The following is a 64,100-nucleotide window of genomic DNA, read 5'->3' on the forward strand; positions in this document are numbered from 1 at the left end:
GATCCCTTAATCCATCCACGGAGATATGAACGTAAATAAATAGTTATACTATGGAACAACTGATTCAGTGAACCGTGAATAGATTGCCTAGATTACTATAGCATGATGAATTAGGCTACAATGAAATGATCATTCCATCCAGCCAAACACATGGTGCAAGGAGTTAGGTGGGTAGTGCTTATTTATTATTTATTAGGTGACTTTAATGGCTACTTTTTACAGGATAATCAAACAAGTAATTTCAAAAAAAGAGCTAATTTGCTATCTTGTTTTTCAAGTATGATTCAAAAGTTTGAAATTGTGAATGAAAAATGAATGATTAGAAGGTGAACCATGCAAATATTGTGTAAAGTGATCATCATGAAGAACATCTATATATAAGCTGCATCCCTTGAAAAAAGTTTGTCATTATTAGATCATTAGGAAAATTGCTTGTGATTACATAAAAACCCACACACACAACATTTGACAGATGCTCTTGATTATAAATTGAGAGGCAATAGCAAAATGATAACAGGTTCTATGCATTCTTATGGTTTTAAAGGAGTGGTCATTTTCTTGGGGTTAACCCTTTGTTATGTGCTAGGGGAGGGTGAATTAGGGTTGGCTACATCAAAACAGAAGAATTTGGGTGCTAAAAAACCAAACAACCCTCCAAGGCATGCAGTGAAATCAATTCAGGTATATTTTTTATGCTTTTGGTCCATATTTTTTTGAACCCGGACCTTAGTTTAGTCGGTTTATGTAATAATAAGATTGGAGTTTGAATTCTAATATATGTAATTTTGTTTAATTGCGTTTCGAGTGTGACAATAAAAGTTATAGAATTTAGTTTTGCAACCAAATGAAATAACAAATACGTGTATGTTTTTGATCTGCAGAGTGAAGATGGTGACATTATAGATTGAATCGACATTTACAAGCAGCCTTCACTTGAACATCCTTCATTGAAGGATCACATCATCCAGGTATGCATTTCATTTTCTCGTAAGATTTATTTCCAAACACTTTGATAGTTTGTTTCATGTAGTTGGAACCAAGTTATATCCCAAACAAGGAGGAAAGTCCAACAAGTGAACAACCTTCCAGGACAGTAACATCTCAACAAATATGGAGGAGAAATGGAAGCTATCCGAAAGGAACAATCCCGGTATGAAGAAGCCGTCACGACGAAGAGCTATTATCGAAACAAAGCTCTGCATCGAAGCCTCCATTAACCATTCATCAAAAGAACCACTCGGAAGTCGGTACCCGTTGTGATAAATAAATCTACTATTTTTCATTGGCAACATTTTTTTCACTTTTCAGAAGGCAATAGTGCTTACAGGAGGGTATAACTATGCTGGAATAAAAGGAGATATGAGGGTATATCAACCTTTTGTTGAATTCGATATCATAAGTGGCCCTTGGTATGATTTTGAGTGCGTTCAAGTTGGTTGGGTGGTTAGTATATCAAAATGCCTCTAAGTTCCATTGTATTTGATCTTATATATAGCTGTTATAATCTTAATATTTTCAAGCTTTTTTCAGGTGAACCCTAGAACGTATGGAGACAGAGAAACAAGATTATTTGCCCCGGATTCGAGTAACATAGTATTTTCTCTCTCCAGGCTGATGCATCGAATCAAACCGGCTGTTTCGATATGACTTGCCCCAGATTTGTTCAGACCAGCCATGAGATTGCTCTTGGAGCAGTACTTTCTGTTGCGGAAGACGGCTATCGGATAGAGCAAAATCGCAATTGATAATTTGGGGAAAAAATGAAGATAAAAGAGACAAAATTTACATGGAAAACCCCTGAATAATATAGGGTAAAAACCACGGGTAACGGTAGAAGAATTTCACTATGAGAAAATAGGAATTACAACTTCTCTCAATCGACCAAGGAGAAAACAATGATAATTCTCTCTTGATAAAAAGGAGAAAACAACTCTCAAGAAACTCTCTAAATTCTCTCTAGTATTTGAAGAAAGCTAGAATGCTTTGGGATAGTTTTGAAGCTAAATGAGCTAGTGTATTTATAGTTGAAACTTAAGGACTAATTTGTAAATACTCTAAAATACAATGACTAAATGTGTAGTTGTACCTTGCTAATTTTCAACCATTTTAGCAGCCCAATTTGAACCAAAATAGCAGTCGGCTGCTGCCACTTAAATTGACAATTATTTTCAACAATCTCCCACTTGAAGATTTGATTGGAACAATCATATCTTCAACCATTCTTTCTACCTTGCACCATCATGTTGCTTACGTCTCTTACAGGCCACAAGAGGATCGACACCAGGTAAATTTATCAGCATTGATCGCCTTCGTCATGAAATCTGCTATATTGTCTTTGGTATGGATCTTCTGCATATCTACCGTCCCTTCTTCCACCTTTTCACGAATGAAATGGTACTGAACTCGTATGTGCTTTGTCCTTGAATAAAACGTTAGATTCCTTGCTAGATGCAAGGCGCTTTGACTGTCACAAAACAGAGAGACATACTCTTGATTGTGCCCAAGCTCCTCCAATAGCATCTTCAACCAAATTGCTTCTTTACAGGCTTGTGTAGCTGCTACATATTCTGCTTCTGTTGTGGATGTAGTCACAACTGACTGCAATTTTGAAACCCAGCTTACAGCTCCACCAGCAACTTTAAACACATATCATGTAGTAGATTTGCTTTTATCCAAATCTCTTGCATAGTCAGAATCTACATACCCATTGATTAGTAAGTTTGATCCTCCGTAACATAATGCAATATTTGAATTCCCTTTGATGTATCTCAAGATCATCTTTATTGTATTCCAATGCTCTTTGACTGGATTCTCCATGTACCGACTAACCACTCCCACTGCTTGTGCAATGTCTGGTCTTGTGCATATCATAGCAAACATTAAACTTCCCACTGCTGATGCATACGGAACTTAAGACATATCCATCCTCTCTTCTTCACTGCTAGGACTCAGACTGGAGGATATTTTGAAGTTAATAGGAAAAGGGGTAGAAATTGGCTTACAATCTTGCATGCTGAATCGTGACAAGATCTTCTTCAAATAATTCTTTTGTGAAAGCCAAATCTTCCTATTACTTCTGTCTCGGCGAATTTGCATCCCTAGAATCTTGTTTGTTGATCCCAAGTCATTCATTTCAAATTCCCTAGCCAGTTGTGCCTTCAATTCTTCAATATTATCTTTTTTGGGTCCTGCAATCAACATGTCATCCACATACAACAACAATATAACAAAATCGTTATCACCAGACCTCTTGAAATAAGCACAAGGGTCTGCATTAAGTCTGTTGTATCCAAGGCACATAATGAAGGAATCAAATCTCTTATACCAACACCTCGGCGTCTGCTTTAGACCGTACAGAGATTTGTTCAACCTGCAAACCAAGTTCTTCTTTTCTTTTTCTTCAAAACCTTCAGTGTAACATCCGCAATACCGGGTTAGTGACTAAATTGAAAAGTTTCAGAATTTGGTGACTAAAGTAGAAGAATGAAATAATTCAATGATTATTGGAAATATATGATGAAGGTTATTTAGTAATTATTAAAGGAAATTAAGGGTATTATGGTCTTTTTCCTTTAAAAGATATTTTTTTCCTTTTATAAGAGTGGAAAAACGTGGGAAGAGAGCTATCTGGAAGCTTTCTTCTTCTTGCTTTCTCTTCTTCACGTGGGGCTTAGCTACAATAGGTAAGTTGGGTTTTTATAGTTAATTACTGTAAATATTAAGTGGATTTTGATTCTTTGGGTATCCCTAAAGGAAAATTGTAAATATTGGTTTAATAAGTTCGTTTAAGTTGCTAGTATCAAATTACAAGGTGTAGGTATCTAATAATTGTCTTAAAATGTATAATTATGTAGATTCAGAGCCTAAACGAGTTCCGGAATCATTGACAAGTAAGATCGATAAAACGGGAAGATAAGAGATTGGAATGGACTAGTGAGGCCAGGTGAGTGCATATTAGTATTATATGATGTTAATGGAAATAAGACTTACGACAAGTCTATTCCATAATAAAATGCATGAATTCATAATAGAAGTATATATGTATGATTTATATGTGTTGACATGTTATTGTATATGTACTATATGGTTGATGTGAATATGTGATATGTTATGATGATATAAACCATATGATATGATAATAAATTATATGAATATAAAAGATAAGTTATGTGATAAGATCTTTGATATATATATATATAATGAAATATTACTACGTGAATACATGTTATGAGATAATTTAAGTAAATATGAGAATATGGTAAAAGAGTTTATGAGAAATGATGAACTAAGTAAGCAAAGGTTACATAAATATATATAACTAGGAGACTTGAACTTCAGTGATACTATGAGCATAAAGATAAGATAGAGGAGAAAGATTCATATGCTTAAATAAAATTATGATACATTAGTTTATGGAAGCTATGGAGTGATATGAAATGATTATAGGAGTTGTACGGATTTGAATTAAGTAAATAGATTAAATTGTACATAAAAGAAATATAGAAGTAATATATTCAGGTTTATAAGTATAATGTAGGTTAGGTAATGTAAGTGTATACTAAGAATACAGAATAAGGTAGATGATATGATGTAAATTATATTATGAATTAGTGAGTAGGAATGAGATATAAATATGCAATAAAACTTATGTGTTATATGATAAATATGAACATATGAGAATAAGATTAGATAAGTGACTTGGTGATAAAAGCTATATGACCATGGATTAGGTAAATATGAATAATTTAAGTGATATGTAACTATGAGTATTTGAGTATGTATCCATGTGAGTTGTTTCATGAGGTTATATAAAATATTATACTATATAACTATATGAGTATATGAAAAAGAATATAGGTACATGCAAGTTATATCGAAAGGAGTTGTGTAACCATGCTTGATATGTATTACATATATGGGAATATAAGAGAATAAAGCATAAATTATATGAAAAGATATGATTCATGTGAGGTGAACCATGTGAACATATGAGAAAGTGTATAAGTTATGTATTACATGATATAGATTTTACAAGAAATGACATGAGCTATGCGATTACATGATTATAAGAGATCAGACATGTGATAAAAGATTAATGCATGTGTGAATATGAAATGATATAAATGACAATGCCCATGTTATGTGTCATGAGAGCTAGGGGTATAGTTGGTATGCCAAGATTCGAGGGTCTATGTGGTCCTTCATGACATATATGTATTCTTTGGAACATGTGTGAAGTCTAGTGAGACACATACTTAATCCCTAGTATATGTATATGATTCTTAAGAATGATATGTGGTCCTTTGGGACATATGTTTTCTTTGGAACATGTGTGAAGTCTGGTGAGACACATACTTGATCCCTAGTATATGTATATGATTATTAAGGAATGATATGTGGTCCTTATGGACATTATTATATGGCACTACGGTGCAATTCTACGCGGCACTTCGATGCAATTCTATGTGGCACTTCGGTGTATTTATATGAGCTGTGGTGACATCATTAGTGCATAACCTCCATAAACTCACATATCTATAGTTCTCACATATGTATATGGGCTAATCAAGAGATATAAACAAATATATGTTAGTGATATGATAAATGTTATAGAAATGATATGATGTGTGTATGTATAGTGTTTGATTGAAAGGTTAAGCAAAAAGTATGTGATTACATGATAAACTGTTAATGACGAGTTATGTGTATGTATGTATTTACTGTAATTAATCTGATATGATTTTATATGATACGAGGAAATTATGTAATTTGGCATAACATGATAGAACAGAACATGCATGTATTGATATATGTTATAAAGTGCATTATAAGTTTTTATGCCTCACTAAGTCTTTGACTTAGCGTGTGATTGTTTCACACGTAGGGTATAGAAGCAAGAAGAGAAGAGAAGAAGAGTAATACAGGTCAGCATCTCCCTTACAAGATTTCAAATAAGAAAATAGATGAGTTAACTGATTTTTGTTATTTTGAATATAGTTAGCATGTACTAATTGATTGAGTTAAATATGCTCTGATCGATTTTGGTTATTGTGGTCAAATTACGTAACTAAACTGCTTTTACTCTAAGGAAAGTTTTAAATTTTCTTTGAATTTTGTCAAGAGTCAAAGTTTGAAAAGTCAATGTGACACCTCAGACTCGTATCTGGGTCGGGTACGGGTTGGGGGTGTTACATTTAATGGTATCAGAGCTAAGGTTTAGCCGATTCTCGGCTTAAACAGAAGTCCAAAGTGTCATAAAATGTGTACATGCCAACATAGAGTGAAAAATTTCCGATCTGATAGTGTAAGGAGTATGTTGCCTTGCTAATAGAATAAGAATAGTTTAATACAGTAGAAATCTGATCGTGATAATTTTGAAGTAAGTGAAAGGTGATATTCCTGACTGTGATAGCTATTCACCTGCCCTGGCCAGGCAGGTGAATAGCAGACACCTTAGGAAATGCCTAGTAAGATCAAAAGTTGATTTCAGAAAGCTGAAATCATATCTGAATAATGATAGAAAGTTTTCATTGTTTTGAATCGGAAACACGATATGGAATAGTTTTTTTATTTTGTGGATATGATAGAATATGGTGAAAAAGTGTCACTATAAGATTGTTAAAAATATCTAAGGATGTGGTTAGAATTTGTGGAAAGTTCGAGAATAAGTGCATCAGTGACAAGTATATAAGATATATACAGTCAGAGTTGATGAGTTTGAAATAAAGGAATAGTACTGTGTATTAATAAGAATGTGGATAGAATAAGGATTTGTATTTTAGATGGAAAGAGTTAGCGTTGACTAACCAGATTATGTGATGGAAAAGGTATAGAATTTAATATTTTTAGATGTTGTCATGATAAGACAACCAAATATGAAATGGATCTGGATACAATTGTATATTTGGATCATAGTACTGTGGTATAGTAAGGGAATAAGGATTTGTATATTGAGTAAAGCTGAGGATTGATAAGAAGAGTTTAGGATGGGTATATCGATGATCAGTTTATAAGACAAAGTAAGTCAGAATGTTCAGTTGAACAACGGAATTATAGGATGTATGAGAATGGAGGTGAAATTGACAAGTTAAGTAAACGAATTTGAGATAATTTCGATTGGAAAGGATGTATGTGATTGGTTGATTAGGGTTGTTTCTAGATTAGACAATGTTATTGATTAACTGTCAGAGTAAAAGTGATAGTTATAAGATTGGAATAAAAGGTAAAGTTGAGTTAATCAATTATGATGTGAATCTGAATATAGTTGGGTATTCTGATCAGATAGCTATGATGTAGAAAAGGAGATAAGTATTTGCATGGAATTTTAAGAAATGAAAATACAAGTATAAGAAATAATAAAGAACAAAGTTCTGTATAAGAAATAGGTTATCAAAGTAATGAGGATGCAATGAAGATTGGTATATAGCGATGAATATAGGTGATAAGACAAGAGTAGTGAACATGAAAGGAAAGATATGATTTGTGTATAAGGAATAAATAAAGGAAGAATGGAATAAAGAAATGAAATGGGATTGAGTTAAAGGTTCAGACACGATAAAGGTTATATGGAAGTGTAGGTGATAATTTTGGATATACAAGTGAGAAAAGAGGGATTGGTGAGGTGAAAGGATTTTATAAAGTGTATGTTGAATTATATTTAAAGAAGATTTAAGGCCGTGTTCTTGGTTAAATGATAATGGAAAACGAATTTGGTTATTATTATAAGGTAGTTAAAGATAGATTTATGATGTTGATTGATGAAAGTGGATTGAAGTTACTGGTTGTTGTTTAAGTGATAAGTGACATAATATGAATGTAGAAAGGAAAAAGGTAATTGAAAAGTTAAAGGATTGAAAAGTACGTTTCCTGATGATGACAAGAAAGGGTAAGTAAATGAAGCAACATGAGAACATTAGAAGATATGTTTTATCAAAATGTTCAGTGAAAATTCGAGGGCGAATTTTCTTAAAAAGGACGGGAGATTTGTAACATCCGCAATATCAGGTTAGTGACTAAATTGAAAAGTTTCAGAATTTGGTGACTAAAGTAGAAGAATGAAATAATTCAATGATTATTGGAAATATATGATGAAGGTTTTTAGTAATTATTAAAGGAAATTAAGGGTATTATGGTTTTTTTCCTTTAAAAGATATTTTTTCCTTTTATAAGAGTGGAAAAAACGTGGGAAGAGAGCTATCTGGAAGCTATCTTCTTCTTGCTTTCTCTTCTTCACGTGGGGCTTAGCTACAATAGGTAAGTTGGGTTTCTATAGTTAATTACTGTAAATATTAAGTGGATTTTGATTCTTTGGGTATTAAATAAGCTTAAGGAAGCTTATATGGGATTTAAACAATAAGATAAAGGAATTAAGAAGGAATTTGTAATATGAGTTTTAAGATGGAATTTTGATATGGTATGGTTGTTGAAGTTTTATGGATGAATTTGACTTGTTATCAATCTAATTAAGAAGTATGAAGTGTTAGAATTGGAATTAGAACACCTTGAAAATTTAGTGTGATTATTGAATGCCATGTAAATGATGGAATTTTGGGTTTAAAGAAGTGATTATGGAATAGAAATGAGTTTAAATATTTGTATAGAAGTTAGGAATATTAAAGAAAGTAAAATATGAAGGTTTAAGCTGAAATGAAGTGAATTTCGAGCTCAAAATAGGATTTCTAGGCTAGGGGAATCGATACCCATTCATGGGGAATCGATACCCTCTCAAACGACAGAATTCCTGAATGTCATGAGGGTATCGATACCCCCAGTAGGGAAACCCCCTAAAGGAAAATTGTAAATATTGGTTTAATAAGTTCTTTTAAGTTGCTAGTATCAAATTACAAGGTGTAGGTATCTAATAATTGCCTTAAAATGTATAATTATGTAGATTCAGAGCCTAAACGAGTTCCGGAATCATTGACAAGTAAGATCGATAAAAAGGTAAGATAAGAGATTGGAATGGACTAGTGAGGCCAGGTGAGTGCATATTAGTATTATATGATGTTAAATGGAAATAAGACTTACGACAAGTCTATTTCCATAATAAAATGCATGAATTCATAAATAGAAGTATATATGTGTATGATTTATATGTGTTGACATGTTATTGTGTATATGTATTATATGGTTGATGTGAATATGTGATATGTTATGATGATATAAACCATATGATAATAATAAATTATATGAATATAAAGATAAGTTATGTGATAAGATCTTTGATATATATAATGAATATTACTACATGAATACATGTTATGAGATAATTTAAGTAATAATGAGATATGGTAAAATGAGTTTATGAGAAATGATAGAACTAAGTAAGCAAAGGTTACATAAATATATATTAACTAGGAGACTTGAACTTCAGTGATACTATGAGCATATAAGATAAGATAGAGGAGAAAGATTCATATGCTTAAATAAAATTATGATACATTAGTTGTATAATAGAAGCTATGGAGTGATATGAAATGATTAGGAGTTGTACGGAATTGAATTAAGTAAATAGATTAAATTGTACATAAAAGAAATAATAGAAGTAATATATTCAGGTTTATAAGTATAATGTAGGTTAGGTAAAGTGTATAAAGAATACAGAATAAGGTAGATGATATGATGTAAATTATATTATGAATTAGTGATGTAGGAATGAGATAAAATATGCAATAAAATTATGTGTTATATGATAAATATGAACATATGAGAATAAGAGATTAGATAAGTGACTTGGTGATAAAAGCTATATGACCATGGATTAGGTAAATATGAATAATTTAAGTGATATGTAACTATGAGTATTTGAGTATGTATCCATGTGAGTTGTTTCATGAGGTTATGAAATATTATATTATATGACTATGTGAGTATATGAAAAAGATAGGTACATGCAAGTTATATCGAAAGGAGTGTGTAACCATGCTTGATATGTATTACATGTATGGGAATATAAGAGAATAAAGCATAATTATATGAAAATATGATTCATGTGATGTGAACCATGTGAACATATGAGATGTGTATAAGTTATGTATTACATGATATATGTGATTTTACAAGAAATGACATGAGATATGCGATTACATGATTATAAGAGATCAGACATGTGATAAAAGATAATTAATATGCATGTGTGAATATGAAATGATATAAATGACAATGCCCATGTTATGTGTCATGAGAGCTAGGGTATAGTTGCATGCCAAGAGTCGAGGTCTATGTGGTCCCTCGGGACTATATGTTCTTTGGAACATGTGTGAAGTCTGGTGAGACACATACTTGATCCTAGTATGTATATGATTCTTAAGGAATGATATGGTCCTTCGGGATATATATGTATTCTTTGGAACATGTGTGAAGTCTGGTGAGACACATACTTGATCCCTAGTATATATATGATTCTTAAGGAATGATATGGTCCTTATGGACATTATTATATGGCACTACGGTGCAATTCTACGCGCACTACGGTGCAATTCTATGTGGCACTTCGGTGTATTTATATGAGCTGTGGTGACAGCATTAGTGCACAACCTCCATAAACTCACATATCTATAGTTCTCATATAGTACATGGGCTAATCAAGATATAAACAAATATATGTTAGTGATATGATAAATGTTATAGAAAGATATGATGTTGTGTATTAGTGTTTGATTGAAAAGGTTAAGCATAAAAGTATGTGATTACATGATAAACTGTTAATGATGAGTTATGTGTATGTATGTATTTATTGTATTAATCTGATATGATTTTATATGACGAGGGAAATCATGTAATTTGTATAACATGATAGAACAGAACATGCATGTATTGATATGTTATAAAGTGCATTATAAGTTTTTATGCCTCACTAAGTCTTCGACTTAGCGTGTGATTGTTTCACACGTAGGGTACAGAAGCAAGAGAAGAGAAGAAGATAATACAGGTCAGCATCTCCCTACAAGATTTCAGATCAGAAATAGAGAGTTAATGATTTTTGTTATTTTGAATATAGTTGGCATGTACTAATTGATTTAGTTAAATATGCCTGTCGATTTGGTTATTGTGGTCAAATTACGTAACTAAACTGCTTTTACTCTAAGGAAAGTTTTAAATTTTCTTTGAATTTTGTCAAGAGTCAAAGTTTGAAAAGTCAATGTGACACCTCGGACTCGTATCCGAGTCGGGTACGGGTTGGGGGTGTTACATTCAGGCTGGAGTATGTAAATCTCTTCTTCAAGATTTCCATGAAGAAAAGTGTTTAACATCTAGCTGCTCTATATGTAAGTTCATGTAGCACACATTACCAAAACTACTCGAACTATTGTTAGTCGAACCACATGATAAAATATTTCATTGAAATCAATATCTTCTTTTTGAGCGTATCCTTTGACCACCAGTCTTGCACGATACCTCTCAACTTGATCGTCACCATTTGCTGATTTTGAAGACCCATTTGTTACCAATTGGCTTCCTTCCTTGTGGTGTGGCACAAGGTCCCATGTATTATTTTATGAAGGCTTCGATTTCTTCTTGCATCGCCATCATCTACAGTGAAGCATCTGAGTTGTTTATGCCTCCTGGTATGTTGATGCTCACCGTCCTCTGTTAAAAGGCAGTATGCAATATTACCTTCTATAACATAATCTGAGTGCCAATTGGGACGTCTTCTCACACGATCTGATTGACTAGTTGTTGGAGCTTCATAACTCTCTAGTTCTGCTTCAGAATAATCTCAAATTCTTCGCTTGTGTATTCTCCTCTATTAACTGTTCTGAAACACTTGATCTTATTTCCAGAATCAAGTTCCACCCGCGCTTTGAAGTTTTTGAAAGTTGAAAACACATATGACTTCTTCTTAATAGGGTACACCCAGCATCTCCAAGAGTAGTCATCAATAAATGAGACAAAGTATTTTGCTCTGCCTAGGGATGTAACCGGTGCTTTCCATACGTCAGAGTGAACCAATTCTAGAACACATTTGCCTCTACAATTTGACATGTTGAATTTCAATCGGTGCTGCTTACTTGTTATGCAATACTCACACAAGGTATGTGATACATTTGTTAAGCCTGGAAGTAGGTTTTGCTCCACAAGGACTTTCATTTCTTGTTCTGACATGTGTCCAAGTTTTTGATGCCATAACATTACAGAATTTGAACTACATGAGGCAACAGAGGCTTCTGCTTCTAGCAAAGTCTCTCCCTTCAGTATGTACAAGTTTGCTGTTATCTTTTCGCCTTTCAACACCACAAGCGCTCCACGGAACACCTTCATGATTCATTTCCGTGTTTCAATCTTGCTTGCATTATTATCCAACAATCTGTAGGATAATAAATTTTTCTTCAGGCCTTTCACGTTCCGTACATCTCGAACAACTTTAATTGTTTCATCATACATCTTCAATTTCATGGTTCCCACGCCAATGATCTCTAAGGCATGATCATTGCAACTATACACAGATCCTCCTGAGACAAGTTCATAATGATGGAACTATTCTCTTCTTGAGGTCATGTGATATGTTGCTCCCGAATCAATGAGCCATATGTCTGCATATCTCTTTCTACCTTCCACGGTGGTTGACGCTTCACAGCATAGAGCATCTCCATCATCTGAAGTGTTTGCAGTATTGCCTTGTGGATTGGAGTTTTTATTTAGACTCCAACAATCCTTCTTCAAGTGACCCTTCTTTCCACAGTTGTAACACTTTAAATTCTTCTTGCTCCTCGACTTTGATCTACCATGTTTGTGACTGCTGCTTTGGCCACGTTCCGTTGATCTCCTTCTCATCGTTGTCAACGCTTCAGCTTGTTGCAGATTTACTTATCTGTCTTCCTTGTTCTTGCACCGATTTTCTTCTTGTAGAACAACAACTGCAACATCATCGAAGACTAGACTGGTGACATTACTATTTGTCAAGTTGATGATGAGTTGATCATACGAATCAGCTAGACTTTGAAGTAGAAGTTCAGCACGTTCTTGTTCTCCTATTGTACATCTTAAGGATGCAAGCTGAGAAAATAAAGTGTTCAGCGTGTTTAAGTGCTCCGTCACTGAAGTAGATTCTGGCATACGGAGAGTATACAATTTCCTCTTAAGGAAAATTTTATTGTGCAACGATGTGGCCTCGTACAATTTGGTGAGATGATCTCATATCTCCTTAGCTGTCTTTTTCTCCTCGATGCTTGACAATACTTCATATGCTAATGCTAGATGAAAGTTTGCCATAACATTTCCGTCCATTTTGATCCATTTGTTGTCATCTGCAAAATCCACTGGCCTTTCACTAATAGCCGCTAGACACCCTTCTTTCCTCATGATGGCCTCCATCTTTAATTTCCACAATGAGAAATTTCTCCCATTGAACTTTTCAATATCAAATTTCGTTGTCATAGCTTCTTTTACGGATAGCTCCCACTATTTCACTATCTTGAATAGTTCTTTGGAACCTTCAAAGAATGGGTAATAACTTCTTACTTTCTTATGTTGGAGGATCCACCTTTTGGTGGCAACCACAAAGACAGTAAGCAGATATTACACACTCTAATCTAGCTCGGATACCAATTGTTGCGGAAGACGGCTATCGGATAGAGCAAAATCGCAACTGATAATTTGAGAAAATAAAAATGAAGATAAAAGAGACACAAAATTTACGTGGAAAACCCCTGAATAATATAGGGTTAAAACCACGAGCAACTGTAGAAGAATTTCACTATGAGAAAATATGAATTACAACTTCTCTCAATCGACCAAGGAGAAAACAATGATAAATTCTCTCTTGATAAAAAGGAGAAAACAACTCTCAAGAAACTCTCTAAATTCTCTCTAGTATTGGAAGAAAGCTAGAATGCTTTGGGATAGTTTTAAAGATAAATGAGCTAGGGTATTTATAGTTGAAACTTAAGGACTAATTTGTAAATACCCTAAAATACAATGACTAAATATGTAGTTGTACCTTGCTAATTTTCAACCATTTTAGCAGCCCAATTTGAACCAAAATAGCCACTTAAATTGACAATTATTTTCAACACTTTCCCCTATCTCAGTCATCGAAGGGCTTCCATGGCAGATGAACCTCTTTATATTTAAGGTCAGCAGGATATTGATCCTGAAAACACATGAAAAAAATATTGAAACTTGTGATTTTCATTCCCATTTTTTTAGGATCCGAATACAAACAATCTATGGATTCGGTACGAAGAAAGAATCAACATAGGGTATTGGCTACCCGATCTGTTCGGATCATTAAGCCATGGTGCAGGAGCAGCTGAGTGGGGTGGCGAGGTGTTCAGCTCGAAGCTAGAGCGAGCTCCACATACAGAAACACACATGGGGAATGAAAATTTTCCGGATTGGGCGACGGAGAATTCGGGTTATTTCAAGAGGGTGAGAATCCTGGATATCTCACTCAACTTGAAGTTCCCGGAATGGATGATGAGTTATGAAGATGAGTACTGGTGTTATCGAAGTGATCATGCTTCGGATTACATTGTGGACCCTGAGTTTTATTTCGGAGGCCCTGGAAGAAATGATATGTGGTCTATCAATGGCTGCTGTTGCCTCCAAATAAATCTAAGACCTTCAAAACTCACTGAATGAATTATCACTAGTACTTTGATTATTGGCCTTTGGGTTAAGTATAGGGATGAATAGAAACGATTGATTATGTTCTTACATAATTTAGATTTTTTTTTTGAAAATTCGATTTCATCCCTAAAATTTCATAAGTTTATTTTCTAACATTAGATCTTACGTATGTTCGGATTAAGTTACTCGATATTATATATTTTCAAATTTGTTTGAAGTGAGAAAATGCTTTTTTTTTGACAAAGAGAAAAGGCTAGTTTTGCAACTATACACACTTGAACGAATTAATTAACCATGGATACTCAAAGAATTAAATTTGTTGGTTTAAAATCTTAATATTAAAGGAAATTGATGAATGGTATAAAAAAGATCATTACTCCATATTTGGTTCTAACAAAAAAATCAGGTAAGAAAAGTCTATTTTGATAAGGATTACAATTCTTATAAGAAAAGTAAAAATTAAGAAATTTTAAAAATCAATCAGGAATAGACGAAATAGTAAAGACTCAATAAAGGTAAGTTTATTTTGGTCAGAAATTCAATTTTAAAAGGAAAGAAATATTTAATTTTCATTTTAACATAACCAATAAATTTATTTTAATTTCGATATCAGAAAGAAAATAGTAATTAAATCTAATGAGAAAATTATAAACTAAGGGCACAATATATATTTACATTTTTAGAGCTTATTATATATATACAGTAATAGGAGCTGATAAAGGAGATTATCTGTGGTTTCCAAAACATAATATATTCTATCTAAGACATGTTCCATCTTACAACTATTGAGGGAGAGGGGAAAAGGCCGAAAGTGGCAAAACTGAATATTTCCAGTCTTTTCTTGATATTGGTTTTATCCTACTTGAGTGATGGCGCAAATGGAAAAGTTAATTTCAAAGAAGTTGATCGGAAATTAAAACAGCTTAACAAGCCTGCAGTGAAGACCATACAGGTATTTTCTTTACTAAACCCTCTAAAAATTATACACTGTACAATACATATTTTGAACGTTGAAATGGCCATGGCAGAGTGAAGATGGAGATATTATCGACTGTGTTGATATCTACAAACAACCTGCTTTCGATCACCCTGCGTTGAAGAATCACGTTATCCAGGTTAAAAAAATTTCTATCATCACTCAGTTTCGTTCTTGTTTGTGCTTATACTGGTTGTGGACGTAACAAATGCTGTTCAACGTACAGATGAAACCCAACTTTGATTTCAAAGAAGAGAAACCAAGCACAACGGACGAGTCATCGAAGCTAGTGGTGTCTCAAACATGGCGACGAAGTGGAAGCTGTCCAGAAGAAACTGTTCCGATTCGAAGAATTAGAAGGGAGGACTTACTGAGAGCGAATTCCATTCACCGATTCGGAAGAAAACCTCAAGAAATTGATGTCTCTAAATCAAACACAACAAATCAGGAAGATGGTCACTTTCCATTTATTAACAACACAAAACTTAATTTTCCTACAATGGCTAATCGATCCGTAAGCATATTATAATTTTTTTCTCTCTCTCTTTCTTCTTCAATCGTTTGACTTGGTAGCTTTTGTGAAACAGGCTGCAATTCTTGTTACATTAGGATACAATTACATAGGAGCTAAAGGAGATATCAATGTTTGGAATCCAAATGTGGAAGCAGACGATGAATTCACCACGGCTCAAATCTGGCTTAAAGCTGGCCCTTGGGATAATTTCGAAAGCCTGGAATCCGGATGGACGGTTAGTTGGCTTGGTTCCTTTAACAATACAAATAAACTTTCCATTCAAAAATCTTAATCCAATATTTTCCATACTTTTTCAGGTAAACCCACAGTTATATGGTGACAGAAGGACCAGATTCTTTGCACACTGGACAGTAAGCGGATAACCGTTTTTTCATAAGAAAAGAAGATCGAAATCCACCATTAAATATATCATTAAAATTATCTGTCTTTATTTGCAGAAAGATTCATACAAAACAACAGGCTGTTTTGACCTCACATGCAGTGGCTTCGTTCTAACAGGCACCGAAATCGCCCTTGGAGGAGCCATTGAGCCCATCTCCAGTCATTTTGGTCAACAGTACAAAATAACAGTAGGCATATACATGGTAAAATAGACCTCTTTCTCACTTCTCATAACTTTAATCGCTCTGCTCCGATTCAGTATGGTCTAATTTTTAATTTTCAGGATCCTAAAACAAGCAATTGGTGGCTAAAATATGGGAAGGATATACCTATAGGGTATTGGCCAGCAGCAACCCTAATGTCTTACTTGAAACAGAGCTCTACATTGGTGGAATGGGGTGGACAAGTTTATAGCCCGAACGTGAAGAAAAAGCCTCATACGAAGACGCCATGGGAAGTGGAGACTTTGCTTCGGGTTTATTTGGGAATGCATGTTTCATACGAAATCCTGCCATTGTGGATTACTCGCTGGCTCTCAAATATCCTGAGTGGGTGGGCGCTTGGGCCGATGACTATTACTGCTACACTGCTTATAATTACCAGAAAAGTTATGGAACTTTACCAGTTTTTTACTTTGGGGGACCTGGTCAAAATAGTAATTGTCCCTGAGTTCAACAATATTTGTGTTTTTGCTTGTTTCCATCGTTTGTATTACAATATAATCCTTTTCTTTTTGTTATAGCGATTGCTTCCTTATAATAAGATCCAGAAACACAAAAGATCAATTTGTGTAAAAGGTGATTGTATTGCACATTTCTTTATGGATTTTAGTAGATAAACATGTTTGGTCAACTAACTTTTAATGTGTTTTTATTTTGGTGGCTAATTACAAGTTTGGATTTTCAGTGAGCGTAATTAAATTGGATTTGGATGTAAATCATTAAATGTGTTGTGTATATTGTGTGTTGTAGGTAAAATTATCAAAATTAATATCTTGCTATGAAAATATCAAAATTAATATCTTATTATGAAAATATCACAATTAATATCTAGAGCAGTGGTTAAAAGTTTTCAATTGATATATCTCTTTTATCAGCGATTAAGAATCGTTGTTGTTTCTAGAAGTCATGGTTTGAGCATCAGCGACGGCAAGGGTGGTTGAGCGTTTATTGTCAAATGATTGAGAGTACTTAGAACATATACAACTTTGTAAACACCTTTAGTTTAATAAAAAAAATATTAATAAAAGACAAAATAAATAAAACCCAATTAAAGAAATTTTATTTTGGTAAGAAATTTAATATTAAAAAGGAAAGAACATTTAATTTTAAGAGAAAATAACCACTGATTTTTTTTAATTTCAATATTAGAAAGAAAATAAATAAAAACTGAACCGAATAAGAAAATTACTAAAGAGATTGGCTGTAAACATCATTCATAGGTTGTGTCTGCTATAGAAGATTGTGATACATATCCTTTCCATCTTACAACTTTTGGGATAAAAAGGCCGAAAATGGCAAAATTGAATATTTCCAATCTTTTCTTGATGCTGCTTTTATCATATTTGAGTGATGGAGCAAATGGAAAAGTTAGTTTCAAAGAAGTTGATCGAAAATTGAAGCAGCTTAACAAGCCCGCAGTGAAGACCATACAGGTATTTTATTTACTAAACCCTCTGAATATTATACACAATACAATTACATGATTACAAACGCCATCGAAATGACTAGTTCATTTTGAACGCTGAAATGGCCATGGCAGAGTGAAGATGGAGATATTATCGACTGTGTTGATATCTACAAACAGCCTGCTTTCGATAACCCTGCGTTGAAGAATCATGTTATCCAGGTGAATTTTTTTCCATCTTCACTCAGTTTCGTTCTTGTTTGTACTTATACTGTTCGTGGACCTAACGAATGCTATTCAACATACAGATGAAACCCAGTTTTGATTTCAAAGAAGAGAAACCAAGCACGACAGACGAGTCATCGAAGTTGGTGGTGGCTCAAACATGGCAAAGAAGTGGAAGTTGTCCAGAAGGAACTGTCCCGATTCGAAGAATTCGAATGGAGGACTTACTCAGAGCTGATTCCATCGACCAATTCGGAAGAAAACCAAAAGAAATTGTCTCTAAATCAAACAAAATAAAACAGAAAGATGGATATGAACTTCCCTCAATGGTTGATGAATCCGTAAGCATATTCAAAGCTATATTTCATGTTCTTTTTTCTTTTCTTTTTTTTCAATTGCTTGACTTTGTAGCTTTTGTGAAACAGGCTGCAACTCTTGTTACATTAGGATCCAGATACATAGGAGCTAAAGGAGATATCAATGTTTGGAATCCATATGTTGAATCAGTTGACGACTTCACCACGGCTCAAATCTGGGTTAAAGGTGGCCCTATTGATGATTATGAAAGCCTGGAATCTGGATGGACGGTTAGTTCATTGAACAATACAAATAAATGCTCCATTCTTTTTCCACTTAAAATCTGTGTCATTATAATATTTTGTCAGGTATTCCCAAATTTGTATGGTGACAACAGGACCAGATTCTTTATATATTGGACTGTAAGTTTTCATCAGAAGAAAAAAGAGAGAAAATCTGCAATAAATTATATCATTAAAACTATTTGTCACTATTTGCAGACAGGTTCAACCGGGACATCTGGTTGTTTTGACCACAATTGCGATGGCTTCGTTCAAATAAGCCCTGAAATCGCTCTTGGAGCAGCCATTGAGCCCTTGTCCAGAGAGTATGGTCAACAGTATTATATAACTATTGGCATATACAAGGTAACATTGGCCTCTTTATCACTTGTCCTAACTTTAATGGTTAAAGTACACAAATGGTCCCTCAACTATAGGGTGATGCTTTGTTTAGTCCTATGACTATTACAAATTACAAAATAATCCCTCATCTATAGGATTTTTTATTTTTTTGAGTCCCTAAAAATGATTCTTATGTTCTAAACTTGCATTTTTATTAAAAAATTGACGGTTATCTGAGAAGGACGTTAACCTACTGATCGAGATATGATAAAATCATATTTTAATGATGTCTAAGCATCATCATTGCTTTCAAGCACGGTCTCAAAAACATAACGACGAAGAGTCTATCCATGAAATATGGATCAAATTTTATCATATCCTAGTCAACAGGTTAACGTCCAACTAAAAAGATCATAAATTTTTTACATAAAATGAGAAGTTTGAAATATTTGAATAGTTAGGCCATCATTAATGTACTTTAATTTGGTTTTTATCATTCTATTTCGATTGAGAAGGTTGAAACGGATGAGACCATCAATCATTATTATGATAATCATTGATAGTTTGATTTTCAGGATCCCAAAACAAACAATTGGTGGTTAAAATATGGGGACGGTATAGTTATAGGGTATTGGGCAGCGGCAACAACCCAACTGTATTTCTTGAATGATAGTTCTATGGTGGTCCAATGGGGTGGAATGGTGTATAGCCAGAACGTGAAGAAAACGCCGCATACGACGACCGCCATGGGAAGTGGACAGTTTGGTGAGGGTTTATACGGGAAAGCATGTTACGTACAAAATATTGCGGTCGTGGATTATTATTCACGGGCTCTCGAGTATCCACGGTGGCTAGGCACTTGGGCAGATGAAACAAACTGCTACACTGGTTCTTCTCACTTTCCCGATTTTTACTTTGGGGGACCTGGTCGGTGTCCTAATTGTAATTGTCCCTGAGTTCTATAATATTTGTGTCTTTTTGCTTGTTCCCATCCTTCGTATTACAATATAATAAACTCAAGTGCAATTGAAAGCTTTGCTTAATCCTTTGTTTTTTGTTATAATGATTGTCTCCTTATAATAAGATCAAAATAGAAAGGTCAAATTGTGTAATTTTCAAGTTAGTATACTCGTCTTCTTGAATCTAATTGCTAGAAGTTAGCCCGTTTTGATTAATTTTCTTCTTTGGAATGGATGTCTTAATTTATGAGACGGTGTAATATTATTCTTTTTTGAGGTAACTAGAAATTGAATTTACGTGATCAAGTGTGAGATCATTTGTCCCTTTCAACACTGGCCCTTGGTTAAGAGTCCAATCGCTTTAAAAATCTAGACAGATTACGCAGACATGTAATATTTTGATTAATCAAGTTTAGAGGATAGTTGTTATCCATAGAGGTCCTAAGTTTAACATTTCTATGTCATGGGTGTTTAAACATTTAATGTTAAATAATTCAGAGTATTTCGAACATATACTACCATGTAATCACTACAATTAATAAAAATAATAATAACTAACGATCTTATTAATTTGAAGCTACCAAATTATGTGAAAATATTTTCCTATTTTTTGAATTTGGTTTGTTTGAGTTATTGACTTCCAGGATCAAGAAACAAGCAGTTGGTGACTTGGTGGCTAAAATATTGGAATGATTCGCTGATTATAGGGTATTGAGCGGCGCCAGACCAACTGTTTTCGTGAACAGTAGAGACTAGCTCATTATTACGATGGATAATGAAAAATGAGGGTAAAAAGAAATTACTTCTTAAAGCTACCGAAAATATCATCTTCAGCAGTTGCTTGTGAGGATGTGAACCCGGTTTTTCCGATACCGGAACTGGTTCCCATTGCTCTCCCCATATTGAATGAAGTTGGAGGTCCTTTCTCTCTTTTATCTATGTCGCTCAATCCACCGAGGATGCCCACATCTACTAGTGAAACCTTACTGGCTGCAAGGTTTTCACATGACAGTGGAACAGTCAAAATAGATGCAAAACATTAAACAAAGAGAAGGGGATAATGAGGGACACTTACGAGCAGATATGTTAAGATCGATTATTCCACGATTCAGAGAATCTGCCCAAATGCCAGACTTCACCTGGAAAGTATCCTTCTTTTGAGGAGCTTTGGGTTCTTGTGAGGGTTTTGTGTTCATGTTGTTGAGGTTTCCATCATTAATCGGACTTTGTGTTGCTTTTTTTGAAGCTGAATCAGGATGAGAAGCGAATGAACCAAAAATGTCTGATGATCCATCATTAGTTGGATTCTGTGCTGATTCTTTTGAAGCCGAATCAGGATGAGAACTGAGTGAACCAAAAATGTCTGATGACCCATTAAAATTGTTCAGCGGAACAATTGCAAATGGATCAACAATGATAGTATTTGCTGGCTCAGACTTTGGTGCCATGGTGTCTTGTGGGACAACTGGATCAGTGACTGCAAAGAGGTAAACAGTTGGAGGGGCTGCAGGAGCAATGGCAAGCTGGGAAGCAAATAGATCAACCTGTTTCTGCTCATATGAGATGAGGGAAGCTGATTTCAGCTCTTCATAATCCAAGGATATGCCCTAATATCGAACTAAAAATCAGATTGTATATATGTCATTGAACTCGTATATTTAACAGATCATCCGACATTTCAAGGTAAAGGAACATTATATTGTATTTCATGTTCCATGATAGGAACATTAAATTGTTACATTCCCAAAAATTAGATTAAAGAAAAAGTCTGACCTGTGCCTGAGGACTTGCTTCAGTTTGAGCTGATACGAAAGTTGCATCAGCAAATAGATCAACTTCAGCTGAATTAGTATTCATAGCGGTCTTTTCCACAGGAACAGACGCTGGATTATCGAAGAAGTCATCAATCAAACATTTTCCAAACAGATCCACCAGGTTAGAACTTTCAGTCGCTGGCTCTGCCAAAAGAATAATCAACAGTGCATTGGTAAAATACATACAATCTAAAATCATTGCAGAAGAGGAGCACACAGAACAGTTATTTAACCAATCCTCAGCCTGTTAAATGAATAACTAGCAGGAACAACATTTAAAACCTAATGATAAAGGGAGAACCTCCAAATAAGTATTCTCAACTTAACAACCAAATTTTTATCTTACTAGAATTAGAAGTTCCCCTGGGATCAAAATCATCATCATCATCATCGTGATTACTTGTAGGGGAGCTTATGCTTTGACTGTATTTGGGGGAATCACTCAATTTTGGAGAGAGTTCATCCTTTGGATCCTTGCTGCAAAACAACATTACACATAAGATTTTTTTTTCTAATAAAAAGGTATGAAACAGTGAGGTGAAAAGTTGGAAATCTTGAATATGTGTATATGTAAAAGAATGTGAAGATCATACTTAATGTGTTTGCACGGTGTGAACAAGATCAGCATGCTATAGTTATAGAGCTTGAACTTCCATAATGGAGGTAACATGGACAGTGGAAAAGGAATCATCATTAAAATAAATGGATTCACAATAACAATATGATTCCTATTTCCTAGAACCAAACTTCGTAAGCAATATACAAATAAGGCAATAACTACAGAGTTCACAAACAATGAAAATGTACAGGTCCAGGAAATTTTCTCCAACTTAAAGATAATAGAGTAATGGCAAGCTATACTCCCCACAATCTATTGAAAATTTTGCAATTAACAGCATAAAACATATACCTGCCATGGCGTCTAGACTCCTTTGAGGAATTTGCTCGGCTCTCACTTTCAGTCTTTCGACGTGACTGCACATAGGTATCTGCATCAAACTTTTTTTCTCCATATCGGTCCCTCTCTTTATAACTGTCTCTGTAGCTGTTACTTTCTCTTCTGCCACTTAGGCCTCCATACCTATCCCCACCACCTTGGAAGCCTCCACTACTATATGTGGATACACTAGACTTAAAAGTGACACCAGTAGATGACAGGCCAATGTACCTAGAAATAGCAACAGGCGCAAAGTTTAATCCACCAAGACCTACAAGCAAGCATACGATTTCACTTGGCTAAAACTAAAATTTAAAAAAAAATCTTGGATTTTGCTGTTTTATCTAGATAAGCCCTATATTTTTTATACACCGGAATAAGCCCTTAACCTTTGATTATACACAAATAAGTTCTTAACATTATCTTGTTCGTAATTAAGAACCTAACCTTTAATTTACATCTAAACAAACCTTTGATATAAATCAAATAAGGACTTGTTTAGGTACAAATCAAAAGCTAAGGGCTCAATTGGGTACAATATAGGGACTTATTTAAGAAAGGTGAAATAGTGTAGGGGGTGTTTTGGTATTATAGCCATTTCACTTCCTTAAAATAAACCTACTTGTCACGGTTTGCAGCAGCTTTATTTCTAGCTTCTTCTATTTTTTCTTTATTATTCAAAAGGTTCACTATGGTTTCTGCTTTCTTTCGGACATTGATTCCCATATCTTTCCCACTTGGCTCAACATACTCAAAATTTGTGAGGGACTGCAAAATGTAAAACAAGTACTCAATAATCTGTGTGACGACAACTCTCAGAAAATTCAAGGGTTCAGAACTTACAGAGATCCGGAGAGTATGTCTAATTATTCATCGACTGCACGTTCAGAGCCATGAGAAATCAAGTACTCAATAACAGACAACGCCTGGTAGAGTAGTTTTAGATGTTCAGGGCATGAAAATGGTGCACGAGATTTGGCATACATTTGAAGTTTAGACTGTGTCATCTTAATGGAAGAAGACACTTAGACACATACCTTGTAGACATATCGCCAGTCTTTTCTAGTCTCACCCAGTCTCGACCAAAGAACATTCATAACCATCTGACACTCAGAGCTGAAAGATACGATAGCCAATTCAATTAGCATGCAGCAGGAGAAAAAAGAATGACAGGGAAAGAAGTGCAAAAGTTGTTAACTACAATTTCTTTGTGGCCTGAGCTATTTCAGCCAATGCAGCACCATGAGGACCCCACGGTTCATTATCTGTTGCATCCAATACCTGCGTATATTTACCTTGAAATTATATAACCATATTAATATTTTAAAAAAAATCCATTTACATGAAGTTCAAATGAAGCCTGCATTATTACCAGAAATACTGAAAACTCTAACAACAAATTGTAAAACATTTTTTCCATAATCCACCAAGTCTTAAACCAGTCAATTGCAAAGAGTTAAAAGTAAGACAAAATCACCATATTTCACCATAATTGTCGCAAGCAATGGCAGAAGGAAAATCAGAAATGATTCTGGTTCTCGTGAAACATCTACACAAATCATTTCAATAAGAAAAAGTAAAGTTGACAGATTCATAACATTTGCTAGCTATGAGTAAGAAGGCAATTCATCTTGCACCAGTAGCCACAACTGAATAAAATAATATTCAATTCAACACCAAATTAGAAACCTATAATTCAAAATAACAGGTAAAGATATCAACACACGTATGATATCCCTCAGCATGTTCAAAAACATATATACTAGCAGGCAATATACAACTTCAACCTGAGCTTAATTTCGATCATCTCAGAAACTCATGTTTAAAGATGAATATGATTTTATAGCAAACATTCTAATTCTCTTTTTAAAAAAATTCTGGTTCACGCTCAACCTGTGTCAAATCTATGGAGGACTATACCTTGTACACCAAATCATAGCCTTGCACTTTTCTTTTGAAAACAAATTGAACGAATCCAACAATGACTTAACAATTATCAAATCTTAAGCATACTCCTCCAATCAAATACATTAAATTGCATTAAATTTCACCTTCTGCTCAATCTCCGGAACCTTCAAAACTTTTAGATTGACCTCCCTCTTACTGAAATTAAGAATAAATAAATTATCTTTGATGAAAAACAATGGTCAACCAAATTATGATTCAAAATTAGGAAAAATGAGTTTAGAGCTTACATTTCACGAACAGTCTGATCGAAGGCCTTCATGAAATCCATGGGGGATCTAACTTTTTTTAAAATAATAACAATAACACAGTGGAACAAAATGTAAGATCGAATCAACAAGACGACGCAGATATGATGGATTTATTCAGCTGTTAGTTCGTGGCTTCTGGTATCATGAAATGACAAACAATAACGGCTTCCCTTCCCTAACTTTGAATTTTGTTTTCCATTTCTTTGGTTCGCTCGGTGTGATAGGGAATTCAAATTATCATTCGCTGAAAAATCAAATAAAACTGAATTCGGTCCTTAACTGTTATATTTTAAAAATATAATATCTCAACTGAATTCGGTATTAGAACCAAAAACTGAGTTGAAAATAGGTTCGATTAAAAAATCCGAACCCAACAAATTTCAATTTGATCCCGTTTTATATGTCAGATTTTTTTCTTTAGTATTAAATTTTGAGATGGAATAAAATGAACTTTCCTTCAAAAATTTTGGAATCGAGTTTATGAATAATCATGATAAATTTATAAAATATTATTTTAATAATTTTTAATATATCTATAAAAATATCAATATATATATATGTATATATATATGTTATTTAGATTGATTTTCATTGCATATCATTTATTTTTGTTGGAAGTAAAAGCATAACTTTATAACAAACACAATATATATTATTATGAATCAAGATACAAATACAAATATTTACGACAATACAATGATTGATACTACTTTAAAAATACAACTCGTCTTTTCTAAGCTTACTGAACTTTTGTAACTTACACACTCTGTCTCTCGACTTGGTCATCACTCTCTTATTTCTCTTCTTTTTCTTATACGACAGCAACTTATATTTATAGGTCTATTAGACCAATTTGATAAGGTTTCTAATTGCTATTGAATTCTTCATGAAATGTCGACACATATACATACACATATATAACATGTGATTTTTACATCAATCCAAATCACCTTATTACATCTTCACACCATCGAATTTGACTAGATTTTATCTTATCTTTATACCACCAAATTTGACGAGATCTTACCTTATATTATCCACCAAGACATCATAGATATTCTAGTTAACTTTGAATTCTAATATTCCTTATAAACTTGACTTCTCAAACTGAGATTTTCTTTGAGTTTGTTGAATATATATGGTTTCAATGACTTCGTAAAAATGTTTGCTAGTTGATGTTTTGTTCTGTAATATATTAACTCTACGTTTTTTATCTTTACCTGCTCTTGTATAAAATGATGCTTTGTATCAATTTGCTTGCTTTGATTATGCGAGACTAATTGTTTGCAAGAGATATTATGAATTTGTTGTGAAATATAAATTATAGCTCCTTCTTTTTGTGAAAGGTATAGCTCATAAAAAACACTCTTTAATCATATTGTTTGATAAGTGCATGTTATAGTGACTATATATTCTATTTTATATGTAGATAGAGTTATTATTTGGTGCTTCTTTGATGATTATGCAAATGTTATAGAATAGATATCTAGAAATATTTTTTAGTCATCTAAGTCTCATCGTTATCACTATCATAATAACCAATTAACTTTGGATTTTCTGATATCATCATTTACGGATGGAGCTGATTGATTCATTGAAGCATTTGAATCGTACGATGATAAAGGATGACTTCTGAAGAATAATGATTGCAAAGGCGCCTAATCACCTACTGCTGAATGAAATTAGCGAAAACCTAAGGAATGGTATCGGTGAATAGAAGGTAAATAACAGAAATGATTGTGATAGAGGAGCAGTCCCACTCAATATAGATGTACATGCAACATATATCAGGTCCAATAGAACTGGTGTGTAAAATCCTTGTATTGGACTTGATGGGGCTAAAAAAATACTACATCGATGAGTCCGATGGCAATGACTATGTAGGTTGTGGTGATCCGGACAGTGCTGATGATGACGAGCTAAAAGGGTTCTCTTTTCCCTAATTCCCTCTTCCTCGATTATCTAGGGGTCAATGGTACTGCATCGGTGGACATTTTTCCCTTAATAAATAAATCGATTAACTAGGGGTCAAAGGAACTGCATCGGTGGACATTTTTCCCTTAATAAATGAATCGATTGGACTCATTTCATCTCAGACAATAGATACTTCTTAACTCATAAACCACGATGTACATTCTTTGAATATTATCATATCAAGTCTCCGAATAAGTTACAGTTATATAGTAGTAGATCCAGAAATATTTTTTAAGGTGGACACACATGCATTAATAACATAAAAGATTCGTATGGGTAGACACAAATAAAATTTTATGGTAGACACAATCAATAAAATATAACTAACCGAAAAAATTCAAATTTCATGGTGTGTACGTGCCCACCCTGTGATAAGGATGGATCCGCCACTTATTTGGTATGTGACTCTCTCGTGAGTCCAACATTGTAACCCAATCTGACTGCTTTTGGGCCTGATTTCTCAGGACTGTCAAATTTGTGCACGTTGTCCAGGAACATATTGTATGTACCTAAATTGTTACAGCACACGAACAGCCAAATACCATTTAACAATCTCGTAAAATATAAAGGGCGCGTGGTAAAAAAAATGACAGGATACAAGTCATACATTCTTGATTACAATGAAATCCACTCGAACTATAATATGTGGTAAACAAAAAATGAGGCTCACAAATTAGAAAATCATGTAAATGAATATGAAGTAATAATAGATACCAAGCAAATCGAACAAGGACTTCGGACTTGGAAGTCACAAATTAAAGTGATTAAAATAGGTAATTTGAAAATTAAATGATTATATTGAAAAAAATTATTAAAATATATAATTGAGTGATGACAGGTGAAATTTACACCAATATTAAAGTCGGTACGTGCAGACAAGGGCCGGTTTAAATAAGGGTCAATGTCAGAAATGGAATCATCATGCGTAGATAAAAACTCTCTTAAATTTGAAGGTGATGGATCAAATCAATAAGTGTTTTTATTGCTCCTATTAATTCATTGATTTACATACCAATCAGGTTGGAATTACGTGACAGAACCCAAACTCCCTTCCCCACTTTCCATGAAAAGACTCCATTTCTGTTTTCTACATTGTTCATGCGAAGAGCTCCATTTTTGTTTCTTTTTCTAGGGAAAGATGTATTTATACTCTCAAACAAAATAAATCCAAAGAAATATAATATATTACATTGATTAAAAGGAAATTACAGAGATAATAAAGAAAAGAAAAATTAAGATTCGATAAACGGCTAACCATTCTTCGGCAGCTCTCATAATTAATTACTTGCTTGTCTTTACAACCAGAAACAAAATTAAAAAGAAACCACAAAATAGAGACTTCCCACATCTCTCTTTCTCCGTCATCTATTTACACATGATCGAAAAATCAGAAACATCGATATTCACACAAGTCAGAACCTTGGATTATGGCCACCAATATTATATAATATATATTAAGAATTCCCGTAAATAAATCCAAACTAAAAGCTGAGTGAGTATACAATCACTTTACCAATTCGGATACCCAGTCAAGATCAGGATCCAAACCGGTTCCATCAAGGGAATTTTCTTTGCTCAGCTTTGCGTACATCCTAGCCCTCAGGTCTTTTCCGGACTCCACTCTCTCCGTTGCCGGTTCTTCGGAATGGTTACATCCCCATAGATCAAACTGCCCTAACCCAGAGCGGGTTGGGGTTGTCGGAGACTTACAAAATCCGTGTCGGAGAGTGGATCCCCTAGGGGAACCGTAGCCCGATCCCATTTGTAGGCCCCAAGAACAAGCGCCGCTCATTTTAGACTTACCCAGCTGCATGCTACGCATGGAAGAAGCGAGCTCGTTCACAGAGAAAAATGAGCCACTTGGCGACATGGGGGGTGAATCGGAAGGTGGGGATAACGGAGGTGATGCCAAAATGGAAGTGGGTGAAGAAGCAAAGTCTAAACTGTGACGTACAATTGAACCGACGTAATCTATCTCACCTGAACCGTACCCATTCCCCCTCGGACTCTGCTGGGTAAAGAGTCGGAGCTGTTCCGGCGTGTGAGCGAAAAAACAGACCCTTCGTTTACAACTTGTACCGTCTTTGCATGGCTGGGTACGGTAACGAGCTGGGTGGAGCCAACACTCGAAAACACCATGAGCGAACTCACACGAATCGCCTTTCTTACATATTCCCTTGCGGAAATCAGGGCAGGCCGTTCCAGAGTAATGGAACTTCCTCGGATCTCTCCGTCGGGCTTTCTCACCGGGGTGGGCGTACGGACACTCAGTCCAGTCATGTGACCTTCCACGAGCGCACCTCCTCACCTTGAATTCATACATCCGGAAATGTTCACACGAGAATGCATCGACGGGTAAGTCCGTCCTCAATAAGCGAATCGGAGTCGAAATCGTTCGATGGAAGGTAACGTTGGAAGGCAGAGAGGTAGTCGACGGGGCAAGGGCTGGACGGCGCATTGCAGCTATAGCTAACTGAGTAAAGACTAGACGTAGGATCGTTGAATGAGTCCCCTGCGGGAATTATGACGGTGGGATTTGGTCGGGTTAGTTCTCCGATCATCATTTTTTGGCAACGTTCATTGATTACAAGAAGAGCGGTTCTCTTCGTTATAAACTGCATTTTTAACCCGTAGTTGTTTGAGTTAACCATGGTTAAGTTAAAAATCTTGCGATTAAAAAATAAATAAAAGGACGGTAGATGTGACGGTGAGACAATTCTCACGGGCTTTGCGTAGCCGTTGATATCAAGTCATTAGGTATAGTCTTTAGTGTTGGCATCAGTGGGTCCCAAGGAGTTAGAGATTTGTGCTTATCTCTTTGATAGAAAAACATCACGGTCAGGTCATTTTATAATTCTCCTTCCTGTGAATTGAAAACAGGTTGCTTGGGGACCCTGTGGGATATTCTTGAGAGGAGTTGTCGCTTATCGCGGAACAAACTAAATAAAATATCGTGAGTTTAGGTGATTCTTAACGGAAGTGTTTTCCAATTATTATATTACCAATTAGGCTAAACTAAATTAGTGGAAACATCAAAGGGCAGGCTCGAGATTTTGATATAATTATACGAAATTTTAACCAGAAATCCTAAGATTTCGGTTTTGGTGGATTAACGAAACGTGGAGGGGATGCAGAGATTGGCAGCCACGATCAAATGGGCATATGATTCCGGATCCTGCATTGCTGCCACGTGTAATTAATCCTCTACGCTTGGCAGTTAAGAACCCGCCAAACATAGCGGCAGTGACACGGATAACCCCTTGTGTAGTTTAGCAACAACTGAATACATTTTCTCTAGTGTACGCATTGGGTTGTCGATATTTTCCAGGACAGACAACTAATTAATGATCTAGTAAAATGCTTAGTTTAGGGTGGCTTTAACTTATCCAATACCATTTAACGTTTTAACAATGTCTTTTAATGAATCGATGAAAGTTTTGCAATCTTAAACAAAATGTTATATTAAATATAGTATCAATTCAATATACAACATTATGACTATTAAAGATTATTTAGAATCAAATATAAAATAGTATTAATTGAAAATTTTGAACGGATTGCAAAACATTAAATATTAATTATACCAATATATAAAAATATTACTAGGATTAGATACCAAATCGATAAATTATGCTATAACAGAGAATTTACTGAAAGTACACGTAGGAGCACTAGAATCCAAAATATCCTCGAAACAAACGGCTGTGATGGCACCACGTCCGGATCAGGTATCACAAAAGGACAAAAAACCGAGCCCATGATCCGTACGAATAAAATAACCCAATCTGACAGTTCGTACGAAGACACTTGTTACGAATCACGTGACATGATCCACTACCACCGGTCAAAGAATTTGAGTACACGTGGTTGGTGGCACAGTGAGCTGGCGGCTGTAAAGCTTTAATCCTGTGACTGACCCCTGTCGGGAAGATGTGTATACGTGGCAGCCGATATGGATTATTGTTCGCATTTTGATCTCTCGAGATCTCTAGAATCATGCCTTCGCTCTTTCACTGTTCCATGCTTTTTGTGATTTTAAACAAATTAACCTTACTTTAAAAAAATTAATATTTAAATTTATTAAATAATTTTATCTATAAAATTTAATATTTAAATTATATTATATTTTTTAAAAATTGAGTTTAAATAATTGTATATATAAAATGTGTATTTATTATTAATAATTAAAAAATATTTTAAATATATATTATTTTTTAATATTTATCAGAAGGCATGTAATTCACTTATATTGTATAAAACTATTTTAATTTTATCTTTTTTATGAATGAAAATAAATAATTAAAATTAACTCATTTTACTTTTTCAATGAAAATCTTATTATTTTCTACTACCAATCTCAACTATCTACTTTTATTCTTCAACATTCTTAAATTTATATAATATTAAAATAATTTTATATAATATAATTAGATATCTCTTATTGGGTTAAAACCATTTGACGAGTGAGGAAACTTTTATCATCGGAAAGCTTTAGGATCATTTAATAAATAAGAAATTTTATCATAAAAACCTTTATGATATATAATAAATTTTATACAAATTTAAAATATTTTGATGATCGAGGTAACTTTTGTCATTTGGAAGTTTCTGGGGGATCTTATCCGATTTTGATTTGGAAATAAAAACTAATCGCCCTTCACTTAGTTGCATTTAAACATTTACTTAGTACCCACTTGGATTTGTTCCTATCCTTTTCCTTTTCAACTTGTTATTTTATTACTTATTTTCATATTAAAATATTAAACAAATAGTTGGATTTTGTTATGTTGCCCCTAATTTGATTGATTTAATAAATTAACTAAGCATTAATTCACTCAAGGAAAAAAATTAAAATATCGTAACAACAACAAATATTATCGACGTGTATTTATGTTCTTATTTTTGCAAAATAGTTTTAAACAATTTTGCTTCAATCACTGTTTCCATGAAATTTATTTGTCATTTTCCACAATTGTATATATTAATTTCATTAATTAATTAATTTAACTATAAAGATCCATTTTGATCTAACTTTAATTTCAACTCTAACTTAACTTTAAAAAAAATTCATCTAAATATCCGATCTTAAAACTTAAAAATACGAGTTATTTTATCTAAAATATGATATAAAAATTTAATCTTATCGAATAAAACCTATCAATTTTAAATTTTGTTTGTCATCTTAATTGAAAGAATATGTTTAAACATCGTATTAACATTTAATCAAATATTTTAAACAAATAATAAGATAGATGGATTTTATAAAAAATGAAATTATATCAAATTAAAATATAAAAATTAAACCTTAAAATTTAAGCACAATAAAAGAATTAAAATCATATTATAACTACTAATAGATATTGGTTTAAATGGTAAGTAGTTTGATAATTCTATGTCCGAGTTCGAATTCTTGGGTATGTAAAAAATCACTGTTGATAGACTTACCTACAAAAGGCAGATGTATAACATAAGTTTATTTGAATTATAATCTAGACGAAACCTTGAAATCGAGAGGACAATAAAAAATTTCATATCCAAAATAAATGTGAAAATTTACCAAAACTAAAATTCGGTTAAGGACAATGCTTATGTGGCAGTATTTGAGGGCTCCAATTCGGCAATTGAGTCTTTGCATAGGTTTAGGGATAACATTTAAATTTTTTTATTGATTAATCTATGGTATGTTAAGTATAAAATAATTTATGTTCAAAGATAATTTTCAATCATTTGATTTTGAATGTTCAATTTTTTTGGCATTTCTGACGTTCGAACTCGAGATCTAAAAAAATAACAAACTTTTAACCTAGATTTTAGCAATTATCCAATCATTTGAAATTGAATATTCATATTTTTTACATATCTAACGCTCGAACTTAAAGTCTCAAAAAAATAACAAACTTTTAACTTAGATTTTAGCAATTATCCAATCATTTGATATTGAACATTCATATTTTTTACATTTCTAACGCTCGAACTCAAAGTCTCAAAAAAATAACAAACTTTTAACTTAGATTTTAGCAATTATCCAAACATTTAACATTGAACATTCATATTTTTTACATTCCTAACGCTCGAACACAAAATCTCAAAAAAAAATAACAACCTTTTAACTTAAAGTTTAGCAATTACTTAATCATTTACCATTAAACATTTATATTTTTGACATTCCTAACTCTACACAAAATCTTTAAAAAATAAAAACTTTTAACCTAGATTTTAGCAAAAGGTTATCGCTCCATTTCAATTTTTTTATTCGTAACCAGATAAAATATTATAAAGGAAATGTTATGATTTGTTTGATCAAAAAACCCTAATACTGCTCCACACCGCTCTATATTGCGGGGCTTCACACTTTTACTGATTTAATTTAGTTTCATGGGTCGGTCTAAGAAGAAATTGACCATCACTCTAATAGAATATATAAATTCATTTACATTATAAATATTTAATTTTAATGTTTATTTGGTACGAATTAAAAATCTATATTTTATTTTAACGTAAATTAAAAATAACGTTTGTAGTAAAAAAATGTAAAATATGTTTTATTAAAACGATTATTTATCAATATTTTAATATTAAATCTAAAATGTGAATATTAAATAGATAGTCACTTCATGAGAAGTCAAGGGTTAGGTTGTCTCTATAACATAATAATTGCTTAAAAACAATACTTAGGGTCCGTTTGGTTCGCTAAAAACGTTTTCCGAAAAATGAAATCTGGAAAATGTTTTACAGAAATGTAAATCATTTTTCAGAAAACATTTTCCAGTGTTTGGATGGTACATTGTAAAATGTTTTATACTGTTTGAGTAATTTTCTTGAAAATTGTTTTCAGAATCTGTTTTTAATGAAGAAGTTGTACATATTGGATAAATTTTATTATTTATTATTTTTAAAGGTTCATTTTTATATATAATTATATTTTATAAAAATCTGTATTTTAGATAATATTAATAATTGATTAAAAATATATTATAAAAGTTTATAAATCCTAAGAATGTTTAATTAATAGTACACAAAATTAAAACAACAATAGTACATAACCAATTGAATTAATAACAAGTACTCTGTCCGAAAAGGCAAATATCATTAATCTAAAGATTTTTCGAACCAATGAAAAACTGGTTGATTCATTAAAGACTAGTAAAAACTGATTGGCAGGGAAGTAAAAGTTTACTTTCATTAAACAACAATGATAGTAGCAAGATCACAACTTATAAACAATAAGGGTATCTTTACATCAAACTTCTAATACAATTTGGTCAAAAAAATGAGTGATCAATCAGTACAACTATGGCTAATGCTAATATTCGATAGAACATGAAATTCAACAAACCAGGGATTCCTGAACGTGCTATAAAGTCACCCAGCTTTAGATGAATCAGTTGACTGTTGTTGCAAGTTCTTCCCGAGAAAATCAGACAATTTGGTGGCAGTAAAAATAATCATCCACTGGAAGAAGGATTCGAATAAAGAATATATTAGAATCAAATATTGCATCACAAATTATTTAAGCCCAACTAATACTTCAAGAGGCCAAAAATAAACATCATAGTTGTTACAACACCCAAATTTCATACAAGAAAGACTTCAAAGGCAAGCAGCTTCATTTCATTGAAGTTGGTATTATCAGTTCCCAAGTTCTTGGTCCAGAATGAAAGCCAATGAAAGTGATGCATTCAGTTTATCTGATAGTAGCCTTAAATCTCCAAAAACATGAAAATATTTGCAATTACATGTGACTGCAGCCACAAAGTAAACTTAAAATAAAAAGGAAAGACCAATAGACAGCAATGAATAGGTTCACCTTGCACACTTGGTGATCCTTCAGGAAGGACTGAATGGACCGAGTTTGGGAAGACTAAATATGCAAATGCCTTCATTTTCTGTTATTATGAAAGACATCAATGTCAGCAAATAGGATCTAAACAAAATTTACAAGAAACCAAGGTAACTCAATTCCTATATAAAGCAGCACTGAGTTGTAAACAACTACAGTCAAAGTATAGTTTTCCACAAATAGCTAACAAATATGGAAGCCTAATCTTTGGAAAACTATAAACACTAGAAGCCTAATCTTTGGAAAACCGAAACTCATAGCACAAATAAATGAAACTGTAAAACAATCCTAAGGGAAATGCATAAAGGATACAACACCATCATCGTTGGCAACCTGCAATACAAAACATAAAAACTTGATCTATGAACAACTCGGCCATAAACAAGATATACTTTTCCACAAATAGATAACAAATAACCTACCTGTATTATAACTGATGTTGTAGTATTTGGATTAACAGTTAAAATACAAATACTCTCCAGGGTTCTCTTCAATATCATTTCATATTCCTTTTTTAGTTTCCCTAAACACCAATGTACATATTTTAGAAATTTCCCAGTTTACCAAACTTCAAACGCAAGAATAATTAAAAGGGGTGTTAAGAAATCACCTATTTGTCCGGTTTTAGGCTTCCAAATAACTTTAATGCAAGCTTTATCGGGGTTTTCATTCTTTTCTAGTTCCAGCTTTCGGCCCATAAACAACAGTTTTCCCGTCGGTGAAATTGAAAATGGAAAATTAGGGAAAGATGAAACAAGAAAAGAAGGTCAAAGAAGTTGAAAAGGGAGAAGAAGAAATGATACATACCTGAGAAGACGACCGCCGCCTCGCCTGTGAGAAGGATTCCAAACAGTAGATCGATTTTCCGGTGTGGAGCAAGGGACGGGAGAAAGAAATTACCGTGTTCTCTGTGTGGAGCAAGGGACGCTAGAAATTTGGAAAATGACTTACCCTTTTCCAAACGGTAAGTAGAAATACCATGTTTTACTCTCAGTTTTCCATTGATCGGATTTCATTTTCCGTTGACCTGGGTGTTTTACGCGAACCAAACACTTGAAAACGGGGAAAACATTTTCCGTAAATTGTTTTCCCCGTTCCAAACAGACCCTTATTTATGAAGGTTTCTCCTCCCCTAAAATTTATTAATATGAAATTATTTCGATTATATTTAGAATTAAATTGAATTTTATTTAATAAATAATTGATTTATTGAGAAATTTTTTTCGTTTTTTAATAATATCAATGTTTAAATTTTAATAGCATGAATAGAATAAATTAGATTGAAAAATTATTTAATGATATATATTTTTATTTTATTTAAATTAATAAACTAAATATAAATTATTATAAAAATATTTTAAAGTTTTATTTAAAAATTAACAATGTATCTAACTAAATCCAATAACTGTTATGTGCTTATTGAGAATTTTTATAATTTGTTTGTTCAGATAAATTTCACAAGACCGGGGTTTACGTAATTCTGCCTCGCACATGACCCCCAAAGTGTAACACAAAACCAAATTTACATTAAAATAATAAGAATATGAAACATTAAAAAGGATTATTTAACTACAGCAATGCTTTTATAGTATTGGGTAAAACATACATCAAGTCATTCAATTATGTGTTTAATAAGAAATTAGTCATTTTAAAAATATATATATAAACATGTTATTCAATTTAAAAATTGTTACAAATAAGTTATTGGCGTTAAATATCAGATTAAATAATGAAGTTATATGATATAATAATAGTTTTAATCCTAAAATTTATTCATTCTATCAATATGATCCTAATTTAAAAATTTTCAATAAATCTAATTCTTCATATTTAAAAATTCTATCAAAATTTTTTGTTCTTATCTTAAATTACTTGTTCTCTCATAAATTTTATCACTTTCCTATTATTTATTTACAATAATAGTAGTTTAACAATAACTTGTTGTTTTATGAAAAATTATAATTATTTAATTATTGCTTTGATACGACGAGCTCGCTTAATTGGATAGTTCCACAAAAAATATTAAATTAATGAAAATTTAATTCTAAAAGTAATTCAATTATTGCTTTGAAACGACAAACTCGCATGTAACTGGTTTTTCTCATGTAGTTTTTATCAAACGTTTAATATATATATATATATTATTTTTTTGACAGATTCATATATCTCCAAACTATAACTCTTATTTTAAATTGATCCTTTATTTTTAAAAATTATAATTTGATCTCTAAACTATGATTTTCATACTAAATGAGTCCTTAAATTTTTTAACATTCTAATTTTATTGCTAAATTATGACCATCTTTCTAAATTGGTCCTCAAACTTTTGAATACTCCAATTTCATCCCCAAATTCATCCAAATATGTAATTAGTTTCAACTAGAGTTTAACCTAAAATTTGTCTTTTTTTCAAACACATAATAATATAACTTAGTCTAACAATTTTATTAACAAGAGATCTAATTAGCATATGCATATAGTTTGGTAAGAAATCAGAATTTTTTAGAAAGTTTTGGTACCAATTTAGAATGAAGGCCATAGTTTAGGGATGAAATTGAAACATTTAGAAGTTTAGATACCAATTTAAAATGAGAGTCATACTTTAAGGACATCTGATACAATTATATATATAATATACGCTTAAGATAATAAAAATTTTAAAGTTGTGTGAAAATAAAATTATGTTAAGTGGAAGGCAGGTTCAAATTTGTAGTGTTTTGAAAATCGGACCGGTCGGTTCAACTAGAAACTGTTGTCTAGTCCGGTTCAATCTAGACCGGTTGAACTGCTACTAGTGAACCGGGCGGAAACAGCTGAACCGTTCAAATCGGACCGGCTGAAAATCGGAAAAAACTGGAAAAAACCACCATTTTTTTTTTAAAATTAAACCAAGCGACGTCGTTTGTTAAACGAGCCAAGTCGAAAACGAGTATTGCTGAGCTCAACTCAAACTTGAAAACTTTAAATGTAAGCTCAACTCGACTCAAACTCACGAGCTAAAAATTATCAGTTCAACTCGAACTCGAAATATAATATTGAAACTTGAACTCGAAAATGCTTGAACTCAAAAAAAATTTAGAAGCTCGATTGAAGCCTAAAATTTGAGCTTGATTGAAGTGAAATAATAGTTCACTCAATGCTCACCAAAAGGCTTCATGATTTTGAATGCCAAATTACTTCTATTATTTATAGAAGTTAGTTGGGATAATCTTCTATGTTTCTTAGCCATGTGAGATTGTTTAAAAAAAATTAAACCAAACAATATCATTTTGTTATAATTTTTTTAGCCCCAAATTTATTTTTTAATTATAGTTATATAATTATATTTATTATTTAATATGTTTTACCTTAAATATTATGTTGTAGTTCATTTGAATCATTTTGTTTCACTTGATTTTATGGTTTTTAACTTATATATGTTATGACTTGCTTTGAATATGAATTGTGATATAAAAAATTATTTTTTATTAAATGTTTTTGGTATTTTTATTTAATTTTTTAAATAATTATGACGTCGTCCGGTTCTTCCGACTGGTCGGACCGGTTGAACCAGTAAATCGATAGTATGGCCGGTTCGCTAACCGATCTGGTTATGAAAACCATGCAAATTTGTGATAATAACGATGGAAATGAATAATATGGCTCGTAAAGGCCACTTAAGAACCCAAGAGCTCATCTTCAACCCAAATCAACATTACGCAAAAAAGGAGCCCCCTTCAACTATTAAAAATACAATCCCAAAAAATTGAACATGGATTCCATAAATAAATGCAATTTTGGTCATTCTTTTTTTTAATATATGAAATTTGATATTTATTTCTGATTTTTAAATTTAATATTTATAAAACTTATATATATAATCATATTTCATTTCAATTAATTTATACATAATAATTCATGCATTTCTCTGTAACAACTTATATAATAAATAAAACTTTAATATAAATTTAAATGTATGCTTCCAGATATATATTTTATATTTTAAATACCGATATTTAAATCTTGATGATGTAATTTATTTCTTTAATATATGATATATATAGGGATTATTTCCCAATATAAATATGTTACTTAACCCTTTCACTCTTCTAATAGTTGGCCCAAACTATGGTGATTTGGTGCAATATAGATGAAAGAAGTTTGTAGACAATTCGAGAGAGACAAAGGGTAAAAAGAAAGTGGTATGACATGTCTATATGTCGGATCAGATTAAGGGGATGAAATGAATATTTTTAATGAATTGTAGTGATTATAATATAATATTTATTAATAATTTTTGTAATCATTGACATTACATATATATTTTATTTCGAAAAAATAACCTTAAGAGAAAAAAATTATCTTTAATCATTAATACCACTCAATAGGTTATAAAAACCTTTTTGAAATCCCAACGAGCCCAAGATTATGGCAGTCCCCCTACTTTTATCTTAATCACTAAGGATATATATATTTATCGCTTTCTTGGTCCTAAAATGTCTTTCTTCTTCTTCAATTTTTCTTTCCTTTTTTTTCACCCTCTTAATTTTTTTTAAAGAATTCCTAAATTTGATTTTGAATAATTCATCCAAGTTAAATCATGATTCATAAATATATTTTCACAATAATAAGGTCAAATTATGATACCAGTCCTTTCACTATGTTCGAATTCAAGATTTGGTATATGTACATTAATTGGCAATAATTTATAAATTTATTTTATACTATTATTAGTTAGTTTATAAATATCGAAGCTAAGTGTCTTGTTTTCCAATGAGAAAAGCACATTCAAAATATAAAACCTAAATGTAAAGTAAATTTTTTTGCAATTGGAGTTTATGGGTTAAAGAAGGAGAGGGGTTAACCAAATTGATAATTTTCGTAATTTCTTTTATCGAAGTCGTTTGACTAATCTGACCATGCATAATACATATTTGAATTTATAAAGTAGACCATATTAGGGTCATCCAATTCAATGGGCCGAAGTAATTAAACCATTTCCCTAAGCAAAAGGCGAGGAACGCCCCGTCCCACGTGAGTTGTCCAGAGAACGTGCATAATCAACCATTCACGTTACCGTCCGGCACGTGCTCTCACATTATCATATATATTAAAAAATCTACCACGTAATGTGGTTGAAAGTTCTATACTTTTTTTTCTTCTCTTTTGTAGGTTTTAAGTTCAATACTTATTGCGAGTAAGATTTTCATTTCCACTCTTCTTTTTAGGTAGGAATTGTTCAAAATAAAAGGTAGAGAAATATTTTAAACTTATATAGTGACATCAACATTTCTTTCTAAAGATTTTAGTTTAAGCAACTACGTAAGATATATATATATATATATATTACCAACTAATTAAAATTTTTCTAAATATATATTGTTTCATAATCATTTTATATCATTTAAAAAAATTATTCCTTTAAAAAAAGATAAGTGTAGTGTTTTCGGTTGGTGAAAAAATGCCATAAAAAGGGCAATGGCAATGCATTCCTTCTATTCATACTTTGTTTCCGTATAGTTTATTATATAAACATGGTGAGCATACCTTATATAATATTTATGAAGAATTTATCAAGTGATTTTAGTAATAAAAATGAATATTATTCTTTTTAAAAATTTTGAGTTCAATAAGTTATATCTTTAAGAATGTGTATCATTAATTAATTAAAAAATTATTAACATATACAATCTTATAATCACCATAGATCAATGACGAACACACATATACGTTAAGGTGAGCACGTGTCCACCATAAAATTCAAATATCTTTATATTAGTTATTGATTTTATTAATGATGCTCATATTAAAATTTTATCCGTGCATGTTCCATACAAAAATTTATTATTATTAATACATATAGTCTAAAAAATATTTATACATCTACCACTATAAAAAAAATATTAAAAAAATACTTAAGAATTCTACCGTCACATGGGTGGCTGACAGCACCAACCCCCGCCCTCTGTCACGTGAAATTTGGACCCTACACATGCATACCCCATGTTCTATACTTACTGAAATTCAGATTAATAAAAAATATCGAAGTGAGAGATGAAAAAGGCTGGGAACTTGGAAGCCTCCTCGCCAAGCAACACCCTTCGCTACCTTCTCCTTTTCAGCCATTCGTTTTAGTTCAAGCCTAATATAATATAATTACATATATTATAACATTCTTTACAATTAAAAGTTGTAGGACGGCTGGACGGGGGAGTATATTTATATTAACATTTATGTATTTGAACAGAATATGATAATTATATTATCAATTCTAAATTTTATAAAAGTTATTATTAATACTTAAAAGAAATTATGTATTTGAAGAATATATATTAAAAAAATATATCGACAATTCTAAAAGAAACGAGCAATACGATCTAATGCCCAACTTGCAACACAGGAGATGAAAGATTAAAGTGTTTTTTAAGAGGTTAAAGAAATTTAAAAGGTTAGAAAAATTAAAGTGTTTTTTAATTAGTTTGAGGTTAATATAAGATAATATTAGTTCAAAGATTTTTAATCGTTTGACATTAAACGTTCATACAACCTTGTATATGTGGTGTTCAAACCTGAGATCTCAAGGAATAACAATAATTTCTTAACTACTAAGGTCGTTTGATTTGTGCAAAAAAAGTGAAGTGTTACATGTATAACATAATAATAATAATAATAATAATAATAATTCTATAAAAAAAAGTAATAGTAATAAATTGAAGAGTGTGATTAATATTTTTTTAATTCTAATATAATTAAAATTTTATTATAATTAATTTAATAAAACCATAAATTACAAATATATATATATATATATATATGTGCGCGCGCGCGCGTGCGCTGTTATTAAATCATACTAAGAATCTAACGAAAAAATCATGTTCGCACTTCAAGGTAAACTCGCGTAAGGATTGGTTTAATTCGGTAGACCGCACTTTACTCTCAGCCGTCACTTCTCTATATGCAACGTGGTCGCTTTCCAATCGTCTAAGCTGGTGCAATATGCAACTCAATATGTGAGTGAGTTGAGTTTATGAATTAGATCTTTAAGTTTTAAAAAAATAGATTTAAATAAATTCATTGTTTAAAAAATATAGAATGTATATCATTTAATTTCATTTTATTAATCAATTGAAAACGAAATTGATTCTTAAATTTAACTTTAACTTTAATTATTTATTGTTGCTGTCGTCTTTCAGGTAGAACAAAAATTGGGCTTTGACTTAAAAATATTAGAGTCGTCACCGATCATTTAAAAATATTTAGGTTGATCGAACACCATTTTACTTGATTTGCGTTTTACCATAAATATGTCGGGCTCGGGAGTCGGTTACAGTCAAGGAAGAATTAACACCATTGAACTGTCATTTCGGTGCCATTTAATTTGTCGATTATCTTAATTACGAAAATTAAAAATTTAAATTAGAATTTTAAAACCCGATTCAAATTACTTACCTTTGATTGGTTGAAAGTATCCCTAAAAAATTAAAAATATTAGATAAGAAATATTAAATAAATCAAAGGAAAAAATACTAATAAAATAAAATGAAAATAAAAAAATAAAAAAATAAAAGGATAAAAAAGAAAAGAAAATATTAAATAAAAATATTAAATAAATCAAAGGAAAAATATAAAATAAAATAAAAAAATGTTAAATAAAAAAGTAAAAATATAAAAAATAATGATTTAAGAAAATAAAACAAAAAATGCTAAAAACGAATAACTAAAAATTTAAAGGATTCGATTGAAACACATTGAAATTTATAAATCAAACTGGTACTAAAAATGAGCTGCAAAATAAAATAAAGAGTTAGAGGGGTTAAATTGCAAAAAAATGTAAATTATAAATAGGTACCGAATTGAATAAATTGAAGATCCAGAGGCCAAATTGAACACATTGACCGAAATGAATTACACTTTAAAAGTTGGGGGATGGAGGAAATGATTTAACAATCCCTTAATTACACAAAGGTCCTCTGTATATAAATGTGCCAAAAAACCCCATTTTATTTCATTTTCAACATTTCCCTCAAATATCATCTCCCTCAACCTCACTGAGTTCTCTAAACTCCCCAAACCGGCCAAAATTCGGCCACCCTCTGACGACACTCCCACCGTCTCGGCCACCATTCGTGGCAGCAAAAATAAAACAAATCTCCCAAAATGTTCCCCTCGATCCCGTGGACACAAATCCAAGGTCTGATTATCCTGAATCGAGCCGAGTTGTCATAGATCTAAAGAAAAATGCTTCGGCTTTTACCTTTTTTGATGCGTCTTCTTGGCTTCCCGACGTTCTTTATTTGACGATATCCCTCCGTGCTCTTGCTATTGACATCTTTACTTACTTTTATTTTGTTTGTTGGTTTTTTCGGTGTTTTTTATGGCTATTGTAGTTGTTTTTTATGGCTACTGTAGTTGTTTTTGGTTCGATGTTTGTGGTTTGTATTTCGCTCCGATAATGCTTTTGTGTGATTTTTGGTTCGATGTTGTTTCTCTTTCGTTCGGCTCCGGTGTGGTATTTATATAGCCCCCGATGAGGATATTTCCGGCTTAGGCGTGGGTGGTTCCCACGTCCCCGATTTGCTCGGGTTTATTGCAAGTTTGACCGACCAAAACAGATGGGTCAGTCCCGGGCTGTTCGGCCAAATATCTCGGTCGGTCTTTGAAACTTTGATTGGCACGTGGTCCTCATGCGCCCCTCGAGCCCCTCATATGCGGCACCTTTACTAAGAATGTAACCCTAGCCACTGTTGGGTTAGGCAGTTGGGCTCGGGTTGTTGGGCAGTTCGGGTTGGCTGGGTATTCGGGCTTTACCCGTCCTTAACCTGCTGGGTCAGGCAAGCCCTGACTTTGACCCTTATTGGACCTAAAAAAATAAAAAGAAAAACATTAATAAAATAATAAAAAAAACAAACTAATAAATAATAATGATAATAATAATAATAATATATTATTACAAATATTTCCAAAAATATTTTCAAAATTATATAATATGTTTTTTTCCAAAAATATTTTAAAACTATATATTATATATATATATATATATTTTTCAAAAATGTTTTCAAAATTATATATTATATATGTTTTCAAAGATATTTTAAAACTATATATTATATATGTGTCAACACACCTTTTCATCCGGGTACAACATTCTCAACAACCCCGATTTAGTGGGATTAAGAAAACAAACATAACGTTAGAGTTTTACTATGATTCAAACTCCTAAAAATATGATAGAGTTTTACTAAGATTCAAACTCCTAAAAATAGGATCCGTAAGCATTGTAAATAGTCACTGTAACTCACTATTGTAACACACAATTGAAAGACGAAATACGAACAAAAAATTTGGAGTAATCAAAGTATTTTTTTTTTTGCAAAGTTTTGAAGGCAACAAAGGTAAAAAACCTTACATTTTTCGGTTGTTAGGTTTGCATGTGTCGTTTTTTCTTGCTTTCAATTTGTAAAACCACAAAAACTCAAAAGGTCGATGACCGGAGGGGGTTTTTCGAAACTAACTTTTTAGATCTACGGAACCCCGAGACTATTTTGTGAAAATCGTTCGGACATTTGGAAAGAGGATGAGAAAAGCTATAAAAAATTCAATTTTTTATATTTTATTTTTTTCTTACTAATATTATTATATATACTTCATTATCATTATATATTCTATATGTTTTATTTTGTTTTATCTTTTTTTAATTTATTATTTTTTAAAACATTTTATTTATATGTATATTCATTATATATTTTTATCTTATTTTATTTCATTTCCCTACCATTATTATATTTTTCTCTCTATTATTTATCTATACATATTATTGTTATATATATATATATATATATATACATAAATGTTCCATTTATTTTTTAATTTTTGCAAATATTATATTTATTATTACATATATACATATATTTTATTTATTATTCTTATACCCTTCTATTTTTATTTTCTTTTATTACTCTTTACTTACTGTTTTTATTATTAGTATTATTATTATTATTATTCTATTCTATTTATTTCTATTAACTTTTTTCCTCTATTTCTTTTTTATTTTTATTCCTTATCTTTATTTTTTTATCTTCTTTACATTTGTTTTTATTTATTTATTTGTATTTTCTTCTTATTTTTTTATTTACTCGTTTATTATGTATATATTATTATCATTATTATTTTTTCCTCATTTTATTTCTCTTATCGTATTCATTTTTATATTCACTCTTTTTTTTTATTCCTTTATTTCGGTCATTTTTTTTTATTTTTTTTATTCTATTTATTTTCATTTTTTTATATAACACGTTTCTTGACTCTCTAAAGGGTACACCTTTAAAACTATCTAAAATAAGTAATTGAGATCATATTTTTACCTTTTAATTTTAAATTACAATTTTCTTAATTTAAGACAACTGGAAATTGCGTAGTACCGAAAGGGCAGTTCAAGGGTGCTAACCCTTCATTGACTGTAATCGACTACCGAATCCGACACATCTTTGGAAAGACGTAGATCAAATAAGAAAAAGGGTATCCGATCAACCCATTTGTTTTAAAATAAATGATCGGTGGCGACTCCAATTTGTTTAATCCAAGTCGAAGCCCAATTTCGGCCCAACCGAAAGACGGTTCTGACAGCTTGGCGACTCTGCTAGGGAAAGGTTAGTGAGTCAGGCTAAGGTAATTTCCAGTTGTCTTTTTAATGAAAATGGTAAGTTTAAATTTTAAGGTAATTTTTTTATCCTTATTACTTACTTCTGATTATATTTTTTCAAATAAATAGTTGTACTGAATGTTTTCTCAATGATTTCAGCTTGTCAAAACTTGTTTTTCATCTCTAACTCTATGCCTTAGCTCCGAACCCTTTTAAGTGAGGGAGAAAGCAACAGCTTCGTGGGGATTTATTCTTCGTATGTGCCTAGCAAGTAACCTTCGGGATTCATATACCTTATGTCTTCGTGTGAATTTATTCTCCGTACGGGCATAAGAGAATGTATCTTCTCGAGTTTAACTTAGTCCACATAAGCTTGTAATAAGCTTAGGACTAAGGGTCTAGCAAGCCCAAGGGGGCACCAGCAATGAAAACTCGAGTACCTTTTTTAGAACCTAAATCGGGAGAGTACAGGGAATTAAAGCCCACCCCAAAACCTCATTCCAAACCATAGGATGCTTTGATTTTATTTAATGTTTTACTTTCTATTCAAAGCATGCGAACTAGACAAATATGCGATTTATGATTTGTTTGAAATTAGCATGCGGGATAGAGATCATGTCTGGGTAGGAATCATAAGCATGTGGGGTAGGATTTTTCATTTTTATTATTGTTTTGATTTATGTCACTATCTCTTTTTATTCTTTGTTCTCTTTCATTTTGTTTTCATCGTTTGCATAATTTAAAACGAGGTGTTAATCCACAAAAAACGTGTTTGTTAAACATGAATAATCTGCATTAATGGACAAATGAGTTATAATACAAAGAGATAAAAAGCTCAGAAGTCCAGCCGTGGTCAAAGAATACTCAGAGGCAAAGGTTGCAGGGGCAAGACGAGGAAAACAATACTGACCCGGAAAGTCCTTTCGAAAACTACGATAACATGATGACGAAACCTTAGCTAAGTTGGAGACCATTATTTAAGAATTTCATAAACAAGTCGATAAACTTCGGATGGAGGGCTCCAATGGCGCTTTCGTTTGGAACAAGCTCGACATAGAGTGAAAGCCGAAGATGCAGTCATTCGATACCTTTTTTGGGGCAAGCAGCTCGTCACCTGCACAAGTTTAGCCAAAGGAGCCAGAATGGTTTGCCAGGATATTCAACTGGTGAAAAAAAGGCGGAAGACGAATCAACTTGTCAGAAACTATGCGGGATCTATACCATCAAAAAGTTTTTTGTCTCTTCACACTTAACACTTTTGTCCCCAATAAGGATTATTCAGAATAACAGGCACATTTTTTGGATCAATGCCTCGGACATTTTTTGCATTTTGTTATTTTCTTTGCATTCACCTTAACTAACAGAAACATGTCTCATCGGAAAGGAACAAATACTGGAGATACCACCTCAAGCTCAGAACACGCCCTATCCGCATAACACCCGGTTGAAAAAGAAAAAAATGAAAGCCATAATTGCTCAGATTGAGGAGAACATGTTGAATCTCCAGAGAGAGTTGGAAGACAAGATAAATAAGAGTAGTCTGAGTACTCTGAAAACAATCATAAAAAACCAATAGTCATTGGTCGATCAAATTATGGCCAAGTTAGTTGGCTTACAACAGACCAGTGCGTCTGGGGCAGATTCACCGAAAGGGGTAACTATACCACCTACCCCACAAGTGGTTGTCTCACTTGAAATCTTACCGTAACTTCGAGTGGAATCATCTGCTGCAAAAGTGAAGCCCTCGTCCTCTGTATTTAACCCTGAGAGCAATTCGGGTTATTACCATATATCAGATTCAGACGAAGAGGACAAATCAAAGAAGATTGAGGAGAAAATCAAGCAAATCGAAGACCAAATAAAGGTAGTTAAAGGAGACCATGACTAGCAGGGAGTCGATGTCGCGGAGCTTAGTCTGGTCTCGGACTTGGTTCTTCCTCCGAAATTCAAGTCCCCAGAATTCGAGAAATTTGACGGGAATAGTTGCCCTTCCGCTCATATCACCATGTTCTATCGAAAAATGACAGGATATGGAGGAAACTATCAACTCCTGATCCAATGCTTCTAGGAGAGTCTGTCGGGTTCTGTCATCCAGTGGTACAACCAGCTAAGCCGATCAAATATCAAGACATGGAGGGACCTGGGCAAGTCATTTCTGGAACAATACAAGCACGTCAATGACATAAGGCCAGATAGAGTTATGCTAAAAAGCTTGAAAAAAAGCATAACGAGAGTTTCAGGCAATACGCACAAAAATAGGGAAATTTGGTTGTACAAGTTGGTACGCCCTTGGATGAGAAAGAAACCCGAAAACTTTTTGTACAGACCCTGAAGACTCCATACTTTGGATACCTGATTGCGATCACATCAGAAAGCTTTTCAGACTTGGTTATGGCCGGAGAAATGGTCGAGTCAGCTATAAAGCAAGTCAAGATAAATGATGGGGAAGCCAGTAAGAAACGTCTTATGAGGGAGAGAGACGGAGAAATTAACAACATCAAACACCTCAGTAAAGGTGTTACAATCTCCAGCCCAAAATCAAATGCATCTGTACCGTCAGGTATTTCTAAACAAGATTCCAGAGAACCCAAGAAGGAAATGTAACATTTCGACCCTATTTCGATGGCATACAAAGAACTCTATCAACAACTTCTTGACACCCACGTATTGTCACCATATCCCGTGGAACCCATGAAGCCCCCATACCCCAAGTGGTATGATGAGAGTGCTCATTATGAATATCACAGAGGTGTCCCAAGGCACACTATTGAGAACTGTTACGCATTCAAGAGAGTCGTACAGAAGATGCGTAACCAGAACTGGATCGACTTCAACAACTTGGGGGCATTCAAATAAGGAAGATCATTTCATCATTTGAGACATTCTGTTTGAGTTTGTTTTTTTTTCATTTTTTCTAAGTTTTTGTAAGAACATTTGAATAAATTTATGTTACTTTAATGATGACGAGCAATGAATCACATTTGCAAACTTGTAATTCTTTGAATATCAACTGAATTAAGAAACTCTATAAATGGTTCAAAGTTACAAATCTTTGACAAAGTAACATGATTTAAAACAAGGACCTTGACCTTACCCAGAATATACCCTCAAACACCGTACCCTGCTCTTGCAATTAACCAATATAACATTTTCATTTCATAAGGTGCGGACAACATGGGGCATCCTAGTGCATATGACATTACTATGCTTTTTATTTAAGACGTTCAGTGATGATCTTGATCTTCAGAGATGGAATAGTCGAGTAGGTGAATATAATTTAAGTCAGTTGCTTGGAAATTAAACTCTAAAAATGAAAATTTTGACCTTCAACAAACACCTAGACTATAACAAGTTCTTCTTAACAATCTTAAGAAATTAAATCCGTAAAGTTGGTTATAGAGAAAACTTGAAAGCCCTGGCCTTATGAATAGATTACGTTCAAACCATGACATTGCTCAAACACTTGGCAATTTGGTGAATGTTCCACTGCTATTATCCGACCGAAGACTTTATGATGAGATGAACCCTTCAATTAACTTGATAAAAATGATTATAATGTTAAGTTGTCCCTCTAAAGCAATTGGTTAAACGCCCAACTTTATGGATTCAACTAGCCAGATAACGGCAAGTTAAATCAAATTTATCTAAGCAAGAAATTTTCGGTAAAAATGGACTAAAGGAGTTAAGGAACACCTGTTATGGTCAACTTCACACGAGTACTCAAGAATTTCATTTTTAGACCGATATTTCTGCACTACCTTTATTAAAGGAGCTTACAAAACTTGAACAAATGGAAGATTTCAGAGAACCGAAATAGAAGGTCTAGTAATTGATAATGCTAGTTGCATCATTTTGTCCGCATCCAATTAAAATGCCAAGCCAAAGAAAAGCATGTTGTAATAACCGAAAAAATGACTTTTTTATGGTCGAAACTTTATGTCAACCTAAAGTCAACTCATCCATTTGAACATTTGTCAAAGAGCTATAACTCTGAAAGCATTAAAAGAGCTATTGATTCCTTTGATATACTTTGAACTCATGTTTATAATTTGATTCAATTGCGAGCCTGAATTAAGGAACAATATTTCACAGAATTTTTTCCCTCTTAAAACAAGAAAAAGGAAAAAACATTTTCAACCAGGACAGTCTCAAATATGAAAGGTTCGTAAAGCATAATTCATTCATGTTTCATGCATCTTAGTCATACTTAAGAGCATCACATTTATTATTTTTCGCATACATGATTTTTTATAGCTTTTAGAGTCAAGTTTCGACTTCAAGATGAATGATACTCGATTCAAAAGCACCTTTAAAGATTGATGGTAGTTGCTTGACTCAGCAGCAATAAGCTACACCTAACCAATTCGACATATTGAAAGATAGATAATCAACTTCAGATGAGTTCGAGAACCAGTTCAGAAAGTGTCCAGTTCAGATTAACTCAACGATGAGTGACTAGTTCCCGATTGACGTTTTCAAAGCAGATTTCAATTTCACGACGGAATATATCCGGCTGGTAGAATTTATCAGTGGACTTTCTTGTGAAGGGGAGTCATCCAAAAATCACATTACTTGGTTCAGACCCGCTCAGAGGAACCACCTGGAGAATTATAACCGGCTTAGACCCGTTAAGGGAAACTATATTTTTTTAAGAAACTATCGGCAACATAACTCAAGGGTTGTCTGTCAGCCAAAACCTTCGAGTTCAACTACGCTCAGCTCCAAGGCACATCATTTGCAGCATAGCTCAAGGCTAGAAGGGCTATTGCCACCAAAAGACCTTCGAGTTCGACTACGCTCAGCTCCAAGGCATATCATTTACAACATAACTTAAGTAGAGAAGGGTTATTTGTCAACCAAAGTCCTTCGAGTTCGACTACGCTCAGCTCCAGACACATCATTTACAACATAACTTAAGTCGAGAAGGGTTATCTGCCAAAGACCCTCGAGTTCGATTACACTTAGCTTCGAGGGCACATCTTTTACAGCATAAATCAATGCTAGAAGGGTTATCTATCACCAAAAGACCTTTCGAATTCGATTTCATTCAGCTTGAAGGCCTTTCAACCGCATGATGGAGTCAATGAACTACTTTCCAGTCTAATATTTTAATCCAAGGTCTTTAAACCGAGAAGAATACCAAGGCTGACTATAATTCGGCAACGAAAAGCCACATTCTGATTCAAATTCTGAACTACGGTTTCAATTCCATATCATTTCAAGGTAGACTCGACCTCGCGACGGGGGAGCTATCCGCAACTCAAATTCGACATGGAGTTATTTTTACATCAGAGTCAATTTTCAACTCCACCGAACAAAAAACGTGTCTTTTAATCTTTGCCCTATCCTCGTTATACGACTATGGGCAAAGAGGGGCAGCTGTCAACACACCTTTTCATTTGGGTACAACACTCTCAACAACCCCGATTTAGTGGAATTCAAAAAACAAACATAACGGTAGAGTTTTACTAAGATTCAAACTCCTAAAAATAGGATAGAGTTTTACTATGATTCAAACTCCTAAAAATAGGATAGAGTTTTACTAAGATTCAAACTCCTAAAAATATGATCCGTAAGCATTATAAATAGTCATTGTAACTCACTATTGTAATACAAAATTGATAGACGAATACGAACAAAAAATTTGGAGAAATCAAAGCATTTTTTTGCAAAGTTTCGAAGGCAACAAAGGTAAGAAACCTTACCTTTTTCGATTGTTAGGCTTGCATATGTCGTTTGTTTCTTGCTTTCGATTTGTAAAACCATAAAAACTCAAAAGACCGATGATCAGAGGGTTTTTTTTCGAAACTAACTTTTTAGATCTACGGAACTCCGAAGCTATTTTGTGAAAATCGTTCGAACATTTGGAAAGAGGAGGGGAAGAGCTATAAAAAGTTCAATTTTTTATTTTTTATTTTTTTCATACTATTATTATTATATATACTTCATTATCATTATTATATTCTATATGTTTTATTTTGTTTTGTCTTTTTTAATTTATTATTATTTTTAAAACATTTTATTTAGATGCATATTCATTATATTTTTTTATCTTACTTAATTTAATTTCCCTACCATTATTATATTTTTTTCTCTCTATTATTTATCTATATGTATTATTATATATATATATACACTTTTCCATTTATTTTTTATTTGTTGCAAATATTATATTTATTATTACATATATACATATATATATTATTTATTATTCTTATACCCTTCTATTTTTAATTTTTTTATTACTCTTTACTTACTGTTTTTATTATTATTATTATTATTATTATTATTATTTATTATTCTATTTTATTTATTTCTATTTACTTTTTTTCTCTATTTAATTTTTATTTTTATTCATTATCTTTATTTTTTTTTATCTTCTTTACATTTGTTTTATTTATTTGTATTTTCTTCTTATTTTTTTATTTTCTCGTTTAGTATGTATATATTATTATCATTATTATTTTTTTCCTCATTTTATTTTTCTTATCGTATTCATTTTTATCTTCACTCTTTTTTTATTCCTTTATTTCGGTCTTTTTTTTATTTTGTATTCTATTTATTTCATTTTTTTATCTAGCACGTTTATTGACTCTCTTAAGGGTACACCTTTAAAACTATCTAAGGTAAGTAATTGGGATCGTATTTTTACCTTTTAATTTTAAATTACAATTTTTTTAATTTAAGACAACTGGAAATTGCGTAGTACCGAAAGAGCAGTTCAAGGGTGCTAACCATTCCTTGACTGTAACTGACTCCTGAATCTGACACATCTTGGGAAAGATGCAGATCAGGGAAGAAATAGGGTCTCCGATCAACCCATTTGTTTTAAAATAAATGATCGGTGGCGACTCCAATTTATTTAATCCAAGTCGAAGCCTAATTTCGGTCCAACCGAAAGAATATTCCGATAATATGTTTTCAAAAATGTTTTCAAAAATTATATATTATATATGTTTTCGAAAATGTTTTCAAAAACAATATTATATATATATATTCAAAAACTGATTTTTTTAAAAACCATACGATATTATATATATATATATATATATATAAAAGACTCCGGACTAAAATGAGTGTCTATATTTATGTTTGAATTCAAATGATGATATTATTTTTAACCTAATTTGCTTGATATTTCTCTGTGTAAACAATTATTCAAATACCATTTGTTTGACGTAAATTTTTTTTATTGTTTTTATGAGAGAGAACAAACAAGCTGCCACTTGGATGATCCTATTGACTGAGATGGCATTTAAGTTTTCATGCAGTTGTAAGAAGTAGAAATAAGACGGTTTAAAAAAGACTATCAATAATGGTAAAATTTCTTTTGAATAGATAATGACAATCAAAAGGATAAAAAATAATTTTATTATGATATAAATGAAAGATGAACGTTGTCTCTAGAATTCTAATCAATATAATCATGATGTAAATATAACTACACTAATTCTTATAAATTACATCAAATTTGCGAAGATCTATAAATGATAATAATTAATTTAATATATTACATCTATATAATTACACATAGATATATCGAAATTCAATTATAAGATAAACTTTTCAAACTCGTCCGGATGTTTCTGTAATTATTCAGCTTAGATCGAGTCTTTTGCAGTCTTACATGGCAGTAGAAAGTGAAAAAGTGCAGAAAATGGAATTGGCCAGTCCATTTGTAAGGTGGGGACAAAGTTAGACAAATCCTGGCCGTCCAATTCATCGAATCGATCCGGAATATCGTGGTTATTGGTGGGTACAGTTTTCGTGTTAGAAAAATCAGAGAGGGAACTAAAAACATGTAATTAAAATTGAAAGACGCAAATCCCGAGGTTTAATTAAACCAAATGAATACTCCGACATTAAATCCATAAGCCTCAGCGACAAACCTGCTAGATCGGGTCATAGTCAATATGAAATTTTATCTTATCCCCTTAATCATTGATCAGTTAAACTGTAACTATTTATCCTCGGTAAGTAAGTGTTCATTATGAACACTTTAGATTCATTTACCTCATTGTCTCGGAAACTCCATTTATGTGTAAGAAGCAATGAAGTAATGATTCCGTGCGCTACTTGGTATGATCATTGTTATAAACTTGGGGTGATCATCGCCAGCACGAGCTCTTTGGATTTGTATCAACTAAATAACAAAACCAGGGGCCCTTATTTGTTAATCGTGTCGGCCATTTTTTATATTTAAAATTCATATCTTTCTCTTCTTAATAATTTTGTTTCTAAAATGTACGTACTCAACTCGGTACTTATTGATGTGGGCCATTCCTCATATGATCTGTCCGTGTCTTTCAACTAAAAATATTCTCTCAATTTCTGTTGTTAGGTAGTTTTAGTATTGGACATAATTTTATGATAATATTGATGATGGGAGAATTTTGGGAAAGGATAAATATTATGTGTATTTTTATTTTAGATTTCGTTATAGGTAGATTTTATCAAAATTCATAATAGTTTAAATCTGAACAATATTTTATGACAATGACTAATATTATTGAACATTGTAACTGTTGCCGTGAATGCAATTTTTATATATAAAAGAAGGTAGTTTTAGATATCACGTAAGTCTTAATCTTCTCAAGAAATGACTAAAACCTCAAAAGAAAAAGCATAGGAACCTCAAAAGAAAAAGGGCACCAAAGTTAGTCGCAACTACATTTTCCTTTATCCCGTTAAAAGCATTTTATTTTTAATTTTTACTTACTTTTCCTGATAAAGTTTTTATGCACTACTTGAATTAACGTTTTGTCAGTTTTAATATGTTATAAGAGTAATTCAACTTGATAAAATAGTTGATTCGAATAAGAATTATATATATAAAAAACAAGTAATGGTAAATAAAGAGAGGGGGGAGTCAAAATCCTCCATTTTAGGTGTCGGTCTGTCCCCTTCAAACGCAAATAAAACCTCTCCTCTCTCACTCTCTCTCATCTCAAAACCACAACTCTCTCTCTCTCACATTTTTCCTCACTCTACTCCGCTTTCCCCCATTACCCAATTAATGGCAGCGCCAACCACCTACTGTTCTCAATTGAACCCAGAGAAACCGCCCCCCGCCGGCGACCATTTTATCGTCGAGGACCTTCTCGATTTCGCCCACGATGATGCCCTTCTCACCGACGCCGCTACTTTTAACTCCTATGTCGCCGGTCATTCCACCGTTACCGACAGCTGTAATTCGTCGTTTTTTCCTGGTCCTGAACCCAATTTGGCGGGTGATGTTGGTTGCCAAAGTTTAACTGATGGCCAGTTCGCTGGTGACCTTTGTGTGCCGGTAATTAAACTTTCTCCCCTGCATGCAATGGCGTGATAGAAAAGTTAAACAAGATAAGAGTATACGTTTTTGTTGATTTTTTTCGTGGTAACCAAACAAATGATAAAGATGCTTTATCAAAATACTTCGAAATTGAAACTTCTGGTAATGGTCGTTTTATCTTTGTTGAACAGTACGACGATTTAGCTGAGTTGGAATGGCTGTCGAAATTCACGGAGGAATCGTTTTCCAGCGAGGACCTACAAAAGCTCCAGTTGATATCCGGGATGAAAACCCGAGCCAACGTACCATCGGATGATACCCGTGCCTTCCAACCCAACCAAATTGACACCGTCATCGACAGCGGTGACAATAATCCGGTTTTCCACCCGGACATGACGGCGCCCGCCAAGACAAGAAGCAAACGCTCCCGTGCAGCGCCATGCAATTGGGCGTCCCGCCTCGTCGTCCTCAGTCCGACAACTTCATCTTCCGAATCAGATATGGTCGTCACGGTCCAACCACCTCCCCAGAATCATACAGGGAAAAAGCCCGTCAAAACGACGACGTCAAAGAAAAGGGAAGGCGGCGAAGCAAGTTCGGACGGGCGGAAGTGCCTGCATTGCGCTACGGATAAGACGCCGCAGTGGCGGACAGGACCCATAGGACCCAAAACACTATGCAATGCTTGTGGCGTGAGGTATAAATCAGGGCGGCTTGTGCCCGAGTACCGACCCGCTGCCAGCCCAACATTTGTGCTCACAAAACATTCAAATTCTCACCGGAAGGTCCTGGAACTAAGGCGACAGAAAGAAATGGTAAGAGCCCAACAGCAGCAATTGATGCACCATCGTCGTCAAAACATGGTATTCGATGTATCCAACGGTGATGATTATTGATCCACCAACCGATGGGTCATGATTTCAGACAGCTGTTGTAGTGGATGCTACTGTAGGAAGACTTTAACGACACCTCCTAATTTAGCTTCTGAATTCCAGTTTATACTTTCCCTTCCTTTTTTTGGTTAGATTATTTACGAGTAGCTGTTTTCCCTTGCTACGTTTGGCAATCCCAATTTTCTTGATTCAGGTAAATTACTACTTTTTTACTTCATTAGAATTATACTTTACAAGCTTGTTTTATATTCGAACAAATTAAGTTTATATCGAATTAATTTAGTCCATTCGTTCTATATAATTATTTTTTAAAAATAGTTCAGCAATATACAGGAAGCTTAGGGTTCAAACTCCAAGTCTTTATTAATCTTGTTACCATAGATGAATTGAGAGGGGACAATATCGGCTCCCAATTTTTTAAAATTATCATATATTTTAAATATTTTATTTTCCATTAATAATTGTTTTTACTATCCTAACTTTATAAGTTCATCCATTCTTAAAATTTTAGAATCGTTTTCTTATAATAAAATATTGTGTCTATCTCTAATTGTTATATACATCTTTGTGGTTGATGCAAGGCTTTAATTTGAACCACCCAAGTGTGTGTTCATTACTAAAAAAAGAAACGGTCTTAACATACAGAAGTATCCACGTTGGACCATTGGTAGACATAAGTCTTTCTCACCTTACCAATCCCATTAAAGTTAAGGATTTAAGGCCACTTTCCACCTCTTCCAATCAATTCAAGATAACTATAGTTTTTTCCTAAGGTTCAAGTATAAATTTTTATGTTCAAATGTCAATTAAATCTTTCAAATAAGACAGATATTTTAACTCATGAATTGGACATTTTTTATCCTTATCTGATTCATGAATTTCCACAGTTTTTACATAAAAACCACAGAAAGAAACATAGTTATAAGGTCAACCGACGGAAGGTAAATGCAAACCTTTTTGGATAGATAGTTTGAATAGGTTAAGATAGGATTATAAGGTCAAAACTTTTAATGTATAAATAAATAAACCCAAAGGCCGAAGTTGGTGTTTTTAAGGTAATTAATGTTGAAACCCCAAAGCACATGTTAGTACAATAGTATTTTAGAAGCAAAATGGAGTTTTGGGAATGACTATTTAAGTGAATACCGTGATCATTTAATGCAGCTTTTACTTACAGTTTTACTGAGAATGTTATAGCAGTAAGTACAATTTTCACGTTGTTTTGTGGCTTGTACTTGAATCCTGTCTCGTTGGTTATCTTTTGCACGAATTTTCCCACCTTGTAGGACTTTGAGACTCAAATGAAAAACCAGCTTCTTATTGCACATCAACATCAGGATTCGAGTTTATATTTTCTACGCAGTGAAATCCCATACAATGTTTTATATTAATAAACCTGCAAAACTTCCCAGTTCAATCACTGTTTATTAACCATACGTATGTATTTGCTGTAAAATGATTTTTGAAGTTTAAACCATTGGTTGCACTTCCGTCTTATTTGATGGAGTAATAAATAAAACAGAGTTGTTTGTGGGAAAAAGAAGAAAAGTTCACATGCTTCCCCCTCTCTCATCTATGCATAATGCATGCATGCAAAAGAGTCAGTAGGGTTCTGATTTTCTAATCACTTTTCCCCCTTCCAATTTCTTTTCACTTTATTCTGAAAATGAAAATTTCAAACTCGTAATTAAGGGACTATTTTGTATTAGGAATATGGAGAAGATATATGGGGAATAAATAATGGTGGTTGAATATGTGGCTTCCATGCATGCTCATTTGTTCCCTTTCCTTCTCTTGTCAATTTGGCACATATTAAACATGAACAAAACCACTTCAATGGTTAAGGGGATGATTATTAATTTATTATCTTTAGAGGTCTTGGGTTTGAATATGATGTTTGCAGAGATGTTTGTACGATTATTGCCAAATATTTAAGTCTTTCGAATATATATTACCTTACATTCACCCCAAATTAAAAAAAAAAACAATTTGGTACATACTAAACTTTTGGAATTCCAGTCAATACCATTGAACCAAGTTTTGGAAAATCATGTATGACCAATGCAATCATTTTGAATCTTTGTAGTAGGACCAAAAGTACACCCACAGATGATTATATCAGAAATTCAATTTCATTCTCAGATAAATCATCATTTTCTTAAAAGCCCAGGGAATTGCTGAGCTCAATGGAAATAAACTGTGTATGATCAAATTACGCTGGCATGAAGTTCAAGGTTCCATTCACCTCCCTCTACTTTGAATGTATTAAAAAAATGATTTGAGCTTCTATGAAAGTGCTGTGGAACTAAATTAACACAAACGCCATATGAAATAAATTTATTAGTGTTTTAAACATCATAAGACAACACGACGTGAAACACAGGCCAAAAGATAATCCAATTTCTTAATTGATTGATTCATAGATATTGTATTTAAGTTTGACCATGCATGAAGGCACAACGGTCTACATGCAGTTACAATATATACAAGAAAAGAAAATGCATGGCTGAGGGCCATTGGAGATATCGAAAAGGGAAACCGAGACTGCGCCTCCGCATGGTAATGTTTTGTTAGTTAAGGGTGGAGACATGGACGCCATAGCCAATGTAACTTTCCAAGCGACGGAGACACGGACACACCGTATCCATATCTATTATCATCTCATTAATATACTAATCAAAACAGCATGCATTTCTTTACAACCTTCAAGTTTCTCCACCTACGTCTTACCTTATATTACTTGGATTCGTTTTTCTACCTAAAATATCCGGGTTCTACACAATTGGATATGTATATAGTAATAAGATCCTCCAAATATATATATAAAGTTATAAAAAAAATAATAGGTGACATGTAATAGATTGCCTACTTATGAAAAATGAACAATGATTAAAATTCAAACCCGTAACATGGAAGACTTACCGTTTGAGGTGGGATCTGAGATCATATCTCCTGTTTTAAAAAAGGGGAAACATGAATGATATAATGGACATGACCTACTTAGACATGATGCTAAGCATTGAAAACACAAATTTGAGGGCACCCAGGAGTCTTTTACAGGTAGAATATGGAATCATGCACCAATGCATTCATTTATCATTGCTACAATATGATTTTTTTAAACAAGAAGACATGGTTTAGAGATAGATCTCAATAAATTCATTAAAATCCACAACTTTAAGCCAAGCCCGAAGTTGACTGAATGGTGAAGCGGTTTATTCTTTAAAGTAACAAGGTCAGAGTGTTGCAACAAGTATAAACTGTCAGAGAATCCAAGGAATAAGCTTTAAATCTGAAGAGAACATTTGTGTAATTCGAAGAATCGGGGACAATGGAAATCCAATTCAACTAATAATGGAAAGGAAAACTTGTCAACTAAACTAAAACTCCCAATAGACACACAAAAGAAGGAAAGCAGCGACCCTCATCCATCATGCGTTACTTCCTTCGAATTTTGATATGTTATCTAAGGGAAACCCCCCTTAGAAATTAGCATTAGCAAGCACCACAATATAAAAACTAAAAATCTTTCTTTAAGTCAATGAATCACTAATAAAGCTAGTTCTTATCTGACAATCAAACACTTGGGTTCGGAAACAAACCAGTATAACTAAACATATTCCAAAGGATGGTGATTATTGAGTTAAGCAGCTACTATCAAATAGCAGGATAAGCAATTTTAAGCTATGAGCTAACTTGCAAGAACAATGAAACTATGAACAAAAACCAGTGGCAAAAAGTACTTGTATATTAGCCTTTGATGCTAGATCAGATTTCAATCTAAAAATCTGAACAAAAGGACAAAGTCATAATCTTTGCATTTCATGAAAATATAGACCACTAAACTGCGGAAAACAAACAAATATGAATGATTCTAAATTTCTAATGTCCTTAAAATCCCTACAAAAGATGATCTCCTGCAACTAAAATTAAAAAGATCAAATTCTTCTCCGTAACCAAACGTGGCTATCCATTTATACGAATCCAAGTACATTGTTTGACACGCACAAAACTATATCTCACAAATTATAATTTAACCTAATTATTCATTTCAACAGGAGAACCTAAGTATACAGAAGCTGAACGTAAATCAAAAGAGAGAGCTATAGATTTATTATGTACATGGTATTCATATATCCTAGTAGGGAACAGTATAATATATGCAGAAAGTAATTAAGTAAACAGTGAACTATAGCTGAATAGAACAGAACACGATCTTCAAATTAGATTAACAAAAGAAATATCAATCATTTTCAGTGCACTTCTTAAGAGTTCATAAAGTCGTACACAACCTTTCAAACCATATGCAAGCTCTCCAACTCAGGTAGTGTCTTTGTTTGTATCTACCCCTGTTCCAACACACCCAACTTAGCAAATCATCATGCATGCACAGTTAGTCTCACTCACTTGTTACTAAAATTTAATCTCCACTAAGTTGTCTAGGCTTTTCTTTTGTTCGTTTGATTGAGACCTAGTTTTTTCTAATCTCTTTCAGAATAACTTCATTTCACACAAATATATATATATATATATATATATATATATATATATATATATATATATATATATGTTGTTGAGGAGCTCAGTTAGATGATATTGGATACTGGACCTTGAGTTAAAGCCGTTCAAGCACCGCAAAATTTGTTTCTACTCTATCACATACACATATTTCTCACCATTTCCACTTTCCCAATTGATTAATTCAGAAGCCCACTTTCTGCATTTCAGTTTCTCATGGTTTTATTTAAGAAGGCTAAACCTTATACATTAAGAACTATAATAATTACACATATATAAATCTAACCAACAAAGAACATATAAGTGTTTTCAAATTGGTATCTTTAGATTGACAAGTGATTGGAGATGAATATTATGGTGCCATGAGGTAAGACAACACAAACAAACAACGTTTCTTAGTTAATTAACCATAGAGTTCGAGAAAAAAAAGGTTGATTGGGGAAACAAATTTACAAACATTTTCTAGATTATCAAACTCCTGGATTCGCACTGCAAAGCATACCCTGAGACAACGACCTCGAGCACATTGAATCGGTTCCTAGACACGAGGTGAGCCGAGCTGAAGACACCGCTGAGTGGAGAGGCAGCAGAGATTGAAGACAACCCAACTGAGAAACGGGCCTGAAAAGTTCAAAAGGCACAAAAAAATTTGGTGAATTTGAAGGAAACCCAATTTATATATATATATATATATAATGATAAAATTACAGGAGTTAAAAATGCGGTTTTTAAAGGGCTTGCCTTGAAAATGTGGGAGGCGAGGGATGAACAGAGAATAGATGAGAGGCGGGACTGGGTTTAAGGTTTGGCTTGTTTATAGTCGATTTCAGGATAGAGAATGTTGGCTTTGAGACAGATCTAAAGCGCGACGCCATGGCTGAGAAGAAACAAGATTTGAATGTTAGGGCGAGGATTTTGATGGGGGACAATAGGGTTCTACGGGTATTTGTGGGGTTTTAGATGTTTTCTTTTTGGGGGCGTATTTTAACTAATATTATTAGGGAGGAAAAAAAAAGAGAATGACGTCGTTGAAGAAGTATTAGGGTGTTTGAATCAAGGAATGTGAGATTCTTATATTCTCATATTTGGTTGGTCGAGAATCTCATTCTCGGTAATGTTTTATTATTAATAGTTGATTTTTTAGTGTATATTATCGGGAATGTTATTACCTCACTTTCCTTAGGTATTGTTGAATTACGGCGTTTTATACTAAAATGCCCTTAATTTTTTTTCTTTCAAAAATATTCTTCTTCTGTCATTGAATAATAAAAATTCTATGAAGATTAAATTACAAATTTATCCTTAAAATATTTTAGATTTACAAAAAAAATTGTAATTAAAATTTTATATGAAGTTCAGGATTTAAAATAAAATTTTACCCTTTCATTAAACCTTTTTATATTTTCAATTTTGTAAAAAAAATATATATATATTTTATGAATTTAAATTTTTTAAAGAAAATATATAAATATTATATAAGTATTTTTCAATTTGTTAAAAAAATAAATATATAATAAGGATAATTTTGTCAAATATATATTCCAATAATCTTTTATTCTTTTAACCAAACACAGTAATCTTACATTCTTGCTAAACCAACCAAACAAAAAATATAACATTCCTAGTAATCCTATTATCTGATAATCTTACATTCTCACTAATAATCTTACATTCCGTGAACCAAACGCACTATAAGGGAAAAGAGAAAATTTCATAATAATAATTTGATTTGTAGTTTTATAAATCTGATTTTAAAAACTAAATTAAATTAAATTTATCAAATAGAATTCTAATAACTTAAAATATAATTGAAAACGGGTTGTCAGTCCTAATCACTTGTGCCTAGTAAATAACGCTACTATCTCTCGGTTTTAACCGAATTAACCGACCGAATCGAATTAGTTCGGTTAATTCGATCAGTCACCGAATTAATTCGGTCGGGGAATAGTTAAGGTTTTTTTGAAATTCGGTTAACGGTTAATTCGGTTCGAAATCGGTTCATTAACCGAATTAACCGAATTAACCTTTAAATATAATTATATTAAGAGGCCCAATCCATTTAAAATCCATTTAAAACCCAAATCAATATTAATTAATTAAAATAATATCAAAACTAAATGCAAAATGTTTGAATCAAATTAATTAGATATTATTTAAATTAATTGTAAATTATTTTTTTAATTAAAAAAATATTAAATTTTAAAATTCTAAAAAATTTCGGTTAATTCGAAAATTAACAGAATTAACCGAAATTTATTCGGTTCGGTTAATATTTTTGAAAAAAAGTTTGGTTCGGTTCGATTAACGGTTAAAAAAAAAGTTCGGCTAATTCGAAAATGGTAGTTCGGTCGGTTCGGCCACCGAATTAACCGAATGAACACCCCTATCCGGAGGGTCCATATATACTGTACATCTACACATGCCTTCGTCAGCTTTATCATTCTATCACCAATAATGTATTATATATGTATATCATAATATAAAACATATAAAAATACATATGTAAATTAATATATTATTATAAAAAATATTTAAATTATAATAAATTAATACTGTAACATTATAAATTTTTATAATTAAAGTTAACCAGACCCAAACCTCCTTATGTAACTGGGCTCCAAGATTAAGGTTAAGGCTTTGTTGCTGCTCGAGGCTTTAGGCGCTATGTAATTGGGTTTGGGTTAGTTGGATAGGTTTTATGGTAAACATGTTTTGGTCTTATTGTAATTGGGCCTAGAGTTTAATATGGGTATTGGGTTGTTGCATGGATAGGTTGGTTTAATTGGGAAAACAAGTTTCGAGCATGTTGTCGAGTAATTGGGTTTTGTTTAGGTATAGAGACGAAATTAAGATTTTATATTAGAAGGGATAAACTTGCAAATGTTTAAAGCATTTGAGTTATTGTTGTTGAAACTATATCTAAAGTGTAAACTTATAGCCATTAAAATATGTAATAACAATGTCAAAGCAGGTTAAAAAGAAAGGTTTGAGAGGTTAAGATAAGTAAATTAGTTGAAAGTTGATAATTTTTTTTAATAATTTCTATCTAGGGAAGGAGAAAGGAGAATTTTATTTCTAATGGGTATTGGACTCACAACGTAGGAGAATTTTAGGAGAAAGATAATTTTTAAGTTAATAAAAGTGATCATCCGTGTAATTTACCATAATAATATTAGTTCTAATTAGATAAACAAATATTATGAAATGTATGAAACTACATAATTGTTTATCACATATGAATTTTATGTCAAACTTTAAATTAATCTGTAATCCTATTCATAAAACTAGTATGTGAAATATGAGTACGTATTTGTAGACATTTAAGCATGTGGTATTATTTTTGCATATAGAATTATTTTATAATTTTTAACATACCAAAATTAAAATTAAAATTATTCTATTTTGAAGTCTTAAATTTGAAATGTTATGTTTGTAAAATATGTATGCATTGTTAATACTTACGGATGAAAATCCAAAATCCCAAAAGTTTCATTATTAAGCAAGAAACTTGTATCCCTTGGGCTCACAAACAAGATTCCTTAATATTCGAATTTTCAATAATATAGAATCTTGACCATCATGACGACCAATACGTTTGTAGTTTGCCCATGTAAGTACAATACTCTATGTTGAAAAGTCAAGATAAGTGGCCAAATTGATGACCAAACTATTTGGTGCAAATTGTTGAAAAAAATTGTTAGGCACAAAAAGTTTGGATTGAAAAACAATTCCACCTAAAATGTTGAAAATGTGGATGGTAAAACTATGCAATTGGTCATTGTAATTTATGGTATTTACAAATTAGTCCTTAAAGCTTCAACTATAA

General features: G+C 32.6%; 2 protein-coding genes and 3 pseudogenes across 3 annotated transcripts; 2 read left to right on the forward strand and 3 right to left on the reverse strand.

Annotated features, from left to right (window-relative positions):
• Positions 1-15,337: 15,337 nt before the first annotated feature.
• Positions 15,338-18,652, forward strand: LOC120134743 (the record flags this gene model as incomplete). Its single annotated transcript, XM_039151181.1, has 10 exons — positions 15,338-15,523; positions 15,600-15,686; positions 15,774-16,061; positions 16,135-16,296; positions 16,379-16,432; positions 16,520-16,651; positions 16,747-17,109; positions 17,905-18,117; positions 18,225-18,311; positions 18,398-18,652. Coding segments are annotated over exons 1-10 (1,827 nt in total), but the record flags the coding sequence as incomplete, so codon positions are not given.
• Positions 18,653-20,954: 2,302 nt separating this feature from the next.
• Positions 20,955-25,367, reverse strand: LOC120134645 (annotated as a pseudogene).
• Positions 25,368-28,372: 3,005 nt separating this feature from the next.
• LOC120134646 lies at positions 28,373-29,704 on the reverse strand (annotated as a pseudogene).
• Positions 29,705-54,496: 24,792 nt separating this feature from the next.
• On the forward strand, positions 54,497-55,862 carry LOC120134101 (annotated as a pseudogene).
• Positions 55,863-60,048: 4,186 nt separating this feature from the next.
• LOC120134365 (protein NONRESPONDING TO OXYLIPINS 2, mitochondrial-like) lies at positions 60,049-61,216 on the reverse strand. 2 transcript variants are annotated; one of them, XM_039150800.1, is made up of 3 exons: positions 61,016-61,216; positions 60,732-60,895; positions 60,049-60,105 (listed from the first exon to the last, which is right to left on the reverse strand). In XM_039150800.1, exons 1-2 carry the CDS (start codon positions 61,147-61,149, stop codon positions 60,745-60,747), a joined length of 285 nt encoding a protein of 94 aa, XP_039006731.1. In that variant the 5' UTR covers positions 61,150-61,216; the 3' UTR covers positions 60,049-60,105; positions 60,732-60,744. The 2 variants fall into 2 exon arrangements, with proteins under 2 accessions (XP_039006731.1, XP_039006730.1); XM_039150799.1 differs by lacking the exon at positions 60,049-60,105 and having other exon boundaries at positions 60,575-60,895; positions 61,016-61,215.
• Between the last annotated feature and the right edge of the window lie 2,884 nt (positions 61,217-64,100).

Source organism: Hibiscus syriacus, unplaced genomic scaffold (genome assembly GCF_006381635.1).
Source record: "Hibiscus syriacus cultivar Baekdansim isolate YM2019G1 unplaced genomic scaffold, ASM638163v2 tig00110597_pilon, whole genome shotgun sequence".
NCBI lineage: Eukaryota > Viridiplantae > Streptophyta > Magnoliopsida > Malvales > Malvaceae > Hibiscus > Hibiscus syriacus.

Coding starts and splice junctions, on each gene's coding strand:
- LOC120134365 (XM_039150800.1), bottom strand. CDS start 61,149: ATGGCGTCGCGCTTTAGATCTGTCTCAAAGCCAACATTCTCTATCCTG. Junction 60,896..61,015: donor TCGCCTCCCACATTTTCAAG/GCAAGCCCTTTA, acceptor TGAACTTTTCAG/GCCCGTTTCTCAGTTGGGTT.